The sequence below is a fragment of the Miniopterus natalensis genome, chromosome 9 (assembly GCF_054644295.1).
Source record: "Miniopterus natalensis isolate mMinNat1 chromosome 9, mMinNat1.hap1, whole genome shotgun sequence".
NCBI classification, from domain to species: domain Eukaryota; kingdom Metazoa; phylum Chordata; class Mammalia; order Chiroptera; family Miniopteridae; genus Miniopterus; species Miniopterus natalensis.
In genome coordinates, this window is record NC_142089.1 from 24,078,827 (window position 1) to 24,149,629 (window position 70,803).

Below are 70,803 nucleotides of genomic sequence, written 5' to 3' on the forward strand. Positions count from 1 at the left end.
GGAGTCCTGGGAGGAGGCAGGAGGGCCTGGCAGCTGGCACGGAGTGGGCAGGCAAGTGAAGGTAAGATTGGGCCCGGGTTGAAGTCAAGGCTCAGAGCAGGTTTTCCCAGGCTGTGTCTGAGTAATCCTGTGTCTATATTTATCTCCTTCTTTCTTGGGTGAGCAAACAGAGCCCAATGCCAGCCCAGCCTGTCACCCCCCATGTGGGCATGTTTCCCTCACCTGCCGGGTGGCCCTGGAGAGTACCGCAGTCTTGGCCTCAAGTTCAGCTTGGCTCATGTAGGACACACAACGCTGCTCGAACCCAGTGACTTCCATGACAAACCTCACTGTCGGTGGTGACCAGGGAAGCTCCACGTGGGCTGCTGCACACATTGGCAGCCGTGGCCATGGCCTGGAAACCAGGAGAAGCCCTACCTCACTCGGGAGCAAAGGGTCCTCTCATCTATGACAGTGACTTTCATTCCTCCATTCATGCTTTGGTCTAAATGGCAGCCCCCTGTCCCTCTAGGATCTGAAATTCCCAGAGGAGAGTCTGCATGGCGCAGTGGTCTAGAGTCAGACTGCTCTGGGATTAAATCCTGGCACCCTGACCTTGGGCAAATAACCTCTCTGTGACTCAGTTTCCTTGCTTTTCAAATGGGCCAAGACTTTCTACTTCCCAGGGATCTTATGAGCATTAAGGTAGAGGCTGTATGAGCTGATAGATGGGATGGACTCTGCAGGGGGGGGTCTGCTTGTCCCCACCTGCTTTTACCATACCAAGCCCTGACCCACAGCAGTGACAGTGGGCTCACATAAGGTCCACAAGGAGACATATGTATACACTTCCCACAGAATGCACACACTAATGGACACCCCTAATTCTGCGAGCTGCATGCAGCCGTAGACCCAGGATGGATTGGATGAGCTGGGATGTGGACCCTGGGAAAACCCCAGAAGGGATCAGATACTAACTTTGCTGAGACTATTCCCAGAGGTGGAGGGGGCAGGACAGGCAGCCAGTCAGGCCAGAAGGATACCTTGTCAAGAGATGGCTTAGCCTGGACCAGGCCTGGGCTCTATCACTCCCTGACTCCAGCTGGGATCCCCACTGCTGATCAGGCCCTGACCTGATTCTGGCCTCTGCCCTGTCAGTGCCACCTTCTTGACCTTGGGGAGCCCTGGGCCTGGTGCACGTGCACCACAGCCCTCCCTGCTCCCGGGCTGGATTAGGCAGAGTCCGTGGACGTGCAGGGCTGGCAGGCTCCCGGGCGGGGCAGGTGCCGGCCCTGGGGCTGCCCTGTGCCGGCTCAGGACTGGGCTGCAGCAAGGCCTTGTATGGCTCTGGCAAGGGAGCTCAGCTGGTGACACCCATTGGCTGGGCTGGCACTCCCAGCCTGGCTCCCTGGGCCTCAAACCACTGTAACCAGAGCTGCCAGGAGCTGGTGGATTAGCGTGGCCACCTGCCCACCTGCCTGCTCTTTTCCTTTCCTAAAAAGGCAGAGCTGGGCAGGTGAACTCAGGCTTAGGGTAGAGGAGAGGTGGGTGGGGTGGTACAGGTGGCTCTGCTAAGGGTTTGGGAATCTTAGCCCTGGCCCTGGGCCAAACTCTTCCTCACTCCAGACATCAGTTTTCTCATTTATAAAAGGGGGCGATTGGCAGCTGTGTCTCCAAGTGGTTTTGATGGGATTGGGGGATGTGTATCCCGGGGTCCCCTATCCCTGACCCAGGTTGGAGGGCTGCTGGGCAGCAAAGAGGCCCAGATTCTCTCTCCACAGGAAGCCAACCACTACTGAATGTAGGGGCTCAGTTTTAAATCCCAGCCCTGCCACCAACCACTATGACTTTGGGAAGCAGCGTCACCTGTCTGAGCCATCTTCCTTCTCTACAAAGGTGGGGAGGTGATAAGTGCTCCCCCACCCAGGATCTCATAAGCCCAAGATGACCCCATGCAGTGCAGCCCCAGCATGCTCCCTGCAGCCCGGCTCTGTCCTCGCCTGACCCCTCCTTCTTCCCATTTCTCTCTGCGCATGCCCACCTCAGTCTTGCCTGCCTTCTGAGGCTGCCCTGTCTGCAGCTGCCTGGCCCGGGGAGTTTGTAGGACAGAGCGTGGACTCCAGAGAGGGTCCAGGTCTCAGGGTGAGGGCAGGATCTTTGAGCCCTGCAGGCCCCGTGCAACCCTGGACAGGAGCCAGGCATAGGTTAGCACGGGCCTCAGTGCCAGATAGCTGCACAAGCCCTCCTGAGGCTCTGGGTCAGGTGTAACCGGGGCCCATGGCCCTGGCACTTGCCCGAGTGTGATCTTGGTCTCTGTCCTTTGCCTGTACAAGGGGGGTGGGGCAGTATGCTCCATCCCACCTCACTCCAAAGGAGAAAGCGCTTCGTGAACTCGAGAGAGCGGCTGTGGGAGGCCCTGTGGCAGGACGGATGGGGCAGGTGGCTGGTCTTTCAGGGAATTCACATGCACTTCTCATGCTTTCACGTGTGGGGATCCAAGCCCTAGAGCTCTATGGGATTTGTAAAATGCTGGACACAAGCCCTGGCACGAAAACTGGGCTACTTATTTCTGCAGCATGACAGCATCTATCCTGACTGATACACCCGCTCAGAGCCTGGGGCTCCACCCGGGCCCTGGCGTCATCAGCGATGACCTCGCTTTCCACCTGCGACACCCACTCCCCACACCGAACGCTCACGTCCTGGCGCCTGCTCTTCAGTGGCCTTCCTTCCCGCTCCGCCTCGGCACCCTCACCTGTGCCCAGCGCCGGCTCCATCCACAACTGTCCCATCTCTAGAATAAGATGCTAAGACAACTCATAACATTTTCTTCTCTGTTTTTATCCAAATTTGTCACTTGACCTCTGGTCTTTTTCTGTATCAGCCTTTTTCTGTTTGCTTCCTTCCCAGCCCACAAATTTAGTGGTCCGAGACCTCACCTCCATTTGTCAATGCTCTCACCTCCCATACCTCACTGTCTGTCTGTCCGGTGGCCTGGCAAGACCCCACCCTGGAGGACTCTACCGGCCGCCCCCTCCCTGTCCAGGGCATGCTGCGGGGCACTGCCGGAGGAAGTACAGGTTGGGCAGAAGGGGCACCAGACCTCACTGTCACAGGGAGCCGTGGCTTCCCTCCTTGGCTTTCTCCTGCTCCCTTCAGAGGTCACTCGCACCTGCTCAAGCCTCCAGTCTTTCCCCCAGTAGCATCCTCCTTCCTGCTCAGCAGGTGACTTCATTGGGTGTCACCGAGGAATTCCCCTGCAGGAGGCCCTCCCCTCCTGTCACCAAGCAGCAGGCACACTGACTTCCCTGCGCCTCTTTTCGAGTCACAGTGGGAGGAGTGGCTGCATCTCCTCCGAATCAAGCCGGTTTGGATCTCACCATCTCCTTCCCACCAGCCCCCTAACACATTCGAGTCTTTCTTCCCTGGGCCCCATTCCGCGCTTCAGCTGCCGCCCCGGCTCTCCTCTGCCCTCCACCCCAGGCCCCTGGGCAGGTGATTCCTCACCTTCTCCTCCGTCCTCAAGCACCGCCACCTGCCTCCAGCACCACCACCATTTATTCAGCATGCAGCAGTATCTACGAAGGGCCTGCCACGAGCCAGGCCAGGTTTCCCCTTAGCCAGTAACGATCCCCTTGGTGCTGAAACAAACAGCCCCCACAGGTTCTTAGTGCTAAACTTCAAGGCAGCGTTTTTTCCTGTGTCTAAGTTGAAGGTTGGATAGACATGAGCAGAGTAGCAGCGATAGGTCAGGTACAGAATGTCACCAGCGCAGAAAGCCCCAGTGCCTAGCAACAGGCAAAACTAGGAAAACAAGCATTGTAAGGTGGGACCTCGCCCCCAGGGTGACCTTTCCTCCCCTAGCATATAAAGGTTCAGAACCCCTGACCTTTCATATCTCTGGTCATATGGTTGGGCCGCTCCCCTGACCTTTCTTCCCCTGCATGTGGATAATCATGCATTAGACCCCCTTAGAGGGGAAACAAGGGGGCCAGAGGATAGCCTCATATAACTCCCATACAAGCCCTTGCACGACCACTCCCATAAGCATTAAGTCCTCAGGACAATGAGGTTCTGGCCAACATCAAATAATCCTAGGAACAAAGCCTCGGGTCTGTTCACCACAGAGACAGGGTTTTGCTCAAACTACAGATAACATTTAGGCCTCAGTTGCGTTTCAGCTCCAGGCCCAGAAAAGCAGTAAAACCAGACTAAGGGACACCATGGCTGACATCAGGACCAGCTGCACTGATGATGACCCGTCAGTGGAGACCATGACCCTGAAAGGATATACCTGGAAAATATGAGATCCTCTCCTGAGACCTGCCCTAAAATCCCCACCTGTGGAAACCAGATAAAAGCCCTCAAGAAGGACTCAGCATTCTGCCCCACCCCTCATGTCCTCTTTCCCCACTCCCTTCTTCCCGCAGGTGCTTGCTCTCTGTAGAGCATGACCATGCCTTTCCTTCCCCCTTTCTTCCCTCAAGACGCATAACTTTACTTCCTTTCTCCTAAGCTCCAAGGGCTCTTTTATTTTTTTGCCTCTGTAAACTTTTTCCTGAGTCCACGCAGCCCAGCTGGCTCACTTCTACCTCTCAGACTTTCTAAATAAACTTTCTCTTATAATTAGAGTTCTTCGTTCTGAATTCTTTCTTAGCTAAATTCAAGGACCAAGGCCTAACTTCACCAGTAACGCCTGGTGTTGTTCACCATTAACATAAGGCCTGTGATATTATGATTTATAATAAGAAATATATATTTGGTCTTACCTGTTTCTGGCACAGAGCAGCTCCTAAGAACCTTGAAATTCCCTAAGCTATAGAGATGTCCTTTGTTATGTTAATGACGTGACTTTTGGAAAGCCCCTAGTTAACCTAAGGAAGGGTCTGGTTGCCAGAAGAACCAACCATGTGAATAGAAGGTTGAAACTTCTAGTCCCACCCTCCTGACTTTCTCCAGGTGGGGGGAGGAGCTAGAAGGTGAATCAGTGGCCAATGATTTAGTCATTCGCGCCTGAGAAATGAAGCCTTCATGAAAACCCAAAAGGGCAGGGTTCAGAGAGCTTCCAGGCTGGTGAACATGCGGAGGTGCTGGGAGAGGGGTGTGCTCAGACAGGACATGAAATCCTCCTATCCTTACACAACAAACTGGCAAATGTAAGTAAACGTTTCTCTGAGTTCTGTGAGCCACTCTAGCAAATTAATTGAACTCAAGGAGGGGGCAGAGGGAACCTCTGATCTGTAGCTGGTCCGTCAGAAGCACAGGTGGACAACGTGAGTTTATGATTGGCATTAAAGTGGCGGGGAGGGGGCTAGTCTTGTGGGACTGAGTCCTTAACCTGGGGGATCTGGTGCTATCTCCTGGTAGATAGTGTCAAAACTGAATTAATTGCTTGGTGGTGTAGAAAATAAATACAATTTGGAGGACCTCTCCTGATGGCCTATCAACCTTTTCAGTTGCTCCTTCCCCTCCTCCACCCACCCTCAGGAGTTTTCCAGGGAAGTTTTCTAGGATGACTCAGACTCTCTGGGCTACAGTTTTTGTTCTCTCTGCCTCAGCAGTTAAGGCCCCTGAGATTGAGTAATTAATGATGTCATTATTTGCTTAAGGACGGCCTCTCCTGCTAGAACGTAAGCTCTTTGAGGGAGGGACTATCTGCTGTATTTGATGATTGGCTCCCCACTGGTGCTCAGCAAATCATTGTTGAGTACCAAAGGTGGGGACCCATACCTATCTTTTCATCCTTGTAACCCCAGGGCCCCATGCAAGGCCTGCTCAGAGGATATTTGTTGAAGACTCGCTACCTTCAAGGCTCATTAGACCCTGTATATACTATCTCACTGAATCATCACAATAACCCTCCACCTTACAGATTAGGAAACTGAGGCCCAGAGAGGTTGTTTAACTCGCCCAAGGTCACACAGGCAGTGAGTGGCCATGCCACGATCTGATTCCATGTCCATAGTGAATGGAATGGTGACCCCCTCAAGATTTAGCTTATGTCCTAGTCCCCAGAACCTGTGAGTGTGAATTTATTTGGAAAAAAGGTCTTTGCAGATGTAATTAAGTTAAGGATCTCAAGACGAGGTCATCCTGGATTAGTGAGGGCCCCAACCCAGTGATGAGTACCCTTAGAGGAGAAGGGGAGAAGAGACACCCCACGAAGGCAGAGATGTGAAGGCAGAGGCCAAAGTCAGAGTGATGCGGCTGTAAACCAAAGAATGGCAAGGACTGTTTGCAGCCTCCAGCCGCTAGGAGAGGCACAGAACAGATTCTCCCTCAGCCTCTGGGAGTCAACCCTGCCTACACCTTGATTTCAGAATTCTGGTCTCCAGAACCGTGAGAGAATAACTTTCTGTTGTTTTAGGCCACCTCGTTTGTGGTAATTTGTCACGGCAGACCTAGGAAATGAATGCAGACCCCAAACCAAGTGGTGATGGATCTGGTGCCTCCTCACCAGGCCCAGAAGCCAGGGGTCGCAAGAGTCCCCAGCTATGTGGTCTGGTCACTTCCCTTCTCTGGACCTGATTGCTCTATAGTAAATCAAGCACTTGGCACACTGAGTGTCCCTCCAACTCGAGCATCTGACAACTCTCAAGAAAAACCATGAGCCAGGCAAGTGGGCTATGTTGGGATTTTCAAATTTATTCCAACATGCTGTGTGTGTTTTTTTTAAAAAATATCCTCAGGCTGAACACTCAGCCAGAGCTGTAATAAAGGCAATTATTATACTTGTAAAAACTTCTCATTCACAGTACAGATGTAATTTACAACAAAGGTCACACACATCAATACTGAGCATTTCTTTCCTTTTGTACGTCAGACTCTGTGCTTTAGACCTGCATGGATTTTTTTTGTGTTGAGTTTTTTTCTTTTGCACTGATATATACCATACCGACATTGCAAGATGCAAGTGTAAAAACCGGAGATTAAATAAAATGACAGGCAAAACTACCCCATCCCAGTGCGGCTGCTGTACATATCTACAGTACAATTTTTGGAATGTATTGCCATTTAAGAACATAGAAACTCTCTACAGACAATTTCACAGACAGAATACATACACCTTTTAGGAAAAAAAAGGCAAATATTTATCTTACAGAGAGCATGTATCTTACATTGGCCTACGTTTCCTTTTTCCGTTTCTCTTCTTTTTTTAACACTAAGTTTAGTAAAGTGATCGTAAGTGCCAAAGCAGTTTCTAATGGAAAGCGACTGATTCACGACACAGAAGCAGAGTTTGTGGAATGGGCCTCTGGGAACCGTCTCCCCTTGGTCAATGCTGCAGATCTGTCCCCGAGGATGGCTACCCGGGCAGGACTGTAGCTGAAGAAGGATTTGTCTGAAGAAGGGACTAGAGAGCAATTCAGCTCAGATATATTGCTTGTTTCTATCCCAAAGGGCAGGTGGGAATGGAGTAGGGGCAAGAGGAAGAGAATTCTCTCAGACTTTTCCCCACAGAGGGAGGCAGAGGGACTTGTGGGTCTGGAAGTTGCAGGTGAGGAAGGTGGGAGAGTGGGCAGGCCACTGCCATCAGGCTCCAGGAGGGTCTCAGTGGTTGGGACCAAAGTGTAAGCAGCGGGCAGGGCACCTGGGGAAGGTGCCACAGAGAGGAACAGGGTTAGTATTCAGAGTGACCTTGAGCTTGCTGAGGGTGAAGGGTGTCCTGAAGGGTGGGCCTGGGAACAGGTGTTGTCTCTGAAACTCAGCAGGTTGTTCCTCCCCCAAGTTAACCCCCCGAGACCAGAGCAGTCCTGTGCCAAGGAATGGCCATCCCCCACCTTTTCACAGAGCAGGCAATTGGTGGCTGTGCTCACCAATCAGCGCTGCTTTTCCCACTGCCTCCCTTAACCTGGACAATAGTGTCACAGGCAAACGGGAAAGGTGGAAGTGGTTGGGAGCAGGGCAGGGGGCCTGGCAATAGCAGGGAGCAAGAGTCTTTTTCCAAATGATGAAGGCGTGTGTGCGGGCTGGGACTCTGTGTTCAGGGGAATATAATCTGGCAGAGGGGGTTAGAGCAATGCCAGTGACACATGACCCAGACTAGTGGCATCGATTTTGCCCCTGAGCACCTGTGTGGGGCAGTAGCCCTTAGGCCAGATTCTGTTTGTGCACTGTGTCCCTGTCATTGAGAAATGGGTCCCCAGTGACTCCTGGTCTGGGTCTCTTCTACCTGTGCCAGTGGCCTGAGTGACCATGAGGACTCTCCCCTGCTGGCCACACTGTCCATGACGGCACTGTACCTCCCAGGAGGGAAACCTTGGTGAGTGGGCTGTCTAAATACAGGCGGAATGATGCCCAGGAGAGCCGGGGATGCAGAGCCGGGGGGAAGGGTATGGCCAGCCCCAAGGTCAGGGGCCAGTCCAGCAGAGCACCCAGTCTGCAGCTTTGCGGGCCTGGGGCTGGAAGATTGTGCCCAGAACATTTCGAATCTGGGCAGAAGCAGTGCCCTTTATCCAGCCCCCAGGCCTCAGCACTTGAAGTGTCTAGTCCCTGGGCAGCCCCAGGGGTAGGACTGAAAGGTGAGGGTGAGGAAAGCCCTGGCCTGGGCCTTGGCCGAGTGGGGCCCGGGTTCCTTCCCACTTCCTGCCAGGCCGAAAGAGTGCCAATATGGTCAAGGCCTGGCTTGCTGGCCTTCTCCCAGGGTGGGTGAGAGTCCCAAACTCTGTGTCAGGCAGCCAAGGACTGCTTGCTAACTTACCCCCAGCACCTTGGAGCCCAGCGGCCCCCAGGGAGACCCTTTCTCTCCTTTCCCCTTTTACTCTTAGCTCTGATGAGGTCAAAGGAAAATGAACTAGATGGTGTGGGTGGAGGCTGGACCAGTGACTAGTTTGTCAACCCAGCAGGGGCCCAGCAAAGAAGGGCCCTGAACTGGAGGAAGAGGGAATTATGGCTGAGTCTGGGGAGCTCACAGAAGTGCCTCGACCCGCTCCACCTTATGGCGTCCATCTAAACAACAGCTCAGGGGCCCTCTGTGGGGACAGGACTCCTACTGCCTACCTGAGGACTAGGGAATGGCCAGGGAGGTCCCTGCTCTGGGAGACAGCCTCAGCAGTCTGGGGTGTGGGTGTGGGGGATACATGCTTTCTTCTTCTTGTAGAAACTAAGGAAAATAATTTCTGGAGGGTTAGGGGGAAATCTACCTCTCCCAGAGCAGGGTAAACATGTTAGAGTTCAAATTCCATATTTCAATTTGGGATTTTAATTTTTGGTCATATTATTCTTTTACAAAGCACATTTTCTCCCCAGCAAATGCAGGGTAGCTTCGGGAAGGAGGAAATGGGGGTAGGATGGAGGCACTAGCTAGAACCGATTGCTTTGGAGAATTCAAACGACTTGGGACAATTAAAACCCGTCCAGGTCAGGAGAACCTGGGGAGCCCGGGGAAGTATCAAACAGCAGCCTCTCTTTCTAGGTGTTTATATATATAGAATTTTAAAAAAGGGATTTAGGCCAATGAGCAGGACTGGGCAGTTCCCACCAGTCATGGTTTGGGTACTTCCTGAGGGTAGTGGAGGCCTGACAGTGTCGGGGGTGGGATGGGGGAGCCAGTCCTGCAAATTTCCAGTGCCAAGCACTGGAAAAGCCCAGCCACAGAGGAAAAAAGGCCCTTTGTACTCCAGGGACCAAATGTGAAAGGAAACCTAAGATCTAGCCTCTGGAATAGCAAGGCTACGCACCTTGGATCTTGACCCCTAGGGGCTGGGCCCTGCCACTCCAGCCTTGCAGGTAGTTTCTAGAACAAGGCAGGCAGCCTGTGGCCGGCGCGCAGAGAGTAAGGCCTCGGTCAGGTGCTCAGGAACCAGGAGACGGATGGTTGGCGCTCCTTTCCCAGCCCAGGGTCTGGAGGTGGGGGTGGGGGTTGCCCACTGGTCAAATGCCAGGAAAAGCCCATGACTCAGACCACCTGTTCATCTGGGAGCCCTGGGAGAACCAACCAGCTCATTACTACTTTCTACCTGCTATAATTTTGTGTTGAAATCCTAGGAAAAGAAAAGAGTTTCTTTTTCTTGGGAAAAAGGAAGTTGGCGTTTTCTGGGCTTGGCCATGGAGGCTGAGTGGGATCTCTCTGCCTGTGTCTGTGCCCCTTTGCCTGGGGCCACTGGCTGGGGTGGGATAAAGTGGCAATAAATAGGACATACACATTTGTACATAGGAGTGCTTGCTTTTACATTTAATTATATATTTTTAAAAGTTTTTTTTCTCTCCCTCAGTGCATCCCCTTTCCCTCAGCAAACGGCTGCCTCTTGCCAGCCTTGGGGGGCGGCTGTTGACCCCATGGGCGGAGCGTGAGGCCCCACCTACACTCTTTCTCCAAAAAGCACAAAATATTCACAGCCTCAAACTCCTCGTGGGTTTTTTTTATGTGTGTGTATGTTTTTGTTTGTTTCTTTTCAAGCAACAAAAGGTATAGAAAAAGGCACAGGTAACTGCATACATGGGAAGATACAACCGATGGGGGCTGAGCAGGAGCTGCTTGGACACACAGACAGACAGGAGAGGGAGCCCGGGAGAGCGGGATGATTTGAGAAGCTGGCTGGAAGCGTCTGTTGCCGAACACCAGAAGCCAGATGCTGAAGCTGTGAGAGGGAGCCTAAGTGCTTGGAGGGCCCCTGTCGGTGGGCTGGTGTGGAGGTGCCCTGGGGCCCCCACTTCCTGAGGGCTCAGGGGAGCCCTGACCAGTCCTGGGTTCCCCAGAAAGGTTCCTCCTCTGGGCTGGGAAGGGAGTGGAGGCCTCTACCAGGCAGCCCATGGAGCTGCTGCAGTCCAGTGGCCGAGCTGCAGAGGTGGGGGGTTTGGCCAGCGTGTGTGGTGACTCCACGTAGGGGCTCCAGGACTCTGCCTGGCTGCCCTGGGGTGGCCGGGGCGAGGTCTCGGGCGGGTTGGGGGGGCTGTGTGTGGATGCAGACTCTGCAGACACAGCCATATGGGACTCCCAGTCAGGAGGTCTGCCCAGGCCTCCGCTCGTCCTCTCCCTCTCCTTGGGGTAGTCCCTGCCCTCCAGCTCCGAGGACAGCGTGAACTTGGAGACCTTGGCCACAGGGGACACGGAGGCTGATGAGCTCTCAGTAGGACTCCAGCGGCCTCGCTCCTGGGCCTCCCGGGCCCCTGTCAGGTCGCTGCCACCCCAGGAGAAGCCACTGACCCAGGCCTGGGTGGGCCCTGGCAGCAGGGTTGAGTGGGCCCCCGGCCGGGCCTGCACCATCTGGATCCCACCGATGGGAATCAAGGGGCACGGGGAGCGGGCCAAGTGCTGCGAGTGCAGAGGGAGGTGGCTGAAGATGTTCTCTGTCCGGGCCGGGACATGGCCGTGGAAGTCGTGGAGGGCGGAGAAGGGTCGGGAGGACACAGGATGAGCAGGGCCAGGTGAGCAGGAGGGACTTCGGGACTCGGCCTTCTGCTGCGGTCAGAAAACAAGACAAGGTAAGGCCAGGTTACACGCTGGGCACATGGCCACCCCAAGGCCTAGAAGAGGAGGGGGACTTGCCTGAGATCACAGAGCAAGTCTGGGCTGAACTGGGGCCAGAACCGAGTTTTAGTCCCCTGCCCAGAATACAGCCTGTGCTGGGCCCTCCCTGCAATGGGCCATCCCAGACATAACACTGACCAGGCGCATGCTCAGGCCCATGGGTGTCATGCCTCTGGCCAGCATGCTCGTCTGCAGAGGAGGTAGGTGCCCTGGTGAGATGAGGTGCTACTGGCCCCACGTGCCTGGCCAGTATCTTGGTTCTACTGAATCTCTTGTTCCTAAAATGGTCTTGACCCAGCTTTACCCTTGGGCATGAGTTCCCATTGGAGGCTCTGGACCTTCACCACCACTAGGAATTTTAATGTGACCCCAAAATTAAAAACCAAGGAGAGACTCCTACATCATGCTCCTCCAGAAGAGCGAATCTCTGAATGATGGTGTTGATGCTGCTGGTGGTGGAGCGTGGTGTTAGGTCACGACAATATGGTGACAGAGAAGATGCTGGAAGGTAAGGGCAGGTTAACAAGGATGGTGTCAGTGCTGGGGGTTACAACAGCATCGGTGACAGGACAGTGCTGGATGGCGATGGTGGTGGAGGGATGGTGCTGGGTGGTGATGGTGGTGGAGAGGTGGATGGTGGTGACAACAGTGGTGGGTGCTGACAATGACGTGATGACACTGACCAGGTTGACGGGGTAGCGGCAATGCTAGGCTGCAGTGTAATGATGCTGAGATGGTGCTGGCAATGGGGACAACAGTGGTGCTGGGGGTGTGACAGGGATGGTGTTGACTGTGATATCTCTGAGGGTGCTGGTGACAGTGATGTTGAAGAGGTGATGATTTTGGTTAAGTTCTGCCATCTGCTCAGAGAACACGGGATGGGGATGGGGAAGGAGGAGAATGGCGTGAGGCCAGCTCCGAGCCTGTGCTCTGCTGCTTCTGAGGCTAAATTAACGGGTTTCAGGCACCCGCACAGAAGGTGGCCTGTAAATATTTGCTAAGTTCTCAGTGACCATGGAGCCAGCAGGGGTGTTTAGTTCCAGGCATGGAGCCTAAGGGAGGGGAGAATTTGCAGCCCCCCACCCCCTGGGGAGGAGTGAGTGGCCCAGCCACGCGGGGCGAGAACTCACCCACACGGAGGTGCAGGGCTCGGGGCTTCTGCGGAGCAGCTTGTGAGGTAGAGGCGCGGGCCGGCAGGGAGCCCGCGGGGCCAGCCCTGAGCGTGGGCCGCGCTCGCCGGCCGAGGGGCTGTCCGGCCCAGCCAGGGCCCACTTTCCCGGCAGCACTGACCGTGATGGTGACTCGGCCTGGACTGATGACCAGCTTCTGGTGGGCGAGTGTCTGGGGGGGGCCGGGTCTGTGGTGCCCTCGCGTCCGGGGGGAAGATGCATTCGAGGGGGCAGCTCCCTTCCCAAGGGGCAGGGGGTGGGAGGAGACAGCTCGAGTCTTGGAGACCCATAAGGGAGAGGGCCACCGTGGGAGCCAGGCGGGCTCGGCGCTGAGGCCTGCGGCTCTCGGGCCGGTGACTGTCGCTGGGGAGAGTCGCTTTTGGTTAGTGGATGTTTGTGGGCAAGTGGTGAGCGGGTGCCTGCTTCTTTGCTGGGGGACCACGGCCTCCTCGGGGACAAGGCCTTGGAGCCCAGGGCCGAGCTGGTGTCCTTGTCTGCGGGGCCTGGAAGGGCGGGTCCCAGCTGGCGGAGGCATGGGATGCTTTGGCTGGACGCGGAGCAGCCCCGCGGGGCCTCTGGAGGCTGCGGGCCCCGGTCAGGGGAGGGGGCCGCTGAGCGCGAGGCGGGCGTGCAGGGCAGGGGCGCCTCCGGGGCCAGTCCCGGCCGCTCGTCCTGGCTCTCCTCCTCCTCCTCCTCCTCATCTTCATCCAGCTCCGAGTCTGAGTCCGAGTCCCCCAGGTCTGAAAACTGGTGCTCCGCCACCGCCTCCGAGCCCTCTCGCCCTTCCGAGTCCTGGAACGGGTCGTCGCTGGTTCCTGCGGGGCAAACACAGGGGACCCGGTCACAGCTGGCCCCAGGCTCCTCTCTCAGCCCCAGTGTCCTCACCAGCCAACTAAGCCTGGAGGCCGTGGCGACGGCACAGGATCACTGAGGGGACCAGGGACATGACAAACACTGGAACACTTGGTAAATAATCACGGTGAACAAAATCACCTTGTGTCTACAGGTGCTAGCTTCGGCTCTCAGGGCTTCGCGTGCATGGATTCATTTAGCCTCCCCTCATCCTGTGAGGCCGGCCCCACGCTCACCTTCATGTTACAGATGAGGAAACCGAGGTGCGAGAGATTAAGTCACTTGCCCAAGTAAGGTAAGTAGTAGGGCTGGGGGTGAACCACGCCTCTCTTTGTTGCTTTGATTTTTTCATTAGTATTTCAGCGCTAGCTCCACTATGAGCAAGCTAAGTCACCTTGCCGTGCCTCAGTCTCCCCTTTGTCAAATGAGCGGGATAGTCTCACCGCACAGGGTTTGAGAGTAAATGCACACCTAACGCATAGTGAGGGCTCAAGTAATTATGCTCACTCTTAATACAGTGACGAAATGATTGTTCTGGGACACAGCAGCCATGCTGCCCAGTCCAGTGGCCCTGAGTCTCGTTTAGTCTAAACGCACATCTGTCACCATGGCCAGGCTACTGCTGGTGGCACAATGGCATCAGGCAGGTACAGGTCCCAGCCTCTGGGGGTTGGGCTACACTGGCCTCAGGCTTCTAGAGCAGTGTCCCATCCTAGCAGCTCCTGTCCAGAGGATCTGCTGCGCTTGCAGAAACCTAAGCTGCTCCCAGTGAGGGGTGGGGGAGACTGGAGCTCTGAAATATCAGCCTCCTAGTCTGGCTTCTGGTAGGGCAGCCCCAACCAGCTCAGTCACCTCTAATGCGACACAGGTCTCATTTGGGCATCTCTGAAATGAGCAGCAATCAGGACTCTAGGGAGAGCTCCACTAACATCTGGCTCACCTGGCAGGCTCCTGAGGGTTTGGGTCCCGCTCGCCCATCTTCAGGCTCATCGCCAGTCCCACCACCTCACTCAGACATACCAGCACCCATTCCACTACTGACTAAGAGAACTGGACACACAAGCTGACTCAGGCCACCGGTGCAACGGGGCTTCTGAACCCCATCATGCCAAGATGCCCAGGGGTCAGAAAGGGCAGCATTCATGCTTCCAAATAGCTCAATATGCAGCAATAAAATGCATGAAATGAATGACAGTGGGCATTCAGGAGGTAAAAAACTGTGGGGTGGAGCTGGGGCTAGCAGGTGAAGGGAGGGCCATGGAGCCAAGGGCCGAGTCTCCTGGCAGCTGGGAGCTGAAGATGAGAGAGGGGAAGGGAACTGGGATATGGAAGGGAGCAGGGATGTGGAAGGGAGCAGGGGCGTGGAAGGGAGCAGGGGTGCAAAACACACTTTGCAGTTTTGCCCCAGGCATTTTCTTCCCTGCCTAAGTCTTTAGTGGAGGCCTGCTTCAGCCTCAGTAGTTCACCTGGCCTCACCCTCATATGGAGAAATAAAGGCCTAGAGGGGGGCAAGAGGGGCTTGTCCCGGGTCACCCAAGGGGTAGTGGCCAAGTCAGAACTAAGGTCTACAACTCTTGCGTTGTCATACTGCCAGTGTAAAAGTGATTTTATGCATCAAGAAGCAGAAAGTGGTCTGGGTTTGAATCCCAGCTCCACCTCTTCCTTGCTGTATGATGTTGGATAACTTACTTTCTCTCTGTGTTCAGTTTTCTCATCTGTAAAACGGGGGTAAGAATAATAAAAGCCACCACATGAAGCTGTTGGGAGGATTGCAAGGATCTGACACATAGTAAGGTCTCGATAACCCTAAGCTATTATCTCAAGTACCCAGGACCTCAGCAGACAGCCAGCACTGCAAGCATCTCGCGGTTGAGATCAGAGGGAGAGCCAGGACCAGGGTCTCCTGATATCCAGCAGGGAAGACTCCTAAGGATCCTCTTTAAGGATGAGTTTGTTGAGGCTCAGAGCAGGCTGGTGGTCTGCCTGAGACACCCGTTGCAGGGTGATGGAAGTCAAAGGTCCTCCGCCCAGCGCAGGGTTCGCTAGGCCCCCCACATGTGGGCTCCTGCAGGGCTCTGCGGCATGCCCCTATCCGGGGGACCCACTCCTAGCGCCCCTCAGAGAGCTGCGGGCCGCTGCTGGGATCACCTTCAAGGCTCCACAAATCCCTGCAGACTCCCAGCCCTGGGAACGCGGAGACGGAATGAAGTGCGCGAGGGCGCTCCCGGGCTTCGGCCGCGAGGTGGCGCTGGCGCTCAACCTCCTCGCCACCGGGGCGGGCTGCGGCGCGGCCTGGCCACCGGGAGGCGGTCGTTCCCAGGCTGTGTTTCTGATCCCCGCCGGGTGTCTAACAGACTTGCTCCTCTCGTGGGAAGCAGCAACTCCATGCTTCCAATCTCTTAGGCTATAAACCTCAGACTCGGCCTTGGCTCCTTTTTTCCCATGTCCCCCACCAACCTCACCCCCAGCGTGTTAGCAAAAGGTATTGACTCTGCCTGCAGAATGTATGTGGAATCCGACACTTCTCCCCACCTCCACTCAGCCCACCAGGTCCAAGCCAACTTGTGCTCAGCCCTGATCACTGCCTCCAGTGGCGCCCCCTACCGGCCATCCTCTGCACACGGCCAGAGTCATGGAAAGTCAGATGGTCACTTCACCCAACAGCCAAGTCGTCCCTTGACCTTCACCACCTCAGCTCTTTCTGACCTCATCTCCCTCCAACTCTGGTCCTCAGGGGCTCTGTACCTGCTGATCCCTCTACAAGGAAAGCCCTTCCCAGACCCCAAGTGGCTTCGCATCATCCTAACAGAGGTCCCTCCCCACACTTCCCAGCCCCTCACTTAACAGTTTTTGCTTTATACCCAGTGGCCCTGCCCAATACACATTTTCATTGCCTAGCTCTCCTCTAGAATGTAGGACAGGAGCTATGCTTATTCACTGCAGAATCTCCAGCACCTAAAAGAGGGCCTGGAACAGGCCTGGTGCTCAGATATTATTTCAGTAATGAATGCATTGATTTCTCCCTCAGAAAAGGTGGTATGGTCATCCTTTTGGCCTCATTGGGAGAATGAGGCTGGGAGAGAGGCAGAGACCAGCCCAAGGTCCCCCAGTTGAACCCTTGTGTGGTGCCAGTCATAATCTTTTGCTTCCCACACAGGGAGGGCTCAGGCTCCTGTCCAGCCCACCAGGCATTGGGGTGGTGTGGAGCCAACATTTATGTGTGACCTTGGGCATTGCTTTTACCCGTCTGAGCTTTCCTTTCCTCAACTTAAAAAGGGCAACACAAGTTTCCACCACCAGTCATGAGGACTCAGTGAGACATCTGTAAGTGGCCTGATATACATTCTTGATAAGTATGGTAACCCCATTCCTTGTTTTGGGGGAACAGCTCCAAGTTCATCGTATTCTGTTCAATAAAGGTGATTTATTTCACCTAAAATAAAATATGATCTAACTCATTTGTAAGACTGCAAATACAGCCCCAAATCAGAAAAACAAAAGCAGAAACACACACACACAAAGTTCTGATTCTGATGTTAGGGAATCTGGTCAAAGGTTTGCCAAGTGCAGGAGGCATGCCTATGGCCTCCCTGTTGGGGGGACTGTCCGCCTGTCCACCTGCCCAAATCCTTATGGCCTTCTCCTTGGATACTGATGCTGGGCAGTGTCCTGCCCGACCCACTGCCTTAGACTCATCGTCCCCTCTGATAATATGCCTCTTGCTGATGAGGGGCTACGACCAGATGTGGTGTTGGGATGTGGGATGGGAGGGGGGAGCCGACAGCTCTGGCTTTGGCTCTCTTGAAGCCTCCAGCTTTAAAAGGCCCAGGGGTCAGTCCCCTGCCCAGAGTGTGTAGGTGGGAGTGTGGGCGTGGAATCTGTAAGGGTGTGTACTTTACAGTGTCACGGTGAGGAGCTGCTGGGATAATTTGCTGAGATACAATGGCATATGTTTAGAACATGCCTGACATATAGTGGGTGCTGTCAACATTGACTAAGATTACTCATGTATTAATTTATTCAACACACACTCACTGAGCACCCTGCAGCACAAGACACTCCACCCACGTGGTAGATCGTAACGCACAACAGCTACGCTGCACAGCACAGACTCTCAGTGTATGAGATGGGGCGATCACTCTGTGAATTTAACCTTTGCCGCCCTGTAGTTAGGAAAACTGGAGGGGAAGGTATGGAAGAGGGAGGGGAGGGAGAGGAGGGGCGGGGGGGGAGGACAGAAAGGAAGGGGATGGTAAGGGGGGCAGGCAGAGGAGCAGCAGGGGCATGGAGAGGAGGGGAAAGGAAAGATGGCGACTTGTTACCTTCTTCGGCTTCCAGCTCCTCCAGCACCCCCGTCTCTTGGCACTTTTTGCTGTGGGCCTTCGACTTCATGTGCTTAGTCAGATTCCCTGGAAAGGAACAAGAACAAATTCAGGCTTGGCTGGAGGGCAGGGGCCAGGGCAGGCCCAGGGGACCCAGCGGCAGCGCCTGGCTGGCAGGCCAGGCCTCTCAGACCGGCTGAGACCCTGCCAGCTTCAGGGGCGGGGTAGGGTCCTGTACTCAAGCTGGCAGGTGCAGCCACAGCCACCGCTCAAGGCAGCATACAGGAGCTGGGGGTGGGGTGGGCTGTGAGGGGACACAGGGTATAATGAGAAAGTGAGATGCTGGTTAAAGAAACAAACAAAAAAGAAATTAAAAGACATCTCGTGCAATAGGCTTTGCCTGCTTTTGATTTAACTCTGGGCCCAGGAGCTGGTGACACTCATCAAACAAGATTATATGGGCTTGGCCATCTCAAGTACTGGGGTGACAGCAGGGCTCCCGTTAACCAACATGATGGTTTGGGGACTGAGGATGCCCTTCTGGTTGAGGACACCTCTAAGGCAGCCCACTGGGAGCCACGAGGCTGGGGCCCAAGCCCTGACTTCCTTAGAGAAGTAATGTTGTGGGCCTCAGTTTCCCCTAGATCACTGTGCAGTGCAGACACAGGTGAAAAGGCTGGGCAAAGGCTCTGCCCACTCCATGCCCACGGAATCATCAAGGGGCAGCTAACTCTGCCTCAAGTGCTCAGTCCAGCCCCACAGCCGATGAGCAGGGGCAGCTGCTCTGTGAAATCAGGACAAAGGTAGCAACACCCCGTCCCCGCCCCCGACACGTGCGCTCAGCACTTCCCAGGCCACAGCGCCCTGTGGGCAGGAGTGCTCAGGACGGAGAGGCAGGGCGCCGCCAGCCTGCCAGGGTGATGCAGGCCAGGGCCTCACAGCGTCCCTTTGGGCCCAGAAGCCACCTCCGAACTGCGACATGCTCACTGTTGCTCTGTGGGCTGCTACATTTCCATGAGGTCATTCACACTATAAGCCGTAAGTTCCCTGAGTTAGGTGCTCTGTCTCGCTAACCTTAATAACTGGTGAGTTTGAATGGATGGATGGAAGAAAGAAGAGTGGATACTTAACAGATGCATAGAGAAAGACTCGTGGATGGACGGATGGATGGATGGATGGATGGATGGATGGATGGATGGATGGATGAGAGGAAATACAGAGTAAAGGAAGAAGATGGACGGATGGGACACTGGATGATTAGATAAGTAGATGGATAGGTAGATGGGAATAAAATATTAGATGAAAAAATAACTGAAAGGATAGATGGGAAATTGGCCAGTGCAGATGGGAGGGTGGAGAACTGGACGGAAGGCTAGAGACACGAATGAATGGGAAACCGGCGGGCTGGACCGTGGGTGGGTGCCTGAGGGCACACACGCGCGGGAGGCCACAGGCAATGGGAAAACGGACGGAAGGATGGGCTGGTGGGAGGACAATTGTGAGAAGCGGAGGAACAGGTAGGATGAGAAAACAAATGGGAAGATGTAAGGATAGGAAGACAAACTCTTAGATGTGAGGATGGGATAAATGGATAAATAGTAGGTGATGGATGGGTAGGTGAGTAGGGAGGAAGCCTATGGATGAACCAAAGGGTGATTCTTAATCATTCTGAGAGTCTTAAGGAAACCTTAGGTTTTGCTGAGAGGGTAATGGGATCCGCAAGCTGGGATTTCTTGAAGTGTGGAGGTCAAGGGTAACAGGGATGGAAGAGGAACTGTTTCTTTTCTCTTTCCTTCCCTTAGTCATAGTCCATGACTGTCTCTTTCCCAACTCTGATTTTCCTCCTGTAACTGGACAGAAACCTAGATCTTTTACTGCTACCCAAAGCAGGAACAGTCACAGCTTCCAGAGTCATCCTGGGGCCAAAGGGTTCGCAATGATCCCTACCCAACATCACGGGCAGGTGAAGCCTGAACAGGACGTCAGGGGTGGTAAAGGCAGCTGGGGTGTTCCACAGGTCAGAGATACAAACTGTCTCCAGAGGTTCTGGGACCGACCCCCCCCCCCGAGTTCCCCAGAGCACAGTGGACTGTGAACACTGTTTATTCTGGCTATGACATTATTTCCTGTACATGTTCTGCTTGGGAGGTCTGGGTCTCTCTTCTACCAAGTTATATCCTGAGCACACGATGGGTGCACGACAGCCACGTGTGGGAAACGCTCTTCTCATCACAGAAGCAAAGTCTTGGAAGGAACCTCACAGACCATGTACTCCAACCCCCGCCAGGCCCAGGGTTTCTTGCTTTTGCTCTAACTCTGGGTCCCAGTGCTGATGATGCCATTAGACAAGATTATCAACTGTCTCAGCTGCTGGGATGCCATGGGAAGGCTCCTGTTAACCAACACAGTGGACCAGCCAGCCGAAGCCACACTGCTAGTTGGTGCAGAACTCCATCTAGAACCAGCTCTCAGGACTCCAGGGGCCTTACTTCTCCACATGGACGATGGAACCACGATGGTCTAGGAGCTTGATGGCTCTGCCACTTGCTAGCTGTGTGCTCCTGGGCAAGTGTCTTAACCTTCCAAGCCCCAGTTTCTGCAACTCTAAATTCCCACCTCTCAGGGTCATTGGTCAGATGAGATAGCATGTAGAGTGGCAGCAGAGGGTGCCTGGTAGGGGGCAGACGCCCATCACGTGGGGTCTTCTTCCTTCTGATAGCATGTACCCCCCACCCCCCCATACAACCACTCATTCCTGAGACCAAAGGACTCCACCATGTGCCACCCTGGATGTGGAGGAGAGAAGTGCTGAGATGCAAATGGCTTTGCCCTTCAATCTGGGCTCAGGGGCTCTCAGGAGAAGGAACCAGACATCCCCAGGAGGCCTACTTTTCCTCTCCTCCTGCCCTGGAGCCTGCAGGGAGGAGGCAGGGAGTCGGAGGCAACTTTGCCTGGACAGGCTGTGTGGGTTGTAGGAGTGAACTCTGGAGGAGCGGCCCTGAGTGTTATCAGTGCTCTCCTTGACTTCTGCTCCTGGGCCTGTCTCCTCCGTGAATTGACCGAGGTGCACCAAATGGCCACAGGTGTCTTTTTAAGCCTGGACATCGTTTCTCTGTCAATGGGCAGAGCCTTGGCTGCCACGCAGAGTCTTCAGCTTCTCCTAGTCATCCCAGCCTCCCTGTTGCCTCCACCTAGTCAGAAAGCCTAGTCAGGAATAAAGGAGGACAGGCAGGTGGGTGAAAATGATGGGCGTCTGGAAGGCAGATCCTCCACAAAGAGCATTAGCTGGTGACCCTGTCTGCCAGGTTCAGCTTTGAGCAACAGTCCTCCCTCTGCCCCTGCAGCCTGATGGACATGAGGCCTTCCCACAACTGTCATTTCTGTCCCCTGAGGCGATCGGTGCAAACCACCCCCTTGGCCTCTGGGAGTCATTTGAGAAGAGGAAACAGAAGCCCCCCCAGACCTCCACAGGAATATCTCAGCGGGCCTTTCCCAGCCCCACCCATTGAGACACCCTTCAGCTAGTGCCCAGGGGCCTGAGCTGCCACCACAACGTCTAACACAGAGACGGAGACACAGACAGGCAGACAGAGACGGACAAGGAGGGCTCTCCAGGCCTGGGAGCAGTCAGGTGGTGGTGACGGCCGGCCCTGAGGACCACCAGGCCCAGCCTCAGCTCTCCCACAGCTTAGCTAGGCCAGAGTCCAAAGGTGGGGGGAGATGGAGGCAGCCTGAGGGGGGCTTCAAATCATGAGAGGAGGGGCCTGTGGTATCTGAGTGACAGCTGAAGGAAGATACGTGGCCGAAAGAGGAACAGAAGCCTTGGCATCCTGCCCCCTCCGTCACCCCCCGATGTGCAGAGAGAGCCAAGAGTGAGCGTTCTCTGCTTCAACCCATGCCCAACCAGCCCCTCTCTGTGGTTTCAGAGTTTGAGATTCCACCATTTCTGCTTCACTCACTGCTTTGGCTCTGGAAGGTGCTGTCTTCTGGAAGCCTCCGTGAGCATCTGAGGCGTGCTCAGCGCATTCCCTGATCACCGGTTAGAGCACAGCCCCCTGGGCTGGGCTGCAGGGCAGCATGGGCACAGCCTGCACACCCACGCATCCACCCCTGGGCGTGCGAGGGTCTGCAGCCCCTCTGCTCAGGTTACGGGCTCTGAACACACCAGAGCTCTGCTGCTCACAGGGACACGGGGAGGGACTGCAGATAGGTTCAATGGCTTCCAATGTAGGCACTGCTCAGAAAAACCATGTTCCTGTGAAGGGCCCAGGCCTGCCTCAGACCTGGCAGAAAAAGACCTGACCTTTACTCTCATAAAGGCAGAGGGAGGTGAATAGGAATGCCTCCAGAGACTGCTCTGGCTGGGGCCGGGGCCGAAGGGATTTTTCAGGTCTCGCATGGCAGGGTGACAGCTCCCAGGTGGTGGTAGCTCTGCATGGCCCTGGGCTGGAGGTGCTCTCAGGACTGGGCCCCTCACACTGAGAACAGGACAGTATGGCCCCTGAGCGCACCTGGGAGCAGGGGCCACCTGATGTTGCCACTCAGACCAGAGACGGGGGAGGTGCTCACTGAGAGGATCACGATGGGGTGAGGCCCACGAGGCAGGGGCCTGGGTTCTGTGACAGCTCTACCTTTAACAGTCACTTCTGGTTTTTTTTGGACCCACTTTCTGCACCTTCAAGGGGGGCTTGGATGAGAGATTTTTGACATTCAGAGTCAAAGACTGTTATTTAAACTGTCAGTTCCCATTTCCTCCTCCATAACGTCCCAGCTGGCTGCCTGAGGCCAGAGGAAGTGGGGTCGTAGGGGACATATGGGGGATAGAGCCCATGTCTGGGGCTGAGGACTGCTGGGTGGAGCCACCCTGGACCTGGCCAGGCCTCCGGGCTGGATGCACATGGGGCAGGGGACAGGGCTCCAGGCCTATTCACCCTCCCCGGGCACCCTTTGGGACACTCTTTATAAGACACCAAGAGAGAAGAGCTTGAGGACAAGGAAGGGAGAAGGCACCTCCATCCAAACACAAGCCTTGGCAGGGAAGTTTGAGCTCCACTGAGGGTGATGGCGAGAGGGCAGAGGAGGCGGGAGGCGGCTAATGGGGTTAGGAGACCAGAGACAGGCGGCTGGTCAGAGATGAGGCCGTGATCAGGGGATGTGATAAACCACCCCGACTAGTACAGAGAACCGAAGGGCGAGAGAGGAGAGGAGGAGGAGGTGAGGAAGGCTTCGTGGCCCTCAGAACTGCTGCCCAACCTCTCGCTGGGAGCAACTTAACCAACAGAAGGAAGGTCAACAGTTGGCAAAGGGAAGCCTGCTCTCGAGTTTCAGCCACTGAAATCCATGTGGCTCCAGTGGGGCTGGCAGAAGGGAGAAAGCAGGATCCTCTTGGCCAGAACCTGACCCAAGAATCTGAAAAGCACAAGAGGCTGAAGCCACCAGGGTGTCGAGAGCCCCAGGCCTTTCTCCAAGTCACCTCTGCCTGCAAGGAGGAAGTGGCAGTGCTCCCTGCCGGTCCTGCAGGAAGAGCTTGTGGACGAGCAGAGAAGAGCTGGATCATGGACTCAGCCCTACTCATCCGCACGGGGGTCCTGGGCAGCTGCAGCAGCCGGGCCACCACCATCTCTTATCACAGCTGCAGGATGCCTGCCCTCAATACCCAGTCCTTCTTCCTTTCACAGCTGCCTGCCAGGGCCTGAGCTGACCCTGCTGTAGGTTGTGGCCTGGGGCCCGAACAACAGGGCTGCCAGTCCAGGTTGGGGAGAGCCGGGCCCTGTACTGAGAGCTGCAGAGAAGCCGGGCAGAGCAGGACATGGTCTGAGTGGTGAAGTGAGGTGGAGGCAGGGGCGAACTCTGGCATGAGAAGTGACTATGCGAGTGTGTTCAGTGGCTCGGGGTGGAATGGATTTCCAAATGCAAGCGTGGCAGTGACAAGTGTGGATGCTGGAGTTCATCAGGTCGGTGGATAGAGGGCTAAGGAGACATGCAAAGGAACAGGTGATGAGAGCAAATAAAAACCAGGGATGGTACAAGAGTGCTGCCAGGCGGTGGGGAGTGCCAGGTGCAGGGGCCCTGTGGGAGCCGAGGGGATAGGCTGGGGCAGCCAAGGGTGCCACTGCCCAGCCTGGAGCCAGCTGCTCTGCCACCGGGGAGTGCAGGAAGTGGGGGTGCCCTAGGCCCCAGGCGAGAGGTCTGGGCCCCTGAGCTCTGTGCTGGGGCTCCCAGAGGGGAGCTCCCTGTAGCGGGCAGGGGCAGCGCCCAACTGACTGTCTCTTACCTTTGGTTTTAAAAGCAAAGTGACAGTGCTTGCACACATAGGGCCGGACGTCAGTGTGGGTGCGGATGTGTTTCTTCAGCATGCTGGGCTTCTTGCAGCGAATTCCACACTCCTCACAAACATATTTCCCTCGGCCGCGGCCTCGCACATATACATACTCTTCGTTTGATTTGTACCTATGAGCAACAGGTGTCATGGTAAAGGAAACAGAGGAGAAGAGGCAGGTCCCCACCTCAGAAGATGTGCGCGCTTCCTAGCTGCATCCAGCCTGTGACAGACGTTGGGAGACGAGGCCGAGGGACCAGAGAAAACCACGGTGGGTGATGGGGTCAAGTCACCCTGGGGATCCAGCATGGACCCCTGCATCTGCTCTGCCCCTCAGGCTGGGGGCTGCCCCCTCCTCCCCTCCCAGAGGCAGCAGACCCTGGTACTTCCTGCCGGGAAGTGAAACCACAGGTTCGCAGAGGGATCTCTGTTCCAGAGCCAGCTTGGCACCGGCTTCTGCCCACAAAGAACAGCCACTCTGGGCCACCGGAGTACAAAGAGAGAAAAAATAAATAAAAGGTAAAAGCCATGGTTCTAGCAGCTACCGTTTATGGATCGCTCAGTCTGTGCTGGGCACTGTGCCTGAATTATACCACAATCACAAGGAAGAACCCCTGAGAGCCTGAGGATCCCACAGCCAGAAAGGGATAGCACGGGGATCTGAACCTGCCTGCCCCAAAGCCTGTCCACTTCCCCCAAAGGCTATGAGTGCTAAACAGTCGCTAGGAAGCTGCCCAGGCCCTCGTGTGAGGGGAGGAATGAGGGATGCCATCCTTCTCTGTTCTCAGAATTTGGAAACCAGGAGCCCTGTACTCTCTCCCCACCTCATCTGAGAGAGCTGAAAGCTCTCAGGACCCAGATTCTGGCCTCCGGGGATCACATGGGGTCATGGTGGGAAGTGCTAACAGCTTTCAGAAGCCTCCAGGGGCAGCCGGCCCACCTGCTGGGCCTCAGGGCCATTGAAGCTATTGGACTTGAATCAGAAAGCTCTTATGTCCACTTAAAAGGAAACCCATGAGGCCCACTCAATACCATCTTCACCAAAATGCCTTTCTGGTCTAATGCTATATTTGTGCAAGTCTCCTGAGTGGGTGGGGTTCAGGGTCCAGGGAGGGGATCCTGGCATAATTCCAGAAGAGCCTTCTGACTCATGAGGCCTGGAGGTCCCATGGTGGCTGCCTTGGGAGGCAGCCTGCTGAGCCTGCCTCCAAAACCCAGCAAGAGGCTTGCCGTGTCCCCACTCACCCCTACAGCATGCCCCTGCCCGGTGGCGTGAAGCTCAAGCTCTGGGGCAGGTGCAGAGGGGCGGGAGGTGGCTGGGAGACTGTGAGGAAGTGATAGCAGCTGGGACCCAGTCCTGCTCTGCGGGGCCATCAGCTTACCCTGAGTGACAGCACAGAAGGGGCTGGAAAGAGGGGACTATGGGTGGGGTTGGCAGGCAGTGACATAGTGATCACCATCACACACACTCACATACACACACCTCCTCCCCATGCTCACACTCACACACACGTACTCACACACTCACCTCACAGACACCCAATCCCCCCACTCACACAGTGACACACACTCCACATACTCATACTCACAAACACACACACTCACACATGCATTCACACATGGACCGCTATCCATGAGTGCAGGTGGATCTTGTTTTTTGTCACCTCAGCTTTGGCCAACCGATGCCTCACAAGTTGCCTAAGCCACCCTTTCTCCCCCTGACAGGCCCTGACTGGTCAGTTCAGGTGCCCAGTCCTCAGGCTAGGGGGCCAGCTTTTCCCTGATTCAGGGCAAAGCACTGTCTCGAGTTCAAGGGGACAAACTGAAGGCTATCGGGGGGGGGGGGGTATAGAAATGACTCTGTTCTTATGAAGAGTGCCTTATGGGCCCACGTGGGACATCTGCCTCCCAGTGACAGCACTTCACTCCCATGCAGCAGGCTTCCTGGACCCAGACCAGCTACCCACAGCTGGATTTCAATTCCCATGTCCTCCTGTGCCCCAGGACCCAGTCTGAGATGGGGTGCCCTTCTGCCAGCTGCAGAAGAAAGAAGTGAGAATGGCTTGGTCTCCTCTTTGCACTGGGGGTACTGCCACTACCTGGGCACCTCCCCTTGGCCCTGCTCGGCGGGTCCGGGGTCTGTGGCATCCCCTCCCCTCCAACATGCAGCCGAGATGGCATCCTTCAGTGTTCCCCTTTCCTTCACTCCACTGCCATAGTGGGCGCCATGAGGTCCCTCCCACTGGCCCACAGCTGCCCTGACTTCTACAGAGTCCATCAAGTGCAGCTGCTCTGAGACCCCTCAGTTCTTCCTCCAGAACAAGCTTATACCACAGTCCTCCCAAATGGGGACTCGCACGCGGAGAAAGGACTCTGAGCCTTAATGTGGTACCCTGACTCGGTGGGGAAGGGGAGAGGCCTCCACACCATGGGAAGTGTCCACAACCAGCAGGGAAGCACAAGGGGGAGCCTGGTTGGGCGGGGCACGGTGGTTGGGAGGGGGGCGGGAGGACGATGACAGAAGGGAGGACCACAGGCAGGGCCCCAGGAGCATAGGCGCAGTGTTGGAAGGCCTGGGGTGTTTGATGGGGAGAGAAGATGAGGTCAGGAAGGCAGGACAGGCTGGATCGCCATCAGCCTTGAATGCCATGCAAAGAAGTTCAGACTTGATCAAAGCTGTCTTAAAGATAAAGTCCCAAAGAGAAGAGAGGTCACTGGCACTGTGGGGGTGGTGTGGAGGAGGAGAGACTTAGTATGAGGCACGAGTTCCAGGATGGGGATTTGAGAGGCTTCTGGGTGTAGAACCCACAGGCCTTGGCAGCCATCTGCAGGGGTGACAATGAGGGAGAAACCAAGAACCCAAGTTTTCAACTTGGCCAGCTCGCATGGTACCATCTGCGGGCTCTGGGGGGGGGGGAGGGGGAGAAGCGAGGCAGGACGCTGGTTCTCTACCGCTCAGGGTGAGATGCCTGCAAGAAAGACTTGGAGAAGTGTCCAGCACACAGCAAGGGAAAGTATGCAAACAAGAAGAGGACAGTGCGAGGGCCTGGCAGGCACCCAGGCATATGAGTGAGCAGAAAGATGGCACCAAAAGCCGGTCCCCAAGCTGAGGCTTCCTGGTAGGGAACCAGGAGAGAATGTGATGAAGAGGAGGCAGAGGCCAGGGTCAATGCCACCGACACCTGGAGGAGGGTGGCCACTGAGGGGCCCTGGCTTGGGAAGGGCAGTCCTGCTTGGACGGCCCACAGCCTTCGACTTCTTGTTCCTAGAAGGCCGGTTCTGGGGTCTGCACCACTTTGTGCTTCCTAAGGGGCCCAGTCTGGGGACAGGCATGAGACACTGTCCAGTGTGGGCTGGACCCTCCTCCCGCCGGAGGCCAACCTCCAGCAGCTCAGGACCAGCCCCTCCTGCCTGAGCAGAGGCCCCACCTTATAAGGCCCTCACCTATTTCCCAGCAGTTTCAGGCCTCCCTCTTCTGGCACATTCCACCATCACAGACACAAACTCAGTTTTCTTCAATAACCAACCAACCAACCAACCAACCAACCAACCAACCAACCCCAAAGCCTCCTGGGACCCCACCCACTCCAGCTACTCCCTTCCGCTCCCCTTCTCAGCCCAAGTCTGGAAAGGGCTGTCCCTGCCTCTTCATCACCCCTACTCCAAGCCCACTGCAGCCCAGCTGCCCTGCTGACCTGTCTTTGCCAAGGTCACAGGCTGCTAAACCCAAAGGACAGCTGCCTTATCCAGCCCTTCTCAGCCACCTTCTGCAGGACTCTGCACGGGGTGCTGACCCCCTTCTCTCCTGATGGGGTCTCCTTTGCAAGCTCCTCCTTTGTCCGCCCTTTCCCATGAGGGTGCTCCTCAGGCTCCAACCCCCACTCTTCTTCTCCTAGACTAGCTCCCCTGCAAAAGGCCCGACTTCCCACTAGGACACTGGTGGCTCCCAGTCTTCCCTCCAGCTCTGACCTCTTTGTACACCCAACTGCCCCCTCAGCAGCTCCCTGGGTGGTCTCCAGGCACCTCACATCTCACAGGACCATGGGTACCTCACTCACTGGTGCACCCCAGGCCTAGCACAAGGCCTGATACCCAGCAAGTGCTCATTGTCATCACTGCACAGAAAAGAGCCAAGCCAAGGCCTCCTTTCCCCAGATCTGCTGTAGTCAGCTTCTCAGCCTTAACGTTCCTACTCCATCTGCCCCTTAACATGAGTTCAACCCAATGCTGTGGGTTCCCCAAGGATGTGGCACAAAGCCAGCCCTTCCTAACCAGGACAGACTGGCTAAACACTCCTCACTGTCCGGTAGGCATGACTGCTCATCCGGTAGAGGTCAGTGTGAGACCTGGGTTGGAGTTCTCGCTTCTTCTTGAACTTGCTGGGTGACCCTGGGCAAGTCACTTCCCCTCCCTGGAAACAGTCAATCTTTGCTGCCCTTAGATACACCATGTGTCTCACATGCCTGACACTATTCAGTCCTCCCATCAACCCTTTACTACTGTCCCCATTTTCCAGAAAAGGGAACCAAGGCCCAAAGAGTTGAAATGACATGGCCAAGGTCATCCATTTTTGCACTTAGCACCTTGTCCTTGCACGGACTTGGTACAGACATACTTTTAGATGACGCAGGCCACAATTTCCTTAGCACCTTCCTTCTCCCAAATTCCCAAAGTGGGGCCTGCAACACCACAGGTAAGTAAGACTGGCATCTTCTCCACTCAGCCCTTCCTGAAAGGCTGCCAATTCTGGGTGATACCTGCAGGTGTTGACAGATGCAGAAAAATGCCCCAAAAAGAGCCAGGGCAGGAAACCAGAAAACCATGGTGGTGCCCCTAGGATGCGGTATTGCCTCCCAGGCCTGCCCTTTACCCAGGAGGAGAAGTGATCGACCCTCTGCCTGTTCGGCGGCTGCAGGACAGCCCACTGCTGGCCTGGGAGCATCTGACTCCCAGGATAGGAGCCATTTCTCTGACCTCACCAGCTGCCTGTCTTCTGCTGCCCTGACAAGCCATGGGTGTCAGCCAGTCTAGGAAACAATGTTTGGTTTTGTTTTTTAAAGAAAAAGAGCTGTTTCTGTAAATTCCAAGTCTTAGAAGGGCCTTGAGACTAGACAGCTTGACTGCCTGAGGTCTAGGGCTGTGAGGCCTGAGGCCATGCAGCAAGGGGGCTCCGGAGGGCAGGGCTGGAGCTTGGGCCTTCTGACCATGGCCGCGGCACCAGGGGTCCTAGACCCCGCCCGGGAAGCAGCTTTCTGTTCTGCCAGCATGGGTCAGGAGATGAGTGAGGCTGCCAGGAGGGGCGTGGAGCTGCCAGATCTTCTGGATCTGTTTTCATTCTTACGCTGCAGTTCTCAGGCTTGTGGACTTAAAGGAAAAGAAACAATCTCAAGCAACCCTTTGATCAGGAGGAGTTATTTCCTTCTGATCTAACAGAGAAGGAAACAGAAACAGAGAGTTTGAATGTCTTGGCCAAAGTCACAAGGCAGCTAGAAAGTTACAAGCAGGAACTGGGACCCAAATTCGACCCCAGCACTCTTACATATGACACAGTATGATCTGCTTTCAGCCCCATATCCAGTCCTGCAGCTGGAGACACTGAGCTGCCTGACAATGAATATTCAGCATATGATGACTCCGGTTGTGGCTCTAGACCCTTTGGAGGCATTATGAAACCTGCAGCTTCCGTGAAGCACATTGGAACTCAGTGCATAGTTCCCAGAGGGGCCAGCACATCTCTCTGCTCCAGGTTTCAGAAGAGAGAATGTGGTGGAAACTAAATGGCATTTCAGGCAAGGTGATGGATGAGTTGTGGTCTTGGACTCTGCATATGACAGACTCAACAATGAAGCTGCTCTGTGAGGTAGTGAGCTCCCCGTCACTAGCACTGCTCACTAAGAGGCCAGATGAACAGGCTAGGAGACCCCAAAGCAGGAGAGAATGATGAGTATTTCATGCCCATGACACGTCCAGCATGCTGCTAGAACAGGCTTTAGGTGGGTTAGCTTGTTTACTCCTCTAACAGTGCTGTAAAATGGATATATTTATTCTTTATATATCCCATGTTTATTCCAATAAATATAAATAGATAGATTTATTCCTGACCAACTGGAGGGTTAAGGCTCTGGAGAGGGGTGGGCTGGCAACATGACTGAGCAAGCAGAGGAGGCATACGGAGGGGGGAATGTAGTGAGCTGGAAGGCAGGGCCCTTTCCCTTCTGTAGGTCTTCCTGGGTGTTAAGTACTGTTTTAAAGACTTTACAGGCATTACCTCATTTAAATTGAGGGGCTCTAGTCATCCTCATTTACACAGAGAAAATGGAGTCACAGAGAAGTTAAGTAACCTGCCCAAAGTCACACAGCCAGTATGTTAACAGAGCCAGAATTTGAATCCAGGTTGTCTGTTACAAGGTTCAGGTGCTTCGCTGCCACACAAGTCTGACTGAGGCTTGAAATTGCCTGCTTTAAAAAACACTACTTAAGTGAAATAAAATAGGAGTGGTCAATCCAGCCCTGAGCTAGCTAAACTTCTATCCCAAAGTAATTTTCCCAAAGTCATGCAGCGGACAGGGGCATGTCTGCCCTTCAAGCCCATGACCTTTCTCTCCACCAAGATGCATTTTTCTCTTAAATGAGGGGAGGAACTCAGTGGCCTCCAAGTCACCTTTCTAATCTGCGATTCTATGAGGATGTTCTGCATGTATATTATTGACCTTTCCATATATCATTAATATTTTATCATAAAACTCTCACCTCTCCTCCAAATGTGGATATTTTAAAGGTTTACCAAATTTCTGATTTATTATGACCTTGTTGCTAAATATAGCCTCCCCCAGGGCATGCACCCGAGGTATAAGAGTGTAATGTGAGGGGAAGGTGTGATGAGCTGCGCACCCCGGCGCTCTGAGGCCGCTCTGGGGGACAGCCAGCGTCCTGTGAAGTGAGGCTCAGGGTCGGTTCCCTGTAGTCACTGCACCCTGGGCGGTCCAGCCACAGTGAGCCGGCCAGCTGGCCATAGTGACATGCTGCTGTCTGGGATGCCTGTGGGAAGAGAAGCAAGTGCTAGGTGGCACAGCCAACTGAGCTCTAGATTTGCTAAAAATATTCCGTTGTCAAGAGGACAACTTGGTGAAAAATGAACTGGGGAGGCTGACCTGTGGGTCCCAGGGGAGGCTCACACTGAGATCTGGGCACATCCCAGACCCTCCTTTGTCAGGACTCTGCATAAATTACATCATGTCACTACATCCAGGGTGAGGGCATTGAACACGCAGCCCAGGGAGAGGCCTGCTGTGCCAGGAATTCCACAGCACGCGGGTAACACCAGCACAGCCCCGGGCGCACCAGTGGTGGGCCTGTTCTAAGCAGTATTCTGGGTATTTACGCAACAGTATTTACTAAGGCCTGGTCTGAGGCTGGGGCTGGGCCAGGGTCAGAAATACAAAGCTAAATAAGATGCTGACCTGTGTCTCAAGGGTGAGTAACAGGTATTTAAAAGATCATAAAACAGAGAGAGAGAAACTGTCATAGAGACAATATACAAAGTGCTATGGATGATCGGGGAGGAGCAGCAGGAGGGTCTGAGGTGGTTTTTGCAGAAGAAATGCCTTTCATCCAGGTCCGTGTGGATGAGCTGGGTCTGATTTGTGAGACTCCTGCTTTGGGAGCCCCCCTCTGGACAAGCATGGGGGACAGTGTGGGCCCGGAGACCTTGGGGCCAGAGAGTTGTTATAATTGTGCGGAGCCCAAGCAGGGCAGAGGTGAGATCTAGAAGAAAGAGAAGACAGATTCAAGAGGTTGGGAGCCCCGACAGATGCGGGAGGAGAAAGCGGGTCAGGAAGTCTTCTTTCACTCCTCCCGCCACCCTACCACCAAGCTAGGTCCTTGTCCATTTCGCAGGCTTGCATTTGTGCCTTTCCTAGGTTTTCGTGTTGTGATTTTTCATTCTAGAAGAACAGCCCGGCTCAGGGGTCTGAGACCCAGCCCAGCTCTAAAAACAGGAGGTGCTTTTTAGTCTAAAGAAGCCGGTAAGACAAGTGGAGATGCTGTGGAGCGAATGACCAAGTCAGATGCCTAAGAACCACCAAGCAGGCACTAAGTCTGGGCTGGATGAAGCCAGCTCGGGTCAAAAAAGCACAGCCACGGCCCTGCTTCCGACTAGACAGGAAGATCAGGGAGGGAGCTGGGCCTCTAATGTTCAGAGAAGTGAAATTGCCAAAGAGGAGTGGACTCCCTAAGTGTGACATTCTATGGAGTTGCTCCAGCCTGCAGTGGGCCGTGACCTGCAAGGTTATGGAACAATAGCTTTCCAACTGTGCTCAGGATGAAGAGGCCAGAAGCGGAGCAGTGGGGCTCTGGGCCCCTCCACGACCCCACCCCCTCATTGAGCTGTTTTCTCAGAGTAGGCACTGACGTAAACTAAACTGTGTAAAAGAGAGTTTTGTGAATTTAAAAGCAATTTGAAAATTACTGTTACAGAACATTCATGCTTGGAAGCTCCTTACAACTTCTTACTTCCTGAGTGGGAGGAGCCTTGTGCATCCTCTGATTTGGTTATTTTTAGGCAGATCCTGGGACTGGGGTCTCAGAGTGCCCCAGGTAGCTCCTGCCACTTTCAGATAGCTCTCCGACTATTAAGCTAACGTTGTCAACCTGTGTTCCCACACAGTCTGAGCTCTGGCCAGTGCAACTCCTCTCCCACAGGCCCTCTGTAAAGAAGGATGCTACGCTACCCAAGACTCCTTTCCTCCAGGCCTAACGTCTCCATGTCCTCAAACAATTTCACTCAGGATGGATTCCTGATTCCTCCCCCGACTGTCTCATACCCCTCCAGGTTGTCTTTCTTAAGACAAAATGACCCACAGCGGGCAGAGGCCCTCAGGTGGGGCTGGAGCAGCCAGCCTGGAGCAAGACCATGGCCTCCTCTCTCTAGTGTCCTTCCAGTCTCACTTCCTTCTTCCCCAGAGAAGAAGAGGCCCAGGTGGGGACTGACCAGATCCTGGAAAGTGAACATGTGTCTTCTTCTGCACTAAAAGCCACTAAGAAGAAAGTCAGCCAGGGTCGGAGGTGCAATCTTTCACCACGGAATAGAAACAGCCGTCATCTGTCGAGTGCTTATTCTGCGGTAGGCGCTTCTCACAGGAATTACATTGTGGACGCCTTGGCACTATTTCTGTATTATAAGTAGCAGGAGTTGAGGCTGAAGGTCAAGTTGAGGCTGAGGTAGGAGAGCCTCAGATGCCAGCACAAAAGCCCAGCCTGTGTCCTGCTGGCAGTGGAGGAGGGGAAGCTGTTCAGTTAGAGCTGTGCTCCGGGAGCACCCCTCTGGGGCTGTGGGCACAGCAGCCAGAGGGGATGCTGACCAAGGCTGTCTACAGTCATAGCTGATGAAATGTGTGTATACACTAGGTGCCTGATCAATGCCTGTGGGCCAATGGCTATGAGTTGCTTAGTTTTTAGTTCTGTACCTGGGCACAGCTGACCCTCCATAGACAATGGCTGCTGTTACTACAGATGGGGGGTGGGCGGTGGGCAGTAGGGCAGGGGGACTGCCAGATGGAACAGGGTTCAGTCCAGGGGATGAAGGCCGCATCTCCATCAGTGGTCACCAGAGGTCCCTTCTGAGTGTGCAGGATGAGGGCAGCTGGGGAGAAGGCAGGTGGGGCCAAGCCCCTCTAAATGGAGGGTATGAGTGGAGCTAACTCTTTTCACCCCTCTCTGTGCTAGAAAAAGGCTCCCTCAGCTTGAAAGCAGTGCACCTAGGGCACAGAAAAGCCAGGAGTGCTCTTCCCATCAGGCAGGGAGCTGATAAAGAGGGCTCCAGAGACAGAACAGAGGCAGCTATCAAGAGGGTCTAGCTCTATCCTCAGAACAGACCATACAGGGAGGTGTTAAGTAAGGAGAACCCAGGCATTGGAGAGCCTGTGCTCATCCTCTGAGCCTGGATGCCTTGCAGGGTCAACAAGGTGGCAGAAGCCCAGAGAGGGTGAGGGCCTTGCCCAAGGTCACACAGACCTGAGACTCCTGTCTTCCAAAGCAGGGCTGTGGCTGCTGTGGCTGAGCGTGACCTCATTACAGAGGACCACTTGCTCCCCACGCACGTCCCTGCACCAGGCCCAGCGCCCAGCAGAGAAATGAGTCAACAGAGAAGTGTCTCCAGAAAGCCTGTGGGCAATGCTCCAGCAGCTGGGGAAGTGTTACAACTGCTATTTACAGCCTGTGCAGCGTCTTTCAGAGCAACCGGCAGCAAGAAGGCAACCCTGCCGCTGGAGTGCAGTCCAGATGAGACGCTGAATCAGCTCGAAACGGCTGAAAGAGAGCAGAACCTGCTAACACTTCTTGCGGATACTCAGTGTTTACTGAGAGTGGTGGTGATGCTGAAGTGTCCTCCAGCCTCCTGACTACACAACAGCCTGTGAGGTAGAGATAGCTGTCCCTGTTTAGAAATGCAGAAACTAAACTCTGAGGCACAGAGAGAGGAAGGGAGAGGGATAGATAGAAACATCCATGAGAGAGAGTCATTGGTGGGCTGCCTCCTGCACACCCCCCACTGGGGATTGGGCCCTCAACCCAGGCATGTGCCCTGATTAGGAATCGAATTAGTGACCTCTTTCGTTCATGGGTTGACACTCAACCACTTAGCCACACCAGCCAGGCCCATATATAGATTTTATTAAACGGATTTCCCTGCATGTGGACTCTAAGGCTGAACATTATCTGAACCAAACAGAAAATAATAAATGTCAGGGTTTGGAAGGAGGCATGGTGTCTAGCAAGCAGTGGCAGGTGGGCAGATCAGGGGGCTCCATGGAATGGGGGCATTTGACCTGGGCTGTGAAGGACAGGTTGACTGTGGGAACCCACACCAGAGACCCACACCTTGGGCTCTCCAGGCGTCTGAGCTCAGAGACAGGCCTGCCTGAGCGTGTGCTTGGGTTTCCTCCCCACCACTGCCTCCTCCCAAGGACTCAGTCACGAAATCGCAGGTTTCACGTGTTGGCTACATTTTTCTAACACATGAAAATAGAACATGACAATGAAATAAGGAGCATTTGTCTAGGTGTTGCCTGAAATCACCCCAACATTTGAGTCACAGCCCGTGGGAGCTGTTACCCAGATAACTACAAACACAGAGAACCTGTGAAGCAGGCCAGGCGGGTAGCAGTCAAGTGCCCAGGAGTCCAGGGAAGGAATGAGATGTGCGAGGAATTCCTGGGAGGATGACCCAATATTTGAAGCACTGTGTGTGTGTGCACACAATCACTTTTCAAGGGGAGAGAGACAGTGTCCCCTTGCCCCCAAATTAATAGGTGTGTTGAGAGCATGCCCAGGTGCCATGGGAGTGCACTGGGACCCCAACTGCCTCCTCACTCTGGGCCTCCTGTGGAGACCCAGCGCGTAATCCCCATCCAAACATCTCAGTGTCATCATTGGTGTAGAGAGAAAGATGAGGCTGGGCTCCTCCTGCCAGAGCTCGCCTGAACCCAGGGCGCCTGGGGAAGCCCAGCTTGCTGCTTTCAGTGAGAGAGGGCCCTCCCTCCTCAGCATGCTGGGCAGGAGGCCCAAAGAAGAGATGGAAGGGCACCCCCTTTGGTAAGGACGGAGCAAGCATGCTGTCCTCTTCTGCTGGACCGCAGACAGAGTCCCACCACATTTGCAACAGCCTCTCCACCTGGGTAAGGGCCGACCCTTAGGGGTCCTTTAGGAGGATGGGGCAGACAAAAGGTGCAATTAGCCCCTGAAAGGGGGAAGGAAGAGAGCCCGGGCCAGCGAGGGGACATTATAGGTCACTGTTCTGCTCTTTTCAGCACCAGACCCCAGAAAACACCCTGTGGGAGTCCGAGTGGGGAATGCTCTCCTGCTGCTGGTGGGGACAGGTGGCCCCAGTCCATGCCCTGCTGCCTCCCTCCAGCCCCAGTGGAGCTCGTGCGCCACTGCTCAACCTCTGGCTGGCTCCCCAGGAGCAACTTTGTTCCTTTGGTCCAGATCCATTCAAGCCACGGCCTCCTGCTCAGCCCCACAGGGTCCTCCCTCCCTACAGCTGACCTCGGAGTATGCATGCCCCCAGCTGCTCTCCTCACTGGTAGGGTTTTACCACTTGCTGTGATGGTAAAAGACCAGAGTCAACAGAGTGCCACCACCAGCTGGTTACAAGCCTCAGGAAAATCACGGTTCTTAGAGTCTGGTCCTGAGCTTGCAAGCTAAGCAGTCCCAGAAACTTCTGAGAGACGGAACTGAGGCAGCCAAGCTGCCAGATCTGCTGACGTTCTGAGAGTCTGTGGGAACTGGCCTCCTCCTCTTTACTGACCCCCCTTCCTTCTGAATCAGCCTGCACCCAACCTGGCCCCAACAACACTTTCCTCCCTGCCCCAAGCTGAACAGTGCAGCCTGTGGACAAGCCTCCTTTGCCCTCCTGGCCCCTGCCAGCTGCCTTCACTCCTTGCCACCTTCCCTGGGGAGTTGCCCTGCCTGCTTCTGGCTCCAGTCCCCCAAAGACCTGCTCAGTCCCTGGCTGCCCGCCTTTTGGCCCCAGCCTGCCAGCCGCATTCACCAGTGGGTCATCAGGCCTCGTTCACAGGCTGGCTTCTCCCTGGATGCCTGAGGCTCATTTTGGCTCCTGTGTTGGGCCCTGTCTGCTGCCACCATGTTCCTGGGAGCCTGCCTGCCTGGCACGCCGGCCCCTGCTGCCCTGCTCTAGCCCAATCTGTCTTCTGCTGGCTGCTGGACACACCTCTCCCAACTCTCTTGCCAGCTGGGCTGTCCTTTGGTCTGTAAGCCACCCATGGTAACAGATTACACCTGTCCACTGCACAGACCCAAAATTCTGCTTGGAGTTCAGGCCCTGCTCCTTTGGTCTGATGCCTTTAGCTCCCTGTTGGCCTTGGCCGACTCCACTTGTCAAGAAATCGCCCCTGACAGCATCTGTGCCTTTTAAACCCCTTCCTTGATTCCTGGCATCCCGGCCTCCTTTCTTCCAGCCAAACTGGTTCTTTCTCTGTTTTTAAATTTTTATTTTGCAAGTCACCAACATACAGAAAAGTTGAAACTATGGTAAAAAAAAATTTTTTTTCAGATCTGTTTAAGAACAAGTTGCCAACCATGTCCCATCACCCCTGAATTCTTCAGTGTGTGTTTCTTTTCTTTCTTTTCTTTTCTTTTCTTTTCTTTTCTTTTCTTTTCTTTTCTTTTCTTTTCTTTTCTTTTCAGAATAATTTGTTGACAATTATATAAGTAAATATTGATAATTCTTGGCAGAATAAGAAGTCACCTTACTATATGCCAGGCACTGTGCCAGGTACATTACATACAAACATGGTTTTCTTTAATTCTAAACACCTTTAATAAATAAGTACTACTACTATTCTTATTTTCCAGGTAAGAAGACTGAGCCTAGAGAGGTTAAGTGACATTCTAATCAGTAGCAGAGCCAGGATTTGAACCCTGGTCTGGTTCTACTGCTACACTGAGATAGGTGCTCTCCATGGAGGGCAGGGAGTGAGGGAGGCCACTCGTTCCCTCTGACTAGCAGTGGGGTGGGATGGAGTGTGCCAAGCTCTGGGCAAGTGCTTCAACATGCCTGACTCTACTCAACATTCACCACAGTCCCGAGAGGCACCTGTGCTTCCAGGGTGAAGAAAAACACCCAGGAGCGCCAAAGAGCATGACTGAGGGTGCCGAGGCCGGCAGGCGCAGGGCAGGGGCAGGGTTGGCTGGAAGGTGTCAGCGTCAGGGCTGGGCCTTCACCCTGCGGACAGCAAGGAGCCACGGATGCTTGGAGGGAACAGACCACAGCTGGGACCCCTCCTTGAAGAGGCTCCAGACCCTGGGGAAGGAGCAACTTGTTCCTTATTATAAGCTGAGGGGCCAGAGGACCCTCTATGGACTGTTATCTTTTTTCCCCTTCTCACCCCCTCACCCGTGTGTCCAGACAAGTCAACCCCCAATACCCAACTCTGGGTTCCAAAAGGGAATTCTTCCCAATTTTTCCCTGAGATGTCTCACCTCGGGCCGGGCACACGGGCAAAGGCCCTGCCCAAGGAGGGGCACCCTACCCACGAGTTTGGATGAGGTTCCCCAACCTTTAGAAGAGGCCACCTTCTCCTTAGGGAGAGACCCGCCTCAACAGCCCACACAGCACCCCCACCTAGGCCTTTCCCGCTGACTGTCTCTGAGCAGCATTTCCCAGCACTGAGCGCGGGGCTGACACAGCTCATCGGCTGACAGCAGGGGCAAAGATCCTGCACGTCACATCAGGGAAGGTTCCCCCAAACCGCGTGGCAGATGAGAAACCGAAGTCCAGGGGGCGCCCCAGATCTCAGAGGCAGTAAAGGCAGGTCAGGACTCAGACTCCGGGCCTGGACTCCAAGGTCAAGTCCTTTCCCACCTCCTCCAAGCAAATGAGGAAATAAACCCAGAGGGGAGAAGCGACTTGCCCAGGTCCCCAGCTCTGGGCTCACACCACGGCACCTCCCTCCTGGGGGAGTCCTCGCTTCACACAATGCCCAAAGACGGAGAAGGTGTTTCTGTGATTTGCTGCTAATAAATCCCAGTGGGCTCATCCTCACTGTCAGACACTCCATCTGCCCAACAACCCACGTGCCATTTTTCTTCTTTGCTTTTGTTTTTACAGTCCATGGATTACCCAGTTACAGATCTGGAGCTAACGTTCACCTCTCTCCCTTTGAACTGCTGTCCCCACGCGGTCATCAAAGACACGCCCTGGCTTACAGACTCCAGTGGCTCCTGTGGCCGGGGCAGAGAGACCACCCGAGCCTGTAACGAAACGGGGCTCAGAATGGATGCTAGGTGCAGCTCTAGGCAGGGGGCTGCCTTCAGAACCGACGGAAAATCATTTCCAACCTGAATTCTACACTTCAACCCACTGAGAAACGGAATAAAGACATTCCGGACATTGTCAGTCCTGTGAATTGCCAGAAAGCTCACCTCTCACGGACCCTTTCAAAATAAGACCACATTGATGGGCGGTCTCTGTGAAAATGAACAAGTAAACGGAGGAAGATGAAGATGTATGTTTCCAGGAAGAGGAGACCCAACAAGGGAGGCGAGAGAGTCTCCAGGGCGGGGTGAAGGGAGACCCCGGATGGCAGCTGTGGGCCAGGCCCAGCGAGCAGCCGTGCAGCCTGGAGCCGCTGAAGGACTCGGGGGGCTGTGTCAGCAAGATGGAATTCACGAAGCAGGGGAGAGGCCAGTGAGGTGAGATTTGGGGTTCAAATTAGCAATAGATATATAGGAAACTAAGCGAAGTCAAGAAAACTAACTTTCTATAAGTGTTCTAACTTCACTTAGTTTTGCAAAAGTCCTTTGGGCACCCAGGAGAAAGATGTCAGGCCAGTTCAGAGAGTTGACCTACCTAGACTATTAAACAGCTGACATCTTTATTTGCGGGATAATCTTTACAAAGAAATAACTTTCCCAAGAACACACACACAATGATTATCCTCGGTGAAAACAGAAAAGTTGTATGGGAAAGAAAATGTAGCCAGAGTTTATGATGAGACTTAGTTGTGAAATGTAGACGGTACCCCTCTAATGAGAGCGAGAGGAGATGGGGAGGGGGGCGGGTGTGGGAGGGTGAAAGGCTCTTGTGTCGCTCATTAAAGCCTAAAGCTGAAGAGCCAAGAAGGAGCAACCCAGGCACATTATTTAGAGATAGGGAGGTAACAAGGTAAACGGCCAAAAGAGATGAAAGGGATGGTTTCTGAGAGTGGGGAGGAGGAAATGTGGGGGAAAGAGAAAGGGCACTGCTGTTTCCCATAACAAAATTTAGGAAATATATGGATCCTCAAACTCTGTGCATGTGTAATTTTCATTTAAAAATTTTTTTTAAAATTATTTTTTAAAATATATCTTTATTGATTTCAGAGAGAGGAAAGGAGAGGGAGAGAGAGAGATAGAAACATCAATGATGAGAGAGTCATTGATCGAGCCCGCAACCTGGGCACGTGCCCTGACCGGGAATTGAACCCTGATCGCCTGGATCCTAGGTCGACGCTCAACCGCTGAGCCACGCCCGGCGGGGCTGCATGTGTAATTTTTATAAAAATAAAAACTGAGAGAGAGTGAGAAAGAAAGAGAGAGGCTTCCTAAGAGGCTGCTTCTCCTACAGGAGAGACAAGGAGAAGCCAGCTTGCTCCTGGATGCCTGGCCTGATTCCCGGGGGCAGGACGGAAGCTGGGCCTCAGGCACATGCTGCCCAGGCCCAGAGGATGCCCTGGCTGCAGCTACAGTTCTCGGGGGCCACCACTTGCTAGGGTGGGGACTCTACTTCCTGCACTCTCTCCTCTCAAGGTTTAGCCCCTGCTGGCTCAGACCGCCTGCAGGAATCAGGCTGCACCCGCTGGGGAAATGGATCCTCCTTTAAATTTTAATAGGATGCATTTGGGTCTTCCCCCCCAGTCCTCGGGGCTCTGGGGACTTGGCCCAGCTACTCAGATACTCAGTCTGTCCCATGATCAATGTCTTTTTTCTTTTCCATTTTTTTTTTCTGTCCGTGACTTGGGTTTCTTAGTGACACAACCAGCTTTCTCTGATGTCTGGAGCGGGTGTTCCCCAGGAAGTCCTTTGAGTCCTCAGGAGAAAGATGCTAGGCCAGTCCAGAGAGTCAACCTAACTAGACTACTTAACATCTGAAATTTTTATTTAGGGGATAATCTTTATAAAGAAATAACTTTTCCAAGAACCTAGGTGGTTTCCCAGGAACAGAAATTTCCTGCTCTTATTTTCAAAATAGCCATTTGCAGATCTATTGTTGCTGAAGACCAGGAGCCCATAGGTGGCCTGGACTGAGGACCCTCCTTGCCTCCCCCAATCATCAATTCTGCTTGCATCACAGCAGCATTTTCTTTCTTCCTGTTCCTGTAGAACTGCCCTTCTCATCACTGCTTTGAGCCCACCCCCTGGCAGCTGCTCTGTGACTCTGCTCCGCCCTCTGTCCCATCTGTCTCACCGGGCAGTGTTATCATCTGTCCCTGCTCTAAATCATTCCCAGCAGCATGTGCACACACCAGAGGAGCTCTCGGTTTAAACACCCACCTGCTCGACCTCACACTCCTTCCAGCTCTACCCCTTAGCCCCATTTTCCCTGCTTCCTTCCACAGCTAGCCTCTTAGGACAGAGGTTTTGATCAGTATAAAGGATAACTCCACCTCCCTGGCCCCCAGCTAGCGTGGCTCAGTTGGAGAACTGTCCCATACACCAAAAGGTTTAGGTTAGATCCCTGATTGGGGCACATATGGGAGGCAACCGATCAATGTTTCTCTCTCACATTGATGTTCCGCTCTCTCTTTCTCTCTCTCTCTCTCAAATCATGTTCTCAGGTGAAGATTAAAATATATATATATATATATATATATATATATGGCTCCTTCAAGTGGAACAATGCAGAATTAAGTAAACTCTTAAAATAATTTATTTAACAAATGGACCAAGAGCCAGATGAGTCACATGGTTCTCCAGCACCTGCTGTGCTGTGGTCACACGCCCAGTGGACACCACACAGGTGGTCAGAAACCTGGCACGGAACTCTGGAAAGTCCAGTGGAGACATGAGTCTGGAGTCATCCACCTATAAATGGTATGTAGGGTCCCCCTGGAAGTGAGTTTAGACAGAGAAGAGGGGAGGTAGGTGCTAAACCCTGAGGGCCCTAATGTTTATAGATCAGATGAGGCAAAATCACCAAAAGCTCGAGAAAGTACTGCCAGCAAAGGAAGACGGAGTCAAAAAAGATGCAGCCCTGGAAATCAAGAAGGCAAAGTGTGACCGGGAGGGGGCAGGGTCAACTGTGTTCAGTGCTGCCGGCAGGTCAGGGTGAACAGAAGTGAGCACTGACCTCGAAATTCCGCAGGGTGGACGTCACCCTTGACTGTGATAGAAGCAGTTTCTGAGGTGTGTGAGACCAAAGGCCAACCTGGAATGGGTCTGAGGGAGGAAGGGAGGAAAGACATGGAGGTGAGCAAGTACAGCCAATTCCTTCAGAGTTTTCTTTAAAGCGAAGACGGAAAATCTGGTGACATAGGCCCCCTGTCAAAGAAGTGCTCTAAGGGTGAGAAGTTTGGATACGCTGAACTGAATGGGTCAGCAGGGAGCCAGGGGCTGGAGTGGGGTATTGGAGTGTGTTGGGGTGACAAGAGATGGCAGCCAGTGCCCTCTGACAGGAGCACCAATAGTTTTCCCTCAGCTCAGCATCTGAGTCTTGAAGTTGGCAGGTCAGGCATCGAATCTCTCTGCTAAAGGCCTGAAGGGCTTGGGGGCAGACCTAGGCAACCTCATGCCCATGAATCACCCTACCCCACCCTCATTGGCCTGGCCCACCGCTGGGCTTCTGTTCCCCAGGTCTAAATTGAGGCTGGCTGCCACTCTAAACCCACCCCACCCCTGCTTCTGCCCTGGCCCCCTTTCTGAGTACCCCCTACCCTGGCTGGGCTCGGATGACTACTTTCGGAAGCCAGGTAGCTCCTATCAGTTCCCGTCTCCTCCTCTGCCACACCAGCCCTTTGGGCTGAGCTCCCATCTTTTCTTGCGAAGAGTGAACTTGAGTTAGGACAATATAGGCATTACCCTCGATGAACAATATAACTTTGTGTGAAAAAAACATTCCTGAACAAAGGAGCCCTTCTAAATGACCAAGGCGACACACAGGTGCTGGACGAGAGAGCAGCGCATTCCTGACGGGGCACTCCCAGCGGCTGCCTGGAGAATGCAGGCTTTGTCTGCGTGTGGAGGTGACGGGAATGCAGACAGGGTGTGTGCTGGGAAATAATGCAATAAATGGGAACTGATACATAGTGTATACGGAGCACGGCCCTCAGATCTAAGTCTAGAGGGGACTGGAGGGGAGATAGGAATGGATTTCAGCACCAGTGTTGTTAAAACGAGGGGGTGTGGAGGACCTGGGAGGTTAGTTAGGGAAGAGAGTTGAGCACTGCCCTCTGAAGGAAAATAGAATTTGGCAATGGACAGACCCCAGCAGGCACAGGTTAGACTGAGGCCAGGAAGATCAGACTGAGTTTTCACTGGATGCTGGAGGTGAGGCAGCCACAGAGGCTCTGGGGCAGAGGTGTGGCACAGGCAGGACCTCGATCAAAGACACTCAGTGGCACCAAACGGGGTCCTGGAGAGAGGGAAGCCAGAGCCATGGCACAGGGAATGAAGAGAAACCGCATCTGAGTCACAGACCAGAATTTGGGGACACCAGAATTTGGGGACTAATTGGAAGGGGAAGGATCAGGGGAGAAGAAAGCATCCAAGATGACACTAAGGTTTTGAGTGTGAAGAGCCGGGTGCATCATCTGAGATCTAGATGTGGAAGGAGATGCTGCTGGTGGCAACTGGAGGGCTTGGTCAGCACATGCTGAGTTTGAGGTGCCCTGGATCTCCCAGGCAAAGGTGCCCAGGAGGCATGAGAAGCAAGGATCTACAGTTCAGGGCTGAGGTCCTAGCTAGAGACCCAGATTTAGTGTCCTTGGTGAAGCGATGAGGTTTGAAGCCAAGGAAATGAATGACATTGATAAGAGAGAACACTCAAGGCCAGAAGTCAGTCCAACTGAACAGGTACATTAGTCTTCATTACACCCAGGCTGCTGACCAACCTACCTTTCCTCTCCACCTGTCCAAGTCTCACCCAGCCTTCCAGGCCTAGCCCCATGCCTCCAGGACACTCTCTCTGACCCAGGTGGGTCCCTTCCTGCTATAAGCATCTCAACACCAGCAGTCCACACCTCAGCACTGAGCCTTGTACTGCCACCTGAGCCAGTCCCCAAGCACTCTGGGGGCAGAATCGCAGCTTCCCCACCTTGGCTCATGATATCTTCTGGCACAGAACACCCATAGGCACTGAATAAATAGCTCCTCCTTGATGAATTGATTAATTGATCAATTGCTGGGTTGGAGGTCAAGAAGAGTAAGGGGACTAGTGAGTGGTTGACTAGTGATAAAAAGACTCATGGATGTTGGACCCATACAGCCTCCACTTCTGTGTCTCGTTGCTATGAATTAGATCTCCATGGATCAACAGGGATACATCTCAAAAACACTGTTGAGTAAAAATAACAAGTTGCAGCTCTATGTTAAACCCACTGGAGTAGTCAGTGCTGTCTACCAAGTCTCTCTGGTTCTGTCAGGCACACAGTAGGCCTGCACTTCCCCACTCCCTGGGAGGTAAGAGAGGCCCTGTGGCTTGCTCTGGCCCATGGATGGGAGCAGAAGCTTCAGGATGGAAGCTTTGAGAGCCAGTGCACAAGTCACTGTCCCCTTCCTCCTCTCAGCCTCTGGCCGTCTAGATCGCTCAGTGACTCCCGGGAACAGAACCCCACTGCACACCCTTGTCAAACACATACCGTCTGGGTGGAACAGAGGTAAGTGGGAGGGTTGTGAAACACAGAGGTAAGAGAAACACAAATGCTCACTGTGTTAAAAAAAAAAGAAAGAAAAACGGATGAGTCCAAGGCAAAATCTTGGTGAGCTCAGACAGCGTGTCTGAAGGATTTACTCAGTGTTTTGGGTGGGGGGACCGGTGGCATTTGGGGTGGGACAAGTGGTTCTGTGGTTGGTTGTATGGAAGGTTGTATCCCCAGCCCCACCTATGAAATGCCAGAAGTGCCCTCCATTACATGATAACCAAAACCACTCTCACTCCACATTCCCCAAAACTCCTGGGCTGATACCAACTCCAAAAGACCCATGAATGTAGAAGGGTCACCCGAAGTGGGGGTGGGAGGCACCCAGGGCCCAGACAGGACAGCTGGGCTGCGGGAGAAGAGGGTCTGACTGGCAACACTATATAATCTCCCAAAGTGCTCAAGCTGGATGTGGCCTGTTGAGAGTGTAAGGATATTTTTCACAGGTGACGGAACAGAATGAGATTATCCTGGAGGGAGATGGGAGAACTGGATGTAACAGTGACGAAATACCCCAATGCCCACGAACTCTGGCCTTTACACGGGTCGCACAGCATCCTCTAACGATCCACAAAGTGTGTTATTATTCCTTTTTGCAGGTGAGGAAACAGCTGGAGGGGGAAGGGGACTGTCTGGGTGGAACAGAGGTAAGTGGGAGGGTTGCTTGGGGCACAGATGAGGGACCTTGAAAGAGGGAGATTCTGAAACAGAGCAGGTGGGACTAAGTGACAACCTTGATGGACCGGTGGGGCTGGGATGGGGTGGGGAGGAGTGAGGATCGATGCCTGGGCTGCAGGAAGAGGAGAAGGGAACTCAGGTGTAGTTCTCACCTTTCAGCTGAAGGCAGACCATGTGGCTGAGACTCCAGCCAGTTGCTGGAGCTATGAACCAGCCGGATGGGAGAGGCTCCTGCCAGCTGCCCTCCCGCATCTCAGGCTCCCCAGGGAATAAGGCAGCAGGGAGCCACCTGGGGAACCCGAGTTTTGGAGGTTGTTGCCTCTCAGGGCAGAAGCAAAGCTCTTCACGCACATCAGCACCCCTGGGCCCCAAGGACAGTCTTTGAAGCAGAGGGCAGAAGGCAAGTCCAGATGCACCCGTTGATGAATCTCTACATGGCCTTCAAAGGACCCAATGGTGTGAGGAACAGAGACACACGAGGGCGCTCTAACCAAATGGCAGGGGAGGAAACTGGTCCACCCCAAGGCAAGAGGGCCAGTCAGTGTTTTGAAAGCCCTTTGGTCTAGTGTTTCTTAATGGAGCTGCTATTAGAACTCTGGGCAGATGTTTCTCCCCTAAGGGGAGGTGTTCCTGCCACTTCAGGGTGTTTGCCACCCCTGACCCCCTCCCTGTCACTGGCACAACCCAATTCCCCAAGTTTCACTTCCAAACATCCCTTCTCCGGACAGTTCCTGCTGGTCAGGGCCGCTGGAGGGTGCCCACTGGTGGTCGTGGGCAGCTTGGCAGCTTCTGATCTCCCCAACCTCACAGGGGAACTGGCACCTCCCACTCTGGCTTTGTGAGTTAGGCACCTACAGGTGCTGGAGAATCGCAGGCCCCCAGTGACAGCTCACGCTGATGGGGACTGTTGTCCTTGGGAGGGAGGTTTTCCTCCGTGCTGTTGTTCTTTAGAACCGGGTGGGATGAGGGCTGCGTTGATAACACTGGGGACACAGACACAGGACCCTAAGACAGACACCACGGGACCTGCTTACAGACACTCATGTCCCAGGGAGCAAACACGTGGCCACACAGAACACAGCTCGCACAAAACTCCCACAAAGCAAATCCGAGACGAGGCACCCTTCTGGAGCCCCGAGGGCCCACCTCTGTGAGTTCTGAGGTGTTTACATCGTTAGGTTCCCAAAGACAAGCACCCAGGTAAAAATCCAGCGATGAGATTCTAAATATTTACAAACCAATACGCCCTGGACCCTAGCCAGTCAGAACGGAGACCAGAGTAAACAGCTGGTGTGTGCCATGTGCTATCAGCCCTGCAAACAGTCCAGTTGGCAGAGCACGAGTGCCCCGTGGGACACCAGGCGTGCCAGGGAGGCTGCTTGTGCCGACAGAAGTGACTTTTGGGAACACACACCGAGGTAAATGGCAGTCTGGACAGAACCCGGCAGACTCACTATTGACCCCAGTGCAGGACGGAAATCCACCGGCACCTGATGGAGTGAGGGGCTGGGAGGAAGACCCAGCCCAGCCACTCCACAACATCCAGTGTCCCCACCCCTCACCAGGCAGCCCCATGTTCTTCAACAGAGGTGGCCTGTGCATCCCACAGTGGTGGCATCTCCTGGAAGGCACGGCTGGAACCCCAGGGCCCCTGTGGTGCGGCCTGCGGCTGAGACACTCACCACCTCTGAACACAGATGGGCCACCACAGCCAGCCAGCCGGCGCGGGCTCTTCTCCACGGGAAGCAGACATTGCAAACCAGACGTGACTCTTACCCTCCTTCGAAGATTTTGATCCTCGTGGGCTCCCCTCTCTTGGAGGCGGGAGCGTCCTCCTCTGGCTTCCCGCGCTTCTCTTCTTCCCTCTCCGCTCGAGCTGTGTCTTTCTGGCCTTCCGGGGAAACCAGCGACGGGAGGTGAACCTGGCCCACCGCAGGAAGGCAAAATCGTCACAGGTTACATGGTAACTGGAATGACGCCTCCAATGGCGTCCATGTTCACACTCAATCGCAGCTCATTTAATCTCCACTCTGCCCCATGAAGAGGTGCTGTAACCCCACTTTACAGAAAGAAGGGAGCTGACCCCCAGAGAGGTGGAGTCTCTCATGCAAGGCCATGGGGTGACTCAGACTAGGTCTCTGACCAAGTTATTTTCACGGGAAGACCAGGCCTTGTTCCCATGAGAGCTGCAGATGCTGTTTCTTTTACACCATCAGGGAGCTGCTGGGGACAGGTCCTCAATCTTGGTCTCCTTGGTCATAACAGCACCCAAAACAGAGCTTACCTCAGTGAGGGCACTTAGGAATGTTGAACAAATAAATGAAGGCTCCGCCTGAGGAGATTAACTAGTCTAATTCTGTTTTATAGATCAGATAGTCAATGTCACCCAGCAGATTAATGGCATTGCTGGGAGTAGAGAGGAGGTTTCCTGAGAGCCCTGACCAACAGGACCTCCCAGAGCCAAGGCGTGCACTTGAGGGAACCTATTCTCTTCATGGGTCTCAGTGGTGAGCGCTGGCTCGATGAGAACATCTTTTATTTATTTATTTTGATTGCATGCAAAACTTCTCTTAGGTAGGTAAGATCTGACAATTCCATTAGGAAAGAAAGCTGCTTTTCTCCAGCGCCCGAGGCAGAATTGATTGGTTCAGGACTAAATCACCAACATGGACACCCTCTTCTGATCACACACACTTCTTTTGACATCTTGGTTTCTGTGATTCACATCCAACTAACAACTGACTCAGACCTCTCCAGTTTTGCTTATGAAATTTGGGTGAGCCACCTTGAACAGGTGTGGCTGTAATTAGTCTCTGAGCTAAATGCTATTATTATTTTATATTAAGTTATTGATTTCTGCAAAGGGGGAAGCATTTGTATTTTGATAAATTTTGTTATTAGTGAAATGAACACAATTTTATAGTCATGTGGTATACAGTGAGAAGGTGCTTTATGGGACACCGTGGCTTATCTCACAAAGGGACAGGCAGGCTTTCCAAGCCCTTGTCAAGAGAAAACATATCTTTAGACCCCCTGATGGCAGCTGGGGGTGGGAACACCCTTGAATAGGGAGCAGCGATGCTGGGCTGGCGGCTGTAGCCTGCAGTGACGGGAATGAGATTCTCATCCTACTTCAGGCCACTATCATGAGAAACTGCACTGCTTACAGCCAGCGGGAGAAGCAACTATGTGTCCTGGTGCTGGGACAATGGAAGAATTGTAGTCTACCGTGCCAGCCACCACACCTGCTCTGACAGCATGTGCTGGGGCTGAGCAGAAAGGTAGCTGGTTGAGAATCAGGGAATCTGAGTTGTAGGCCACTGCACGCTGGCAGGAAATACGCCATAAATCAAATAGAATATTCCAAGAAAAAGTTTGCAGGTTTCAAGCTCATTTTAAGAATTTCAAATATCAAACCAATTGTCAAACCCAATTAAGTCAAATTAACTCTTCCTTTTAATTAAATAGCCTTTTAGTATTAAAACAGAGAAGCAGTCCAGACCATCTGAGAGGGCTTTGGAGTGAGATCTAGTTTTGAATCCAGGTTCTGCCATTTACTGTGTGTCCTTGTGCAAGTTACCTACTTCTCTGTGCTTTGCCATCTTATCCATAAAATGGCCATAGAGTACCCTAACTTTCAAGGTAGTTGTGAGGGGAAAAGTAAAGTTTAGCATTGTACCTGGCACATAGTAGGTACACAGGTAGTTATAGGTATGAACATAATTACAACAGCATCTGGGGAGTACCTGTAGCTAATAAGAGATATTGGAGAGCAAATCAGTAATGATGTTTATTGCAAAAGTGGAAATCTTGTTTAGGGATGTCTGTAGACTGATAAGGACATTTAGAGAATAAATTTGGGAAACGGTTCTGTGAAGACTATCTGGCTGAGCTAAGAACAAATTCAATGCACAAAATTCACTCAGTGATAAAGAGGAGGATATGAATATAAGAAAGTTATAGAACACAGTTTTGTACATTTGTCTATTATGTGAATTTAGTTTAGGAGATTCATGCCTGATTTGGTCAAAGCTACTGGTCTGAAGACACACTTTAAGGTTTTCTTTCCTCAAATAATTGAAAGGAAAAAAAAATACTTTATGGAGTCAGACAGGTCTAGGTTCAAATTCTGGGTTTGCCAAATATTTACCATGTGACCTTGCTATCTCTCACCCTCTAATTCTCAGTTCCCTCATCTACAGAATGGGGATAATTCTGCTACATCACAGAGATGAGCATTGACTGATTCAAGGGCCAAGCACAGTGCCTGGCACAGTTGAGACTGCTCAATCAACAGACCAGTTATTATTCCACAAACGCCAGTCAGCATAACACATCATGGCCTGAGTCCTTAAGCTGGTCTTGTCAGGGTATGAAGGTGTCATTTATCAAATTTCAAACTTCCTGAACTTTAAGGGACCTGTTAATTTTATATAGTTCCTGATGCAGCCTCAGGTCAGAGGCAATGGAAGAGTAAATGTGAGCCCTTAGTGGGTCCAGGTGTTACCACACAGCATAGTTGGGTCAAGCTGTGAGTGATATTGCCACCTACTGGTAAAGAGGGATACTGCACCCCAGCTTTACAGAAAAGAAAGGACTATTTCAGGAGTTTTGTCACATTCTAGAATCTCTGGAAATGAGATTCCGAGTGGTACCAGAGAACGAAAACAGCAGATGTAGAGAATAAGAAAAGCAGAAAAAGGCTAACAGGACTGGAAGAAACATACAACGGAGTGGTATAAAGTTCTAAAACTGCTGTAGGCATTCCCATCAGCCAAGTTTTCCAAACAGTCTTTTGGAGAATTGTGGGGCTTTTTTCCCAGCTGAGATTATTGTGTCTTTGATTTCACAATAGCAGCTAATGGGAAAGCAGGATCACTTTAAAGCTAACTTTACTGAAATGTATGGCATGAGGGACACATTGACAAAGGAACCCAATAAATGTTTCCTGGTAAGGTGACCAGTCCCAGCTGACAGAAATGAAATCTGGCCACTCATCTCTCACTAACTTTGCAAATGGTTCCTGAGGACAACGTGGCTTTAAAAGTTCAGCAAATATTTTTTGTATGTGTGTTGTTGTTTTTTTTGGTTTTGTTTTGTTTTTGTTTTTTTAAATCAGTGGGGAGAAGAAAAAATAGAACTGAACTTACCTCTGTCATGCGGGGCTTGTGGGAACTGGATGGCACGAGCCTTCCTGTCTCAGGATGCGGAGCTGTGGCCATGGTGTATGTCTCTTTGCTCACCTTCTGCTTAGACCTCAGGAGGGACAAAGCAGCTTTAGTGGAAACCCCCGGAAGGTTGGGGTTGTACAAACTTATGCACCAACCAGCGTAAACAGAGGACCTCCTATCTGCATGCTGGATGTGATTTGGCTTAATGTAGTTTAAATAGCACCAACTGACATTAGTGGTCGTGTGGAGGCTGGGGAACTGCAGTACCTTCTTTGAGTCCGTACCTTCTTGAGACTTGGCTGGTTTGGGGGACGTTTCTGACAGAGGAAGTGAGCTGGGAGGTGCCAGTGAAGGAAGGTCAGGTTGTTCCTTGGAATCTTCTTTCTTCACACTCAGAGGGGGCAACCCTCTTCGGTGAGGTTTACCAGATGGCTGCCCACATTCCTTCAAAGCCTCTGAGACTGGAGCTGTCACATGGGGTAGTGTGGGGTGAGGAACGGGAGTAATTTCCTTTGGGTCAGATAGATCTGTGGGCAGACTGGACAGCAATTCTAGCTCCCTCCTGCCCTGGCCCTCACTGCCCAAGGGGGATTTCTCTGGCCTCTTGCCATCCTCAGTGCTGGTAAGCACCACACTGCATGGTTTTACCAGTTCTAGTTTTTCATCTGCCTTGGAAGCCTCCTCTTCCTTCACCCGTTTTTGCTGCTGGGTTTCCATGGTAAGTTCAAGGCTGCCAGCTGGTGAAAGGACACGTTTGCTTCCCCCCACTGTCGATGAACTCCCCTCCAGGCTCAAGACACCCTCTGATGACAGGGAAGTGCCTTTTCTTTCAGATAATGTCACAGGCACTCTCAGGTATGGAGTCTGGAAACCTCTGCTCTGCTCTTCACTCATCCCAGCTGGTCTGGGCCCGACCTCGTACACATCTGCCCCACACACTGTCGTCCCTTTGCATGTGGGCTCCTCAAACTTGGGAAGAGCTACAGTTGCTGAGCTGCCTTGGGACTGGGTGACTAGGATCTGGGAGAGGGTGGTGTACATGGCGCTCCCATAGGATGGCATGTTGGTCTGAATTCGGACAGGTACAACCAGGGACACCATTGTATCTGGACAGGCGGGCAGGGCCAATGGAGGGGCTGATATGGGCACTGAGCAGCTGGAGGGGGTAGGTATAGGGGGCCGCTGGATGTCACTGCTGTACTCTGTGCCGGGGGAGAGGCCAGCTGTTCCTGTCGCCAGTGGGGCCAGGCTGCTTTTGATCTGCGGCAGATGGCTTTCCACATCACCAGGGAGCTGAAGGGAAAATTGGGATTGCAGAGGCAGGAAATACCCAGAAGAGAGTGCTGAGGAGGATGGGTATGGCACGGGGAGAAACGAAGGGGGCTGCCTGAAGGCTGGGTGAGGCATGAGCTGGGGAAGGTGGAGTTGGCCTGGGTGCAAAACAGTAGGTTGGAGAGGAAATGGCGGTGCTTGAAATAAAGAGGGAGGAATTGGGGGCATGGAGTATGGTGAGGAGAGGAGGCTAGACATGGACTGGGTGGAGAAGAATTCTGAAGACTGTCCTGGCTCATGCTGCAAGAGGTGCTGGAAGGAGAAAAGGGAGACGGGTGGGGGCAGGCACGGCTTCTCATGCAGGGGGAGCTGGGCAATGGGGTGGTGGAGCACCTGCAGTGCTTCTGTGTAGGGCGGACTGGACCCCAGGGAGGGTCTGTCCTGCACCTGGCTCTTGCCTCCTGGGTGCCCAGTGTGTGAGGTGGCCACTGAGGAAATCTGGGGCAGTGAGCTTTTGGCCACAGTTTTACTGGATGAGGGCTTTGGCTCCTCACTCTCCTGTCTTCCCATGGGGGTGGCCTCCAGCTCTGCTTCTGGAAACCTGCTCAGAGAGGCCTGCCTCACCAAAAAGCATTTCCTTCTCTCTGGAGGGGCCACTGGGGCCGCTGGGGCTGCTGGGGCTGCTGGAGCCACTGGGACCGGTACAGAAGGGCCTGTCAAGGACAAGCTGCCGCAGTCGAATGATTTGCTGCGCCTCTCAGTCATGTGGGCAGAATGGGAAATGTTGGGACTCTGCTCTGAGGCTGACCTCCGCATCTCTCGGGTGTGTGAGTGGTGGCTGGGGACAGTCAGCATGTGCGTGCCCAAGGGTTTGGAGCGTGCGTCGGATGAGGGCCTGGGGGCCTCGGCTTTTCCGTGGTCGTCCCTCTCAAAGGAGGCGGAGCGGCTAGATCCACTCACAGAGACACTGCTTTCCTGGCTTGGGCTTCGGGACAGAGGTGCAGAGGACTCGAAGCTGGACTCCCCTGAGGACTGGGCCATCTGCGCCAGGCGCAGTCTCTTCTTCTTGGGTGGCAGCTTCTCAGCCGGGAGCTGGGCAAGAGTCTGGCTGCGCTGGGGCCACTGGAACTCCTCTGTCTTCTCGGGCTCCTTCGGGGCTGGCTCTGGCTCTGTGTCCTGCCTGTCGGGCTCCTCGGTCACCAGGATCTCGGGGACCTGAATGTTGGGCTGGCGGACCAACTTGGGCTGCAGGGAGTGAGCCGAGCGTCCATGCGGGGCGGGTGGGGGTGATGAGAATGGGGCTGGGGCTGGAGACTTGTCTTCCCCTTCCAAGCCGCTGGGCTGCTCCAGAGAGTCGGACTTCTCGAAGGAGCTGGTGTGCTGGATGACAGAAATCTCTTTGGATGTTGTTCTCCTCTCCTTTCCTGATTCTGAACCGGACCCTGGCTTGGGAGTCCTTGGCGGGAAGCCCGTGGGTCCCTCCAGGGAGGGCGCCGACTTGCTCGGTTCTGCTGGTGACTTGGTGGACTCCAGGGGAAGGTTCCGAGCAGCATCAGACGGCCTGGGGCTGCCAAACTGACTTTTTGTTGACTCAAAGGCAGGCGGCTCCTCCTCGTCGCCAAGGCTCTTCTCTTTCCTCCTCTTCCTCAGCGGAGTGAGCTCCAAGGTGGTCCCCAGTTTGTAATGCATCATCTGGGACCACGGCTCGTGCTCGGCCTGACTCTTCTCGGCTTCCAGAGCCACGGGAGCACCTGCGGAGACGGGCTTTGCGATCTGCAGCTCTGAGCAGTAGTATTTCTTATGGGCTTCGTAGTTGTCCCTTTTTTTGTACCGAGCACCACATATGTTACATTCATAGATCACCCCTTTCGTCTTCAAGCCCTTCTTGGTCTTTTTGGTGAGCTCGCTTTCCTTGGGTTCCGGCTCGTCTGGAGGCTTGGGGGCTGTGTCCTTGCTACTCGGTCCTGGCTCCTCGGAACTGTACTCCCCTCCCAAAGGTAGTTCGATGGCCGGCTGGCGCTTTAGCATCCGGGGGTGGGAGGTAAACACTTGACTGCTGCGGCTCAGGGCTTCCGAGTCGGTGACGTGGTCGTCGAAGGAGTAGCTACCGCGGAAGGTGTGGTGGGGGCTGCTGAGGGTGCAGGCGGCAGAAGGCATTGAGTGGCTTCTCAGCAGAGGCACAGGGGGGGTGGTGCTGGGCGGGTGCTGGAGGCTCAGCAGTGATTGTTCAGGCTTCCCCTTCTCACTGTGGGACGCCAGGGGCTCCCGGTAGAGGCTGGCTTTGGGCGACTCCATGCTGCTGCGCCGCGACAGCGAGCTCCTCCGGGGCTTCACGCTGTCTATCTCGCTGGTGTCCACCACGGCCTCGTTGATGGTGATGAGCTTGGTGATGTGCTCGATGACCTGCGTCCGGGGCACGGACAAAGGCACCAGGCTGGGCTTGTCTTCGGTGGACAAGGTCAGGTGGGGCTGGGTGGAGGTGGCCGTGAGCATGGTGGCCCGCTGCCCCATCCGCCCGCACTTGCCGAAGATGATCTCCGCGTAGGACCTGGCGTTGGTGTTCGGGGGGCTGACCTGCTGCTCGGCGCTCTCCGAGCGGGAGAAATACCCCGATTCAGTGCTGCCTTTGCTGCCCGGGCTCAGAAACGCCTGCTCGTCGATCACCTTCTTCCTCTCACTCAGGCGGAGGGCCAGCTTCTGCTTTATGGTGTGGGTGTCCTCAGGTTTGTGGCTCAGGGAGTGTTCAGGTGGGGGTTCGGCGAACGGAGTGGGGTCCTCGAGCGACGGGGCTGAGCTGGACTGGGACAAGGAACAGCGCTCGTGGCTGGAACCCTGGCTCCCAGAGCTGTACAAGCTGCTGGACAGGAGGGGGTGCTTAGGCCTGGGGGAGAGCTCTGCGGGGTGAGCGGACATGGTCCCCGTTTCCTCTTCTGAATCGGTGCTTTCTCCCTCGGTGGGCTCCTCGAACTCTTCCCCCGGGATCCTCTCCATTTCCAGCCCCGGGGGGTACATCTCGCTGCTCACGCCCGAGGCCAGGCCGGCCTTGATGCGGTGGGCGTGGGACTTCCTGTGCTTGTAGAGGTTACTCTTGGTCTTGAAGGAGAAGCCGCAGGGCCCGCAGGGGTAGGGCCTCTCGCCCGTGTGCGAGCGGATGTGTTTCTGGAGCACGCTGGGCTTGGCGCAGGGCCGGCTGCAGTACTGGCAGATGTACTTGCCCGGTTTCTGGGGCTTCCTCTCCTTCTTGTGTGCCTCTTCCGTGGGCTTCAGGGGGGCCTGGGAGGGACGGGGCACAAAGACTTTGGGGATGCCGGGCAGGTCTTCGGGGGGGATGATGGAAGTATGGGAAGGGAGGAGCTGACTCTGAGGAGGGAGCCCAGGGGCGATGAAGGAGCTTGAGGGTCCAGGTCTCATGGGGTCGACCAGCTGCCACGTGGACCCCTCCAGGAGGTGCTCAGGTTTGCTAGGTGACATGAATGCTGGTGTCAGAGGGTGCTGCTGAAGCTGCGAGATGTGGACAGAGGCTTCGACAGAGGACCTCTTGGGGGGCTTCTGCTGCTGGCCCGTTTTCTCCTGAGAGGCTTCCCTAAGAACCGATGAGGGGCCTGGGAAGGGCTGCGGGGCTAGGAGCTCTTGGAGGGGGAGCTCGGGGGTGGCGGCTGTGCTGCCACCTGGGTACGGGGCACTGGCCGAAACACTGGTCTGAACAGCCTCTCCTTTGGTCAGCCGCTTCCGGGGACTTCCCTCAGCCTTCTTGGTGCCCTTGACACTTTGTTCAGGATCCATGACCTCCACAGAGACTTCAGATGCTATTCAGGGAGGGTCAGGGCGGGCTTCATTTATGGATAATCCAAGTGTCCCAAGGAGGTGTCTGGCTTTGGCCACATTGGTCAAGAGCGGAGGAAGCCAAACCCAAGACGGCTGTGGGAGTTTTTTGCAAGTGTCACTGGCTGTGAGTGGACTCAGAGCAAGTCATTGGGGCTCAAACTAGTCACTTCGGTGAGGCATGGCCCTCTATTTTGCAGACAGAAAATGCGTCAGCACTTTCTGCCTAAATGTCTGTCGTGGAAACGTCATGAAGGACGTCAATGTTGCCATCATATTGTCTCAGTTGGCAGTGGCAAGGGGCCCCCCATGAGTCCCCTGTGTGCTATGTGAACTGCTGAAGGCTGGAGACATCTGTGTGCATGGCCCAGTCATCCCTGGTCCCGGCAGAGAGAAGCCACACTGGGTGCCGCAGGTGGCTCCGTCCGGCCTCTTCTCCCCTTTAGTCCCGTGTTGGAGATCAATAGCCACGGAGGGGAATTCACGCTCTTCTATGTGACAAAAACACACACACGGAAATACACACACACAAGAGAAGAGAGAGTTACTGCCATGCATCCATGCCTGGGCATCTCCAACTGTGAAACCCAGTGAGGTCCCTGAAAGGTTTACCAGGGAGATTCAAGCAGAACCCACGGTCCCTGGCTCTGCCCATGCCTCCCTCACCCACATTCACACTGCTGTTGGGTCACTCAAATGCCAGCTGTGGTTCTGGGACTGTGGCTGTGTGGCACATCAGGAGTGTTAGGGACGGGAGGCCTGGGCTCTAGTATCTGCTCTGTGAGTGCCTCTGAGTGGATTTTAGCTCCCTAAGCATCAGTTGTCTAACCTAGAAAATGCATAACAACAATTTCTGCCTCAGCTGTGCCTTGGGCTGCGGTGGGGTCTGCAGGATAATGGACGTGGATGCCACTGGACAAAAGGCTGGGTGGCACAGGAGGAGGTGCTGGTGGGTATTCAAGGATGAGCTCTCTAAGGGGGAGATTACTCTCAAGTGTTACTCTCTCTGGCCCTGGATTCTTAAGGTGTCCAGGAAGGGCAGCACTCAGGGCTTTTACTCCTTTGCTAACCCACCTCTCCAGCCGGTGTTTCATGATGAGCTAAAGCCACTGCCCTAGCCTGTGGGAGCTCACAGTCTAACACAGCCGTGACCACCTCAGCTGCCAAGCAATAGCTGGAAGGATCAGAACCCTGGCAGGCCCTTCCAGCTTTGCAACCTTTCCTTGTTCAGTCAGTGCCCCACGGATACCCTGGAAGTGGCTCAGAATGGGGGTCCTTGCCAAGCTGTGGGGCAAAGTTGTTCTGGGTGGAGCCCCAAGTGCGGGCACCTTCCCAGGGCTAGCCAGGAGCCAGGCAATCTAGGCTTCCTGGGCTCCAAGTGCATCTCAGGGCCCTTCTCCCCAGCAGCAGGTCAGCATTTCAAAGCTAAAAGTCACATGGACTCCATCTCAGCCAGCCACCCTTCTTTCCAGTGGGGGAAACTGAGGACCACAGAGGGAAGGTGACTTGCTCAGGTCCCATGTTCCTAAGAGGCAGGGCTGGTACCTGCACCCAGGTTCCCTATGGCTGGAGTTCATTCCCCAGCCACCGCAAGTGTCAACTCCTGAGTGAGGGCCCGGGGCAGTGACCGGTGTCTCCCTGGCCTTCCTCCCTCTTCTGTAAGCATGCTACGCACCCAGCATCCTGGCCTCGGGCTCCCTTCATGCCCTTGCCCTGCTTTTCATCAGATATTTTCTGATGAATACTTGACGAGGTTGCTCTTTGCACTTTCACAGAGTTTTGGGAAAGTCAATAAGTCTGAGAGACTCAAATAATTGTCCCACAGATGGCAGGACCTCAGACCTAGTGACATGCCATGGAGGAGCAGGTGGTTCGATCTATTAGCTAAAAATTATATACTATAAATTTACTCCTTTTATGTTTCCTCTCCATCTTGGTTCTACAAAGAATTCAAGATAACTGTAGCAAAGTTTTATAAATATTTATAAAAATTCAGATTGGCATAAGCATTTTGTTACTTAATTCTTCAAATCCTCTAGTAGGGCAATTTCTAATCACTGTACCAAGTAACACTAAGAAAATTACTCTTGCCCTGGCTGGGTGGTTCAGTTGATTGGAGCATCATCGCATACACCAAAAGGTTTTGGGTTTGATACTGAATTAGAGCACATACCCAGGGGCTCTAGCCCCATTCCAGATCCACATGTGGGGAAAGGGGCCCCAGAATCTATATTTTTACAATATTCCCCACATAAATCCAACATACACTTTTTACAGCCTGGCATTTGGGGAAACTGATGAAAATTTTCTACCTGCCTCCTATAACCTTGCCTCTAGGTTCCCAACCTTCCCTCTCCCCACTCTACTCCATCCCACTCCACCATTTCTTATGGCAAAAGAAATCTCTTCTATTGCCAACCTTACCAGACCTCTTCCTTTGCTAAGAACTCTCAATAGCTCCCCACTGCAGGCAAATTCAACCAGTGGCATTTCATCTCTGTTATTGTCAGCCTTCCCAGCCTTCCCAGCACCCTCTCTCCACCCTGCACTTTTACTGGTGCATCAGATCTAACCGACATGCTCTGATCTCTCTGTGTTTACACATTGCTGCTCCTCCGGGGTCAGGCAGACAGAGGAGTCTGGAAGCGAATTCTATAAAGAGTCAGGGAATGCTTCCCAGAGGAAGATGCGTTTGAGCTGGTCCTTGAAAGATGGGGAAAATGAAGATAGATTCCAAAGAAAGGGATTCTAGTCTAGATGGGAGGTACAAAATATGCAGACTACAGGAGGCTGGCGTGTGACCACAAGGGATGTTGAGTTTCTGCTTCACCCCCAGCCAGGGCTTTGGGGCTCCTGAGTCCAGATGTCCTGGCAGGGGTCCCACATTTCAACAGAGTGGGTTCAGGGCATAGGCAAGGATTTCTGTATGTTCCCTCCTAGGCACTAGAATAAGAGAAAGCCCCAAACTGTGAAGCCTCAGTTGTGCCAAACATATCTAACAGCTGGGGGCAGTGCTGACCTTCAGAAAGCAGGTGGAAGGCACAGTCTGACCCTGCAGGGTGGCTAGGGGTGGTCTGCGGGGCTGGATCAGGCTTCTGGGTGCCCAGCCCCTCACATCCTATAGCCTGTATCTACTCATAGAAAACAGGCACTACCTAGGCTCTGATGGATCACCTATGTTGGTAAGAAGTTTTCCACTAATGCAACAGGTCAAAATGTGCTGCTGCCCTGACAAGCTGGAGATATCTGCTGTGGGTCAGGTCTGTGGCTTAACCAGCTCATCAGCGTCTTCCCAGCAAACTTGTTTCCCCCTGGACTGGGCAGAGACTGGGATTCATTCATCTTTGAATTTTCAGTGGCTGGCACTGAACACAGCACTGGGTCAAATACTGAAAATATTTTTAAAATACTTAAATGAGCAACTACCATGTGCCCAAACTATACTAAACATTCATATAGTAATCCTCAAACATGTCCCCTTTATGCAGATGAGAAGGTTGAGGCTCAAAGAGGTGAGGCTAATTGCTTCAGATAATACAAGAAAGGGCAGAGGTAAGATGAAAACCCCAAGTGCAGGCCACTGTCTAGAAAACCCCCAAGAGTGCTGACCTTGGTCAGAATGGCCCAGATGGACTCTGCCTTTCTTCCCAGCACCCCAGCTCCTCCAGGAAGTCTTCCCAGTTAACTACATCCATCTTCACTTGCACCAAAGTCTCCTTCCCATGTGCAAATCACTGCGTGACCCTGCTCAGAACCGAGTTTCTTGACAAATGCTTTTCCCCACCAACAATGAGTAGTGGATTATTCACCGTCTGGGAGGCTCCCAAATCACTTCCCTTGGGTCTGTGGTTTCTGCATTCCTGCTTTTCCTTCCCCCTCCCAACCGTGAGACCCAGCCAGGGCTTGGAATGTCTACATGCTAGTCAAAAAGCAAATTCTATTCATAGCAAAGAGACAGGTAGGCAGTCCTAGGTGAACTATATTTGGCTGGTGTTTGTCTTCCCATTAGAGAGCCCAGGGACCAAGGTGGAACTGACATCCCCGGGCAGGGCAGTTTCCAGCGACATCCTGGAGGAAAGCAGGAACACGTTTCACAATCATGACTAAGCAATACTACAGCCAGAACTCCACTCTGCTAGACCCTCAGAAGCCCAGGCATAGCCCTGATTATTTGTGGTTGTGATAACTCAGGCAAAGATGGTCCAAGCCAATGTGTGCGTCTAGTCCAGACAACTGAACTCTTAATATGTGTTGGGGCTGCTCTTAGTGTTTACACAGTAACTCTATAGGGCAGGGACTATTATCATCCTCGTTTTACAGATGAGGAAACTGAAGCACAAAATTGTAAAGCTGGCAGTGGTAGAGCTGGAACCTGAATCTGGGCCATCAGATTACCTCTGCAGTGCAGACCCTCAAGGCAGCTGGGGCCATGCCAACCTCACAGACAGGGCTCAGATTTAAATCACAGTCCTGCAACTTAACATCTTTCCTAGCAGCCTTCCTTTCCATCACATGGCTGACCTCGTTAAGAGCTTTTTTTTTTTTTACACCTAGAAAATATTGACAGTGCTTAAGTTTTGTTCCCATTGAGACTGAAAATGAACTGAGATCAGGGACTGTGGTCTCAACTCAACAAGGGTCTGGTGAAACCCAGATACTTGTAGTTTATTAATCTACTAAGTTATCTACTGTTATGAACCTAGTTACCTATGCACCTATCTATCTCATCATTTATTTATATTCACCTGGTCCCAGTAAAGATAAAAAGAAGCTTCTGAGCACCCCTGAGGACTTGGCAAGCACCTGAACTTAACTCTACCAGCTTATCTTAAATGGTCCAGGAAGTACCTGTGGGTGAAAAAGCTGAAGAAAAAAGAACAAAGCCTGAAATGGGAGGTGGGCAGGGTCAGGCTCTTGTCTTCTGGCCATGTACATCCTGCCAGTCTCTCATCAGTGTTGCCTAAGAAAGACCTGACTTCATATTTGTGCAGTGGCCTGTGCTCTCATCAGTTCCCAGCAGGTCTCTAGCTGTGCCTCTGATGACATTTTGTTCTACACAAATGACCATGGTATAAAAGGCACACCTGCCTATAAGCTTCCTAGGTAGTTAAGGCTTTTCAGTCTACAATGAAGGGCAATACACAGAACACACTATAACACACACACACACACACACACTATAGAATAAACTATATAAGGACAAATGGCCAGGGAGACTAGGTGATATATACAGCGTATTCAAAAAGTAAACAATGATTAAAGTAGGGATTACGTGTGGTCTCCACCACTCTGGCCCACGTGCCAGGATGGATATAACTGTACTAGTAATGGTATAGCAGTTATAATGATCACTTTGAAGTTCATTCCACTTATTCACTCAGCTCTCAAGCATTACATGGACCTTCTCAATGCCAGGCCAATAATAGGAAAACAGACATAAATTACAGACTTTACTATAAAGTTGACTGTGTGGTGCCAAAACAAGGAGAAATTAAAGACAACAACAGTGGAAACAATAGAGTAAGGAAACAGATTCCCACATATATAGTCACCTGATTTATAATTAAGGTGTTATTGACTTAGGTGGGGGAATGATAATCTTTTCAATAGACGGTGCTGAAGCAATTAGATACCCATAGGAGAAAAAAATGAACTAGGCCCCTACCTCACACCATACACAAATATTAATGTGAAATGGATGATTAGCCTGAATACAAAAGATTAAACAATAAAACTTGTAGAAGGAAACACAAGGACATAGCTTCATGAAGTTGCATCCAGATTTCTTACACAGTTCACAAACAGCATAATCCCCTAATCATAAAGGAAAGAACTGATAAATTGGGCTTTATTAAAATAAAAGTCTGCTCATCAGAAGATACTGATAATAGAATAAAAAGACAAACCACAGACTGGGAGAAGATATTTGCAATACATATGCGACAAAGGACTCATCAAGAATATTAATATGGCCCGGCCGGGCGTGGCTCAGCGGTTGAGCGTCGGCCTGGGATCCAGGTGATCAGGGTTCGATTCCCGGTCAGGGCACATGCCCCAGTTGAGGGCTTGATCAATGACTCTCTCATCATTGATGTTTCTGTCTCTCTCTCCCCCTCTCCTTTCCTCTCTCTGAAATCAATAAAGATATATTTAAAAAAAAAAAAAAAAGAATATTAATATGCCTAAAAATGAATTTTAAAAAGGCTTACAACCCAATTAACTTTTAGCCAAACTTAACTCAAAATGGATTAAGACCTAAACATAAGAACTAAAATTATAAAACTCTTAGAAGAAAACATAGGAGAAAAGCTTCATGATATTGGGTTTAGCTATGATTTCTTAGATATTACACTAAAAGCATATACAACCAGAGTAAAAACAGATAAAACTGGATTTCATCAAAATTGAAAACTTCTGTGCATCAAAGGACATAATCAATAGAGGAAAAAGGCAACCTCCAGAATAGGAGGAGATATTTGCAAGTCACATATATGATAAGGGGTTAATATTCAGAACATATAAAGAACTCCTACAACTCAAAACCAAAAACTGAACAGCCAGGTTAAAAATGAGCAAAGGACTTGAATAGACATTTCTCCAGAGAAGATATACAGATGGCCAACAAGCACATGAAAAGACGCTCAACATTGTTATTCATCAGGGAAATGCAAATCAAAACCATGAGATACCACCTCACATGCATTAGGATGGCTACTACCAAAAAAACAGAAAATAAGTGTTGATGAGAATGTGGAGACACTGGAACCGTTGTGTACTGCTGGTGGGAATGCAAAATGGTATAGCCTCTATGGAAAACAGTGTGGTGATTCTCAAAAAAAATTAAAAATAGAATTATCGTATCATCCAGCAATTTCACTTCTGGGTATATACTCCAAAGAATTGAAAGCAGAGTCTCAAAGAGATATTTGTACACCCATGCTCACAGCAGCAGCATTCACAATAGCCAAAATGTTCACAGACCGATGAATGGATAAACAAAATGTAATATACACATGCAATGGAATATTATCCAGCCTTAAAAGGGGAAAAATTCAGACATAGTCTACAACATGGGTCAACCTTGAGGACATTAGACTAAGTGAAACAAGCAAGTCACATAAAGACAAATCCTATAAGATTCCAATGACATGAGGTATCTAGAATAGTCAAATTCACAGAGACAGAAAGAATGGTGGTTGCCAGGGGCTGGAGGAGGGGGAAAGGGAAAAGGGAGTCATTTAATGAGGACAGAGTTTCAGTTTTGCAAGATGAAGAGTTTTGGAAATTCATTCACATTGCACAAGGTGCGAAAATACCACCGCTGAACTTAAAGATAGTAAATTTTATGTTATGTATATTTTACCAGAATTTTGTAAAATGGTAAAAGATTTGAATAAGTACTTTAAAGAGGAGGTTATCTAAATGGTCAATAAGAATATGAAAAGGTGTTGAACACCAGTAGTCATTAGGAAAATATAAATTAAATACGCCGCTCATTCACCAGAATGGCTAACAGGGAATGAACAAAATGATATCAAATGTTGGCTCGGAAGTTGAGCAACTGGAAGTCTTCTTGTACATTGTTGGTGGGGAGGTGGACGCAACCCTTTGGGCACTTGATTGGCAAAATCTTCAAAACTAAACACTCATTTACCCTATGACTTAAAAATTCCACTCCTAAGAACATATTCTACAGAAATGCACTGCCAAAAAACACAAACAAGAATGTTCACAGGAGCTTCATTCACGACACCAAAAAGCTGGAAACAGCTCAAATGCTAACAATAAACAGCATGGATAAATAAACGGTAGGGTATTTACACAAGAATTTTTACACTGTAATAAAAGAGAGCAAAGTACTGCTACAGACAAAAATATGGATGGATCTCACACACATAATAAGTAATAGAATTCAGACCCGATAGAACAGATTCCACTTAATTGAAGTATAAGAACAGACAAAACTAATTTTATGGTATTTAGGAATCAGAATAGTGGTTTGCTCTGGTGGGGCAGGTGGGACTTGACTAGGAAAGGGCAGGCAGGAGCTTTCTGGGGTGACATAAATGTTCTTCATCTTGATCTAGTTACATACATGTTATATGGGTGGATTTATGTAAAAAGTATTTGAGTCATATGTCTAACTTGTATGTGTACACTTATGCTACGTGTATCCTTGTGCTATGTATACATAACTGGATGCCTTTTATGCCTCAATTTAAAAAAAGACACGGAGTTTTCACTTGACAAATACAACGTCTATAAGGAAAGAGATACAAACAAAAAACTGGTACTAAGATGTGGTCGACACCATGATGGAAACAGGTCCCAAGTACAGGTTGGGGGAGGGAGAGAGTGTTCCGGATGGTGGGCTTTAGAGATGGTACGATGGGCTCCTAAGGACAAAGGGGACTTCACCAAGCAGAAAAGGGGACTAACGTGGGCAAAGGCACGACCGTGCTGGGGAAACACTGAGCGTGTGAGAAGGCAAGTAATTCAGTGTGGTTAGAGGGTCCCTTGTGCAGAGGACAATGGTGGGAGGCTGAGGACATGAATCAAATCAGGCTTCAGATTTGCTTAATTAAATGAGTTCCCCATAAACACTTGTTTAGTGAATGAGTGAGCTTTCCCTCAATCATGACACATCTGATTCCTGGAGTCACAAGACAGGCGTATTTGCATGGCAGCAAGCACTGAGGAGATACAGCGGTGGGGTGGTAGAGTCCATTTCTTTTAAAATTGTTAATTTCCCCAAAGTCTACCTGTTTTCCAGGCCCCAGAATTTGAAACCATCCTCACTCATTTACAGACCTGACTCTGCCATAAAGCTGAGAGATCTTTTTGTATTTAGCCTCTCCCCCAACTTCCCTCCACTCCATCTCATCACTTTTGATCGTTATACATTTTTGGTTACTCAGGCAGTTGCCTCCAACATCTTTGAATAATATACTTAAACTGCTCTTCCCTTGTCTGTCAACTCTAGACAGTATCTGTTCACTTTCTGCTATGAGTAATGAAGAAATCTGTGCACATTCCCTCTTCCCACCTTTTCCTGACTATCTTCAAATTTGTTACTTATATATTATTACTCTTACATTGTCAAGTTTTAGAACATTTATATTCTCCCCTATATTAAACTTATAGAGTCTGTAGGTTAATTCTAAAAATTGAAACTAATAAACAACATGATTGTGAATATATTACTCAAGAGAAAGAAATGTAATTCTGCAGGACTGAAGTTTTGTCACACAGAAAAAGTCAACCAACTGATTTTCCTACAAAGAGTTTATGGCTTCTTTTACTTCTTTTTGAATCCCATGTCATCATCTTTTTGGATTCCTTTTTGATTGACAGAAAGAACTCCAGGAGGTATTTTTTTTCTTCCAGAAAATATAGATGACTGAGTGAAAAATTTTATAAACTCTTATATTAAAAAGTCTTTATTTTGCTTTTAAAGTTTGAGGGGATAGAACTCTTATTTGAAAATCATTATCTCCCAGATGTTTGGAGGCACCGTTCCACTGTCCCGGGTTTCTTGTGTTACCGGGTTTCTTGAGAAATTATGATGTAAGTTTTGATTCTCTCTGAAAGCTTTTTGTTTTTTACCCTTGATGTTCTGAAATTTCAACAAAATGGGTCTAAGTTCCCTTTTCACTAATTCTGTCCTAAATTTAGTGTGCTTGTACAATTTTAAAATCTGTGTGTTGCTCGGCCAGGCGTGGCTCAGCGGTTGAGCGTCGACCTAGGATCCAGGCGATCGGGGTTCGATTCCCGGTCAGGGCACATGCTCAGGTTGTGGGCTCGATCAGTGACTCTCTCATCATTGATGTTTCTGTCTCTCTCTCTCCCTCTCCTTTCCTCTCTCTGAAATCAATAAAGATATACTTAAAAATAAAAATCAAATCTGTGTTTCTTTAACGGGTGGAAAATGTCTTTTGTTACATCTTTGCCTATTTCTACCCCTCCCTCTCCCTCAGCTATTATCTGTGGTCTCTGCTTCTAGGTCTCCTATTTGATGGGCTGAAGCTTCTGAACCTGTCCTCCATGGGTATTACTTTTTTCCCTCCTTGATGTTTTATTCTACATTCTGGAATATTTTCTTAGTTTTAATGTCTAGGTCACCAACCTGTCATCCATATCTATTGTGCCATTCAGTTCACCCACTAAATTCTCAGGAGTCATATTTTTAATTTGCAATAATTATTTTCTTTTCTCTGATTATTCTATCTTCATAACAACTTCATTCTATTAAATGAAATAATCTCAATTATTGTTGAAGATACTAATGATAATTTATTTTAGGGTTTTCCTATATTTGAACTGTTTCCTTCAGAGTCAACTCTCTTTTTCTTTTTTTCTATCTTAGGCCCTCTCTTTCTGCTATTGGTTTTCTTCTAATGTTTGGTGATCCTGGTTGTCCATACATATTTAAGAATGAGGGACTATATTGTGAAGTTATTATATGTGTTAAGATACAGGTTCTGGCTCTTGTAACAAGGACCCAACTGCAGGAGTGGCTTAGACAAGACAGAAATTTATTTGTCTTGTGTAACAGTCTGAATGTAAGTGGCCATGGGCTGATATGGTGGCTTCACTGCGTGGGTATCTTTGATCTTACTCTTCTGTCATCCACAGCATTTGGCTCCCATCTTCCACCATCACACCCACATCCTGGTCAGCAGAAAAGAAAAAGGGGGGGGGGGGGCAAGACTGGGCATTGTATATATGATTTGGATTCACACCAGCCACAGACCACACCTGGCTATTAGGAAATGTAGTCTTTAGCTGGGTGGCATGAAGAGAAAAAAGATATTGATGAAACAACGAACTGGATAGGGCATCCTGTGAAGTCTTTGGTCTGTTTTTCTGAAAGATTTGGCCTGGAATATGATGGTGGAATCATGATACCATCCCATGGGACAGCTCTGTGTGTGAGGGTGAAGCATTATGATGGTGACTCTCCCTCTAAGGACTTTGGAGAGGGAGCTGGCCTGGGACACCTGCAACTGCCACAAGAAGGGCTTACTCCTTGGTGGACATAGTGGTAGACTTCACCTGAGGCAGAACTGCCCCGCTTCCCTCTTGCTCCCTGCCCCCACACTGAGTAGGCTGAGAGGTCTGGACCTCCCTCAGCTGGGCTCCTCTCTCAGATCCTGGCCCGGTACTTTCCTTAGCATTTACTGGGATTTGGCCTGCCGCTGGCTGCCTGCCTGCCTGCCTGTAGAAAGTGAGAGGGGTTGAACTGTATTTGCTCTTTGGAAAAGGTCTTTAAGAGAGGCTGTAACCTGGCAGCCCCTTTCTGTCCCTTGTTCTGTTGGCTCTCAGCTTGAAGTACGCTTGGCTTTTCTGGGATAGAAATCACTTAGGCCTCTGGGGTCAGGCACTGGGCTGCAGTGGCTTCTGCTCTGATTTCCCTGTTGCTACAATTTCATGGGCTTCCTTTCTTCCTAAGACTTACTAACATCCACAGTCCATAGACTGTGTTCTATCTTGTTTTCCAATATTATGATGTCATCCTTCAAAAAGGCTTTCTCTGTCATTTATCAATTCCTAGGGAAGATAGAATTGGACACTCGTGCTCTGCAGTTAGGAAATGATTGCACTGTGACTCATTGCACATTTGACAGATTAGGCAACTGAGGCACAGAAGAGCACAGGACTTGCCCAGGGACACACATTCAACAAAGGGTGGGGCTGGGAGTCAGGGCAGGGAGATGGCTCCAGAGTGTGGGCTCCTGACTCCTCCCCAGGTATCCTCCATGGGTGGCACCTGCATAATTAATCAAGGAAACACTAGAATTTTGCCTGGGGATCAAGAGACTTGGCTTTGTAGCAACTTCACTGGGCTCTCTGGGGAAGTAAAACCTACTCTGTGATAGCAGCTCCCATATTTGAAAAAGAGGGTATTGACCATAGTTGAGCTCTGGGAACCTTACCCACCTTGATATTCTAGATGCTTCTGCTACCTAACCCGGGCCCACCAGGTGCCCCCAGGCCCATTCACCCCAGAAGGCCTGATGCTGGCGCTCAGTGAAACTTCCAATAAGGACTGGGCTGTGTGGATGTGGACACCCACTTCTCGACCTTCCAGGCTTTTTCTCCAGAACATGCCCTGACCTCACTCCCTGCCTGGCCGTGACACTCCACCTCTCTAGCCTCCCAGCCTGCTTCTTCCCACTCCCTCCCACCTCCGCCCCAACTCCTCCCCACCCTTCCTGCCTCTTAGGCCTGGACTGAACCACTCCCTTGGTCCTTGTGCCTGGTCCCCTTCTCTTCTTTGTCCAGCCAAATCCTACTTGTCACCCTGCCAACTTCTCCCCAGGCCCTCCAAGGTCCCAGACAGAACCTTTACTCTGGGATGTAGCTAAACCTCTATGCAGATACTAATACAAATAATGGCACCCGGCATGGGTGCTGTGATTATAGCTCACTGAAGGCCTTTACAGTCCCCATCTCATCTAACTGACCAGGTTCCTCCCAGCAGAGACCACCTATGGCTCATGCTCCAGCTCCCCCCTCAGACTGTAAACACGATGTCTGAAACTCGCTTCACAATTAAATAGTTTAAGACAGCCCTCTAGGAAGGGCCTTATCGCCTCATTTTGCAGATGAGACAGAGGTTCAGAGAGGTTGGGGACGCGCCCAATGACCAGGCTGGGAGGTGGGCGGGCTGACTCTGCAGCCCAGGCCTCTCATTCTTAGTGGCGGGCTTCTCGAGGAGACCTTGCTCCCTGGGTCTGCACCCAGGATCTGACTCATTTCTGTGTTCCTGCCCCATCCGTAGCCCTGGCAAATATGGTGTCCTGAACTCAGGGAACCAGGAGGAATATGTTGACGTGAAAAATGAATTCACCAAGGCCTAGAATCAGCCTCCCACAGCACCTCCCTCCAGAGCACTAAGATGTTAGCCCCCAGCCCCACCCTCCATGTGAGAAGACAGGCAGAGGTGGGGTCTTGAGAGCCTGAAATCCTTGTACATTTTTCCTTCACCCAGAACCTCAGAAAACCCAATGGCATTTCTTCTTTGGCCTGAAAAAATGGGCTAGCCTCTGCTGGTTGTCCTCGTCAGTACAGCAGGGTAAACCTAGCCCCTCCTCCCAGGATGCAACCTCGGGAGGCTCTGGAGCAGCTAGAAACTGGGACTCCAGGGCTGCCCCATGGAGGGAGTGGTGGAGGGCAGCCAGGAGTGCTGGCTGAGTCATCCCCCTGGATGCCAGGCAAGGCACAGCCCTGCTCACTCCCTGCCAGGGACTCCCGCTCCCTTCCCAAGAATTCTAAGTCCTTCTAACATGGGATAGTCCTCTCCAAATGGGTTTCCCAGTAGGTTTTGGCCCAAGTGAGTGATCTCTCTTTCCCAAATGGGATCATACCCCTGCTTTACTGCCCAAGCCACTCAGAGCTCCTCTTTCGTGTGGCAATGACAGCTGCCAATTCTTGATCGCTTACTGTGCGCACAGGACTGGGCTCCAGATGATATATTAATGGTTTCACCTGTCATATCTCTACCTACAGGTTTTAGACAGCAGAGGCTGTTTTTGCCACCTTTATGTTTTCTGAGCCTGCCCCACTGCAGGCATTCATGAGTGTTTGAGTGAATGAATGAAGTTTTAATTGTGAAAAACCTTAGTTAGTGGATAGTTTACAGAAGTCACTTTAATTCCTTTCTGGAAAAGGGGGATATATTACTTTTCAAAACTAGAGAGTTAATTATATGATTTTCTAAATTTTGAGTATCTCTCTCATAAACCTAACTTTTGGAACCTGGTAGATTTGATGGTGTCTAGTATAATTCACATACCATAAAATTAACTCTTTTAAATGTATAATTAAGTGGTTTTAAAAATATTGACAAGGCTGTGCAGTGATCATTATTCTCATCTAATTCCAGAACATTTTATCACTCTGAGAAGAAACCTGGTGCCCATTCGCAGTCATGCCAGATTCCCTGTCCCCCAGTCCCTGGCAACAACTACTTGCTGTCTCTATGGATTTGCCTATTCTGGACATTTTATATAAATGGAATCATAGAATGTGTGGTCTTTTGTGTCTGGCTTCTTTTACTTGGTATAATGTTTTTAGTCATGTGCTTAAAAAAATCAGCATTTCATGATGTTTCTCGGAGCACCCTGGCCCCATGGGTTCTGAGGCTGTAACGCCTGTAAGATCACGAGCAGCTAGGGGCCATCAGGACACCATGGGGTGTGGCAGTGTGGGAGTCAGAGGGGAGAGCCTCGTCATAGCAACTGAGGCCAGCAGCAGAACTAGTGGTTAGGAACCAACCCCACACGGGGACTGCACTAGCATGCCCCTTGGGGGAGGAGAGAGCTCAAACCTAATTCTCTGGTGGGGAAAGAGGAGTGTCAAAGCTACCAACCCTGGGCCTGCCATTCTGAGCCTGAAGGGACAAACCCATTTCCGAAGTGGCGTCAAAGCTCAACAGGAAGCAGGGGTTCCCAGCGCCTGACTGGATCAGACCTGGGGGTGCAGGGCAGACAACAGTCACCCCGACCTTTCTGCCACCCTCTCCATCTAACCCAGGCATCCTTTTAGCTGGGAAGCAGCTATGGCAGGAAATGCCACAGGCTGAGTAGAGCCAAGAAAGAAGGCTTTGGTCTTAGGCAGTGTGTGCATGGATTGATTTCTTCATTAATTAGTTAATTCCCTTTTTGTCTTTTACCAATTTTAACTTGCTTTATTCCATGGAGGATCTGAGGTGGTTTACAAAAACAAAGTAAGTACACAAATTAAAAAATGACACATCAACCCAGGGAAGACGGAAGATAGAAGGTGTAGACCAGAGGGCTAGACAAGCACAGATAAGTAGTTTAGGAGGCCCCATACATGGCTCCTTTTGGGCCCTGGGATCAGGGTACAGCTTCCTGGCAGCCAAAGAAAGGAGGACAACGCAGTTAATCGCACAGTCTCAGTGTCCTGATGATAAACACACCTGCTCCTCAGGAAGAGCGAAGCTCTCCTTGGCACTGAGATCTGAAGGGAATTTCTCCTGCACTGTTTTCAATAGGGAGCCATTCATTAAGTCATTCCTTCAATGCTTCTTGGGCTCCAACGTGCCAGCACTGGGCTGGCTCTGCTGGCTTCTGAGACCCTAGGTGGGCCCCACACTTGACATCATTAGCTCTTGTTTGGGAAACACTGTGCCATTCGGTGACCACCATTCCAAGTTTTGCCAGAAACACATACCATCTCTACTGTTATTTATGTAATATTTTAATTTACATCAACTTGTGAAAACATCGCCTCGTCCTAAGCAATAGGGTCACAGGTGTAACTGCAAACTCTAGGGTTTTATTGAATTAAAGAAATTACTATTAAAATAA

The 70,803-nt window shown here is 52.1% G+C and overlaps 1 protein-coding gene across 1 annotated transcript; it reads right to left on the bottom strand.

Annotated features, from left to right (window-relative positions):
• Positions 1-10,573: 10,573 nt before the first annotated feature.
• Positions 10,574-55,766, bottom strand: HIVEP3 (HIVEP zinc finger 3). Its single transcript, XM_087820843.1, has 6 exons — positions 50,351-55,766; positions 46,977-47,122; positions 24,067-24,242; positions 17,793-17,879; positions 12,580-13,433; positions 10,574-11,380 (listed from the first exon to the last, which is right to left on the bottom strand). Exons 1-6 carry the CDS (start codon positions 55,424-55,426, stop codon positions 10,574-10,576), a joined length of 7,146 nt encoding a protein of 2,381 aa, XP_087676969.1. The 5' UTR covers positions 55,427-55,766.
• Between the last annotated feature and the right edge of the window lie 15,037 nt (positions 55,767-70,803).

Excerpts from the sequence above, each read along its gene's own strand:
- HIVEP3 (XM_087820843.1), bottom strand. The coding sequence starts at position 55,426 with ATGGATCCTGAACAAAGTGTCAAGGGCACCAAGAAGGCTGAGGGAAGT. Across the intron at positions 24,243-46,976 it reads ATCAAAATCTTCGAAGGAGG|GTACAAATCAAACGAAGAGT; the intron begins GTAAGAGTCACG and ends TGTTGCTCATAG. Across the intron at positions 13,434-17,792 it reads GGAGCTGGAAGCCGAAGAAG|GAACCAGCGACGACCCGTTC; the intron begins GTAACAAGTCGC and ends TTTGCCCCGCAG.